Source organism: Martes martes, assembly GCF_963455335.1.
Source record: "Martes martes genome assembly, chromosome: 8".
In the NCBI taxonomy this organism is placed as follows: domain Eukaryota; kingdom Metazoa; phylum Chordata; class Mammalia; order Carnivora; family Mustelidae; genus Martes; species Martes martes.
In genome coordinates, this window is record NC_137895.1 from 53,107,169 (window position 1) to 53,179,257 (window position 72,089).

Genomic DNA, 72,089 nt, shown 5'->3' on the forward strand with positions numbered 1-72,089 from the left:
AGTCATTTTAAATTGATTAAGACTTGTTTAAATGTGTTTTGACCTAACATATGGTCAATAGGGAGAGCATGTCCACTTGAAAGAATTCTTGTTGCTAAGTGAAGTGTTCTATGGATGTTTATTAAGCCTTGTTGATGTATAGTGTTGCTTAAATCTTCCATTGTCTGATTGCTTTTCTGTTTAGTTTTATTTATTACAGAAATTGAGGTACTGAAGTCTCCAATCATTGTTACCAGATTGATATTTTTACTGAAATATAATTGACATACAATATTATGTTAATTTCAGGTGTATAACATCATTCCATACTTGTATATACTGCAAAATGGTCACCACTATAAATCTAGTTAACCTCCATCACCACACAGTTAAAATTTTGTTTTCTCATGATGAGAAATTTTAAGGTCCACTCTCTTAGAAATTTTCAAATATACAACACAGTATTATTAATTAACCTAGTTACATTTAATGTAATAATTGGTTTATTAGTGTTTAAGTGTGCCATTTTGCTATTTGTTTTCTATAGGTCTCATGTCTTATTGCGCCTCTATTGTTCCATTACTGTCTTCTTTTGTGTCAAATAGTTATTTTCTAGTGTGCAATTTAATTACTTTGTTTCACATTACTATATATTTTTTCAGTTATTTTCTTAGTGGTTGCCCTGGGGATTATGATTAACATCCTAATTTATAACAATCCAGTTCCAATTAATACAAACTTACTTTCAATAGCATCAAAAAATTTTGCTCTTGTACTGCTCAGTCCCCTTTCCCTTTGTGCAATTGTTATCATACAAATTACATCTGTATGCTTTAAACATCTGCACAAATTTATAAATTATACATCTTTACCAACTGATATTATGTTTTATGATTTTTTTATTAAATAAGATAGAAGAAAAAGAATTATAATAAAAACATACTTATGCTGCCTTTTATATTTACCCATATAGTTACCTTTACCAATGATCTTAATTTTTTCATGTAAATCCAAGTTATGATCTAGTGTTTTTCATTTCAACCTGAAGGACTCTCTTCATTCTTGTAGGGCAGGTCTGATTGAAAATCTAATTCTCTAAGTTTCTATTTATCTGGGAATGTCTTTCTCCCTTATTTTTGAAAGAGAGTTTTTATGGATATAGAATTCTTGGTTGACATTTCTTTTATGACTTTGGATTTTAAATATTTTGTCTCTTTCAACACATACATGTTTTCTAATGAGAAACAAGCTAATCATTATTCTCACATATTCTTTTAGTTCTTTAAGTTTGCTTGCTCTAGTCCTTTAAAAAAATTTAAAACAGCTGATTAAAATGTTTGCCTTTTCCTGCTTTTGCAGAGCCTTAAGTTCAGTCACATGAGAATTTAGGGCTTTCTTGGGTCTTTCTTGGGTATCTACACAGCCCTACACATGGGTATAGAATTCTGTATTTCTAGCAACATGTTAGATCTTTTCAAAGCCCCTCTATCCCCCAAATTTCCTTCATAAATTTTTTGTCAATCTTTCTTTGCCCTAAGTGTTACTGCCACTTCAGGCAGCAACAAGGTTCAGCAATGGGGGTCAATGGTTTTTAACAAATGCCCTTGGAGAATATCTGTTTCACTGAGCAAGCTCTGTGTGATGATTTCAGGTCAAATAAAAACATGACCTACAGACTGGAATTTTCAGAAAGATGCCAGATAGTTCACTGAATGACTACTCTGAGAGTTTTCTTTTGAAAACTTCCAAATTCTTTCTGCCCCCTCTGGTTTCTGTTAAGGTGCTATTTTCCACAACTACTGCAGTTGTGAGACTGTTGGTTTTCAAAGATAACTGTGAAGCTGAGAAGGGGATGAGAAAAGAGCAAATCAAAACACCACAAATAGCACTGTTCTTTATGAGATTCACCTATTTTCTTGAATAAATTCTTTTAGATTTTTGCAACTCTTTGGTTAATTTGCAACATCTTGGGAAAGTTGGTATTGACAATTTTTGTTAATGTTCTTGTTGATTTTGTGAAGGGATAGCTTTATGTAGGTCTTAACTTCACCATCTCTGCTGATGTCTGGCCAGAGAATTAAACATGTAATTATGATAAAATATACTTAGCATTTTGATAGAAAGAAAAAGATAGCTAAAGAGGCATATATTGGGGAATGTGCTTAGGTTCAATGTAGCTTTATATAAACATTAACATTTAATATGAGAAGTGAAAAATGAGCAGAAATTTTCCAGGTGAATAGGGCAAGAGAAAAGCTTTTTAGATAGGAGCAAATAGTACAAGCCTCAGAGGTGAGAGGAAGAATGGTCCAATAGAGAAACTGACAGAAATTCAGTAAAGTGGGACTCGAGAGAGAAGCAAGCAATAAAAAACCAAATAAATGCAGTTAAATAAAATAAACCACAGTGCAAAGTCTCAAAGTGTTATAAATTGGGGACTGACTGAGATTAGATACTTATTTTTAGAAGTATCACTCAGGCTGAATAGTACAGGGTAGGTCTAATAACCATTAGGAGTGAGAGATGATTGTATTCAAGAGAAGGTTGGGGATGGTAGAGATAAAAGAAAGTCATGGAATTAAAGATGTGATTAGTAAAAAATCATCTGGCTGATTGGATGAGGGAATTTAAGAAAAGGAGGTAATGAGAGAGAGTCAGAGTCAGAGGTGGTCCTTATGTTTTGATTCACACAACATTGGGCAGTATTCCTTAAATAAGATGAGGAATAAAGATTCAACTAGGTATTTTAAGAGGAAGTTGGATATATGGTTTTAGCCTGACACAGAAGAGTCTGATCAAGAAAAGAACTTGTCTTCCCTATCCTTTGGTTTATTTATTTCTTATTTTTAAAAAATAGTTTATTTATTATTAATTAATTAATTAATTTGAGAGAGGCAGAAACAGAGAAAGAGAGTTGGGGATGAGCAGAGGAAGAAGGACAAGCAGATTTCATGCTGAGTGCAGAGCCTGATGTGGGGCTCAATCCCAGGACCCTGAGATCATGATCTGAGCAAAAATCAAGAATTGGTCACTTAACCAACTGAACCACCCAGGCACCCCTATCTTTTGGTTTAGAAAGTGTCTTTCCATCTGCAGTGGATGCAGTGATGTATCCCCACTCTGGACTAAGTACCCAATCCTTCAGCTGCCTGGGAGTTGGCATCTGAAGGCTTTAGCTGAAACTCTATGGCATGGCTTTTAGTCAAGGAGTACCACCATCTCAAGGTCACACACTCTGTTGGGACTGACTGACTCAAATGACTGGTTCATGTTAGACTTTGGAAGCCCGGACTTCCTCCCTTGTATTTGAGCAAATATTAAGGGTCCACTAAGCTTGAGTTCCCTGTAGTGTCCGCTATACCTTTTGTTGGGATGGAATCACTGTTCAAAGTTTTCCTTTGCCCAGACAGAAGTATCTCTCAGGTTTTGATTTTGAAATAGCTCCTTAATTAGCATTCTGTATGCAGACCCCCATCTGAGAGTGTTTCTTTATTTTTTTTTTTTTAAGATTTTATTTATGTGTTTGACAGAGAGAGACACAGCTAGAGAGGGAACACAAGCAGGGGGAGTAGGAGAGGGAGGAGCAGGCTTCCTGCTGAGCAGGGAGCCCGATGTGGGGCTTGATCCCAGGATCCTGGGACCGTAAACTGAGCCAAAGTCAAAAGCCTAGCGACTGAGCCACCCAGGCACCCCTGAGAGTCTGTTTCTTGAGGAACCTGACCTACAACAAAATCTGAAGAAATATTGGTAATATATCCTAGCAAAAAAAGTAGAGTTCCATCCTTGATCTATTTATTTTTGAGTGATACATGCAATATTTGATCCCTAGGAGCAGTACTACAAAGGAATAAACAAATGTAGAATTTCTCTGCAGTCTATATATTTTTTTTTTTTTTCCAGGCTAGAGAGAGAGAGAGCACAAGCAGGGGGAGTGACAGGCAGAGGAGAAGCTCACTCCCGACTAAGCAAGGAGCCTGATGCAGGACTGGATCCCAGGACCCTGGGATCATGACGTGAGCCGAAGGCAGACACAACCAACTGAGAAACCCAGGCGTCCTGCAGCCTGTATCTTGATGATACCTGCTTACCCAACTCCTCCTTGAATCTGACATTCTTGAGGAATGATGATAATGAATATTTTGACTCTTTAATAACACCTGGATATGAATATTTTGCAGGAAACCTATCATATTTGTAGAAACCATAAAAATGATTGATACAAAAGAAAAACAAAAATGGTTCTATTTACTGAGATCAGAGTGTATAGATTCATATTTTATCTCACAACATCTTCATTTGTCCATTTTAAAGTAATTACTTTAACCAGAGGAGTGGTATCCTGTAGCTGACAGCCTCCTAAGACCATATGATGTAAGCAAATGATTTTTTTCCAATGAAATAGGAAGGAAGATGATGTAAAGACAAAATTTATAATTATGACTATCATAGCTGAGGCTGTATATCTATTTAAATGCATGGTTTTTTTCTTCATTGACCAAATGACTGATAGCCTTAAGTGGTAGGGGTCCTGAATTGAATGCAATTGAATGGTAAGGTCAATGAGCACCTAGTGTCTGGAAGAACAACAGAGCTAGTCAATATTCAATTAATGAATAAAATAGGAAATATCTTTATTATCCAGGTTTTCAACTGCAAAGCTCTAGTGTCCCACACTTCTCAATAGAGAACAGAAAAAGAAAAATGTAATTACAAAATGATACAACGACCCAAGATGGTAAAAGGAAAAGATTTAACAATAAGCCTTGCTAAGGGCTTGTATGGAACTGGTTGTAGATAATATACTTAACAATCTTGCTTTCAATGTTGAAACAGTTTTTCAACTGGCCAGGTTGTGGGAAAAGTCACCTTTCACTTTTCATTAAAGTCTCAGAATTCATTTGCAACTCAGTAAGGGAGCAACGCCTATGCATCTGTTTCCTTTACATGTTGCTTTTATTTTACTATCAAAGCTACGTAATTTATAGGAAGTCAATTTGGTTTCCTTACATAGAAACAAGAAGTTACAAATTTCAGGGGTATTTTTTAGGGGTACCGGAAGTTCATAATCTTACTTCAGGTTTAAGAAAAAAAATTGCTTAATTAAGGTTATCATTTGTAACTCTTATTAGTATAAGAAAACCCTAACATAAAATATAGGTCAAAACAGCAAATAACTGAATTAATTTTAAAGAAGATAAAATAAGAACATGGGGCACCTGGGTGGCTCAGTGCGTTAAGCCTCTGCCTTCGGCTCAGGTCATGATCTCAGGGTCCTGGGATAGAGCCCTGCATTGGGCTCTCTGTTCAGCAAGGGGCCTGCTTCCCCCACCACCCGCCTGCCTCTCTGCCTGCTTGTGATCTCTCTCTCTGTCAAATAAATAAATAAAATCTTAAAAAAAAAAAAAGAACATTAGCAAAGAGTATAAATATAGAATCCAATGTGCCTGTGAAGCAAAAAATATTATTTTTCTTAAAATGGTTGTTTCTATAAGAGTCCCAGGTGGCCTGGGATTGTAAAATTCTTATAGTGACAGCAAGATCACCTGTGCATCATGACTATAGTGCAATCGGTGTCTCCTGTCACAGCTCTGTGACTTGACTAATATCATTGACTATTCCTACGTATTTAAATCTACTTTCTGTTGTCTTATACCTGAATAGCCCTTGAATAAATCTATCCAGCGGGGGAATAACATAAAACCAGGTTGAAATGTCTCATTATAAAAGGATATACAACTCTACATAGGTTTTTGTTGTTAGTATTTCACCTTAAACTTTCTGTCAGGATCAACAATGACCCTCATTTTGCAAAACCAATGACCGATTCTCTCTGTTTTTATCCATTTAACACATCAGCAGGTTTAGACCCTGAAGATTTCTCTTTTTCTCCCTTTCTCCCTTGCCCTGCCCTCTCTGGCTTTCTCTTCCCTACTCAACCCCAACCTCATCTCCTCCTCTCCTTCATTTTATCTATTTGGCTTGCATGAGATTCTCCAACTGACTGAACATCCCTTCTGTCTCTTCTGCAGAACCTTTTCTATCCTCTTTTGTTTTCTTACAATATTCTATCTGCATCAGCTTCTTAGATGACCCCATCTAGCCCCTTGGCATTAATGCTATCCAGTTCTTATAACCTATGATCTCTTTGCCACATTCCATACTTGTCTATCTACTATTTATTCACCCTCTCTATTTCAATAACAAATAGGCACCTTGAACTTAAAATGTTCAAAACTAATCTTCACACCAAACTATTCTCCAGTTTTTCATCTCAATTAATGGTATTCTCATCCCAGTACTTGAACCTAAAAATACAGAGTCATCTCTGTCTCTTTTTTTTCCTTAAACACTACATTGAACTTTCCTATGAGTCCTTGGGTTCTTCTTTCATACATACAAAATCCACCTTCCCTGCTATCACCGCATTTCAAGCTAACACAAACTCTTGTCTGCCTAAAAAGGTTTTAATTGGGTTCTTTTGACCTTGCAGAAATTGCAAAGCAATCCTTATTTTTATAACTGGATCTTGCTCTATTTTCTTCTTCTTCCTTTTTTTAAAGATGTATTTATTTATTTGAGAAAAAGAGAGAGAGAGAGCAAGCAGGGGACTGACAAAGGGAGGGGAAGAGAAAGAAACTCAAGCAGACTTTCCATTGAGCTTGGAGCCTGTTGCAGGGCTCAAGCTCATGACCCGGGTATCACGACCCGAGCTGAAACCAAAAGTCAGATGCTTAACTAACTGCGCCACCCGAGTGCTCTGGATCTTGCTCCGTTTCTCTTCAAGGTACTTACCCACCATCTGAATTTATATAATTGTTTTATTTTGTTGTGTTTACTTCTCTCTCCCAGTATTTGAATGTAAGCAGCATGACAGCATCGGTTTTATTGTATTCACTGCTGTATCTCCAGTGCCGAGAACATTGACACACAGATAATTAGTGTTCCATCATTGTCTGATGAATTAATGGATAAATCAATGTATGTGTATGATAGTGAGTAACAAAGTGAGTAGATCGAAGGTGGTCATACTAGAAAAAGTGCTCAGAAAGGACTTCCCTGAATAATTCTGGAGATTTATTCTAGGCTTTGCTTTTTGTACCTACGGTAGAATGGAGCAGGCAGAGGTGGTATGCAGATACCAACTCCAAGAAATAAGACAGAGAAGCCTTATAACTCTGGGGCACCATACATTCTTTTCAGCTGTACCTTGCTTTGAAAGGTACCATGACTTTATAGCTCTCAAAACCCTCCTTTCCAAATGGTTCATTATATACCAAACTTCAGCTCTTCCCCATCCCCCCTCTCCTGAGTAGATGAAATTGGCAGCAGCTTGGGAGGGAGTCCCTAGATTGAGCAATCAGAATTTTTCATATAGTTTCTATTAAATTGATTCATCTTGTGTCAGTTAATGACCAAACATTCACCATGACTTAGGTTTCCAAAATTCAAGTAACAGTGGTATGTAGACCACGGATATACAGTGAGGATGACTACGTTGGCTTTTACATGGGTTTTAGGTAGATTCACCTGACTGACAATGTTGTCTCCCTATCTAGTCCGACTGTTCCAAAATTTAAAATTCAGCTGAAAATTAGATGGTGGTTGTTTTTATTATCATTAATAAATGGTTGCTATTATTCTCTTTATTTGATTCTGATCATTGAAGACACCACAATATTCTATCTTTTGGGGAAAGAAATCTGGACTCTTCTGCTGTATTCTTCTGGATAAATCTTCAAATATTTTTCTGATGCTATCAAGCTCATTATTAATGTATCATTGTATTCTGTATTCAATACTCAATTTTCTTCCTTCTTTTGGCTGCTGGAGAACTAGTATTAGCAATACCATTACTATCAAAACCACCATCTTCACTATATCTAGCACTTCCCCTGACTCTACTACTGTTAAACTTCCCATGTGAAATTTGTGTAAAAGTTCTTTGTTTCATATTGACTTTCTTGTTTTTTTTTTTAATTAGTCATATTTGTAACTATAATAAGTAGTTTCCTCAGTGATCTGATTTGGCAGTGAAGGATATATATAGACTGTTATTTTCATAAGCCTGCATTGAAATTTCATACTTACTGTCGAGATTTCTTTAGTTAATTTCCTCCAATAAGTGTTTCCATATATATAATTAGTCCATTGCCAAAATTTGTCTCTGTTCACTGGGATAGTCTTAATTTTTTCCTACTGGAAGTAGACTAATCCCAGGATACTGAATAAGATAGGTTTATTTTTTTCACTACTCATTTGATCTCAGTTCAACAAAATATAAAACATTTAAATATTATCTGGACTGGCCGGCTTCCAACCTCTGTTAATAAACTTTCTTCTTCTTTTGCAAAATTTCCCACCACACTTTTTTGGGTTAGTGGACCTAAATGCTTTGGTTTATAATTAGGCTACTGTTTCAAAAAGCAGGGGATGGAGGTGACTATTATATCATGAATTAAAACAATTGGCTATCATGGGATTAGTTCTAATGCTAACTCCATTATTTAACTTGAGCTGTGTTAAAAGTGCACGTTCCACTTTGTTTTCTTGGTAGAATATGAAACAGGAAGTCAACATCATTTAGGACAATGACTTCTCAGAAAATTTTAAAAAAATCCTGTTTTTATTCATTGCAAGTTCTTTAAAAAGATTTTATTTACTTATTTGACAGAGAGAGAGCACAAGCAGGGGAGCAGCAGGTAGAGAGAGAGGGAGAAACAGGCTTCCTGTGGAGCAGGGAGACCCAGGCGGGACTTGATCTCAGGACCTGGAATAATGACCTGAGCTGAAGGTAGATACTTAATGGGCTGAGCCATCCAGGTGCCCCTCACTGCAATTTTTGAAATGTAATTTTTTAAACTAGACTTTATTTATTTTTTAGAGAGAGAGGGATCAAGAGAGAGCAGGAATGGGGGGAGGGGCAAAAAGGGAAGGAAAGGGAAAAAAAGACTCTGTCAAGCAGACTCTGCACTGAGCACAGAGCCGGACTGGGAGCTCGATATCAGGACTCTGAGATCATGACCCTGAGATCGTGACCTGAGCTAAAACCAAGAATCATCTGCTTAACTGACTGAGCCACCCGGGATCCCCTGAAATGTGACTTTTTAACAAAGCTTCACACAGGTCTTAGTGAGACTTTGGCAAAATATCTAGCACATAATTCATTAATTCCATTTTTTAATCCGTAAAGAAAGAAAGAAAATTAATTAATTTTATAGGACTGTTAGAGTCTTGAGGCCTGTTGAAGGGTACTTGACATAAGGTGTTCGAAGGAGGTTGTCACTGGGAGTATTTCAGCCTAATCTTTTGTAAGTCATTTTTACATAGCATTCTTAAAAGGAAATATGTTTATAAGACAGTAAAATCTGTTAATTTGTGGCATACATATTTCTCATATAATAAAGTTAAAAAAAACCTATAATTTCCATCATGGTTTCAGGGCCATTGACTTTAATGGAATTATGAATCAATAGCATAGATGTTTACTGTTTTTAGATGTTGCTATTTTCACAAACTTGAAATGCATATTCAAGTATCCCATGCAGTATTCAATAATATAGAAAATCCTAAATCTAAATTGCTATATTTTATTTTGATAATTTTAATTTTTGGGTAGGGAAGTTAATCTAAAAACTAAATTTTAAAAAAGAATAATTCATTACACCAACATAACAGCCTTGCTGAATGAAGGCAGATATTAGTATGTAGCAGGTGACGTTACTGAGCACAGTGACCAACCAGATCAGCATAGATAATTAATAAATATTCAGCAAATGTAACTTGATTGCTGTTGTATACTTTAAAGAGAATTAGATTAATTAAAAGAAGGCACAAGTCAGTGCATGAGAACACATTACATAATGAGTTTGTCTTCCAAAAGACTGCTTAAGTTTGAGATCTGCAGACTGCTGACAACAGGCTGCCTTCAGGCTTTCTTTTTCTGTATCCCTTTAAAAAAATTCTTTTTTTTTTTTAATTTGTAAGATTCTATTTATTTATTTGAGAGAGAGAGAGAGAGAGAGAGAGAGAACATGAGAAACAGTGAGGGCCAGAGGGAGTAGCAGGCTCCTCACTGAGCAGGGGGCCCGATGGAGGAGTTGATCCAGGGACTCCGGGATCATGACCTGAGCCAAAAGCAGTCACCTAACCAACTGAGCCACCTGGTGCCCACTTTTTTTTTTTTTTTCTTTTTCCTTATTCTAGCCAGGATTCTCACTCACAGACCAGCTCTGCTAACCAGCTGGTGCTCTCTAGTGGTTGTGTGAGGCTTTAAACAAGACCTGCTACTTTGTGATCATCCTCTTGCAAGTAGCTTTCTTCCCCAGGCTGGATACCATCACCAAATTCTAGCTTCCCCTCCAGGCATTATTCAGACACGTGTCAGACATGAGCTAGTAGGACAGTGACTGATGGATGCTGGACATACAAACCTAAAAGTTACAGACTCTTTCCTACTTCACATGTTTTATAAATTATAGTCTGCAAAAAAAGTAGAGATCAGCTTAGTGGAAACTCTAATCACTGATGTTTGGTATTTCCTTTCTTAATTGTTAGTCATTATTCTTAAGTTTTTGTACTGTCAAGATCTGCAACAGGCTAACTATTAAATTAACACTGAATGGATGAATGAATGAATGAATGAATTTGTGGTAGAAGCTGTTTCAGGAAAAACAGTCTATGCAGAGTTTATTGAAAAAGAGAAAAAGCTTGCATATGCAAGCAAAAACAGGGAAGAGAGAACTTCATGATTCCTTTTCTGAAAACACACTTTTTTCCTACTTCATGTGAGTGCTCAATCATATGGTTTTAATACATTTTAATATATGATTTTCAGTTTTGTATGATGTGAAGTTTTTCAAAGATTAAATCATCCATTGCATTTTGTTATATAGTATCTACTGTTTCCAGACACGTACAAATACTAGAGGGTCTTTCTTCATTTTGGAGGTCATTGTTTACATAGAAAAAACAAAATCTAATTTAGGCAGGTATTTTATTTGTAGACCAGTGTGTTTGTGGCCTTGGAGGACTATGATGAAGGGTCTAAGAGAATATAATATCAGCCGCATTACTTGTTACTATAGGAAAAGCTGGTGTACGGGGAGAGACCAAATCTGAGGTCTTCTAAGTTCTAACCTCGAATTTTCACCATCCCTGGGTTATCTTGGGAAAATAACATAGTCTCTCTTATGTTCCTCTTCTTCATTTTCAAAATCAGATAACAATCCATGTTGACACAGAAGTGTGATCATAAGTTCTAATGATATAACAAATATGGAACACATTTAAAAATCACTTCATATTTGAATTACTACTACCGTGAGCAATACTCAGTTAGGGAAACTATCCTACTCTCCAGACTGATTCAGTCTTTTTGTTATTTATGTCCAATCAGATGTACTTCTATAGCCTTCCAAGACTTTCAGTCCTATGCCTTTCCTCTGGTCTTGAACTTGGCCTGTATTGTAAACAGGGAATACTTTGAGACAGTTCTAGCTTTTATCAATATCTTCACTCCCCAGTACCTAGCAATACCTAGCACACTACCTAACAAAAAATCTGTGCTTAGAATTCTTTTAAATATTTAGACCATGAATGAATAAATATAGGGCATATATTCATTGGGGATGTATCAGCAAAAACAGATGATAAAATCTGCAGCAAAGGGTCCTATAATTTTTTAAAAAGATAATTCTGTGATAGTTTATGGTCTTGTACTTAAGACACTTTTGGTGTAAATGTACTTATATGAATGCTATGAAGACAGTAAGCCAATAAGAGTGACTCTAGGTTGCATTATCAAGGAAGATCTTGAGGAAATGATGCTTGAATTGACATCTTGAGGCATATCGCTCCTATTGTTAACATAAGTCAAATAGGCAGATAGAATATATATCGATCTAGCCATCAATAGGTACATGGGCATTTACAGTATGGTTAAATGAGTGTATTTGAGTTCAATAACAACAAACCCCCCAATTTAATTCCTGTATATGAAAAGGTCAATGGGAAAACTTCGTGACATAATATGATTCTCTGCATGAATCACTTCCATAAGTGAAACTTCCATCGAGGTTTCAAAAGTAAATAAATAAAGGCTACAGGAAATCAGAAAGTAGCTTCTTAGCTGCATATTTTAGCTGTGAAATACAGTATTAAATTATTTAAGGAATTTTATGAATCAAAATGTTATTTTATTATAGATTCTTTTGAATATTTAATAATTAAATAGTTCAATTTAAACTAGTTCGATATGCATTTGTATAGATGTTTTTTGTTCAGGTGTAATTAACATATAGTATATATTAGTTTAGGTACACAATATAATGATTCAGCAATTTTATATACTTTTCTAGGCTCATCCAAATAAATGCACTCATGTTCTCCCTATTGCCTCACCTACCTCCCCTCATTTTTTCACATATGGAAACCAGATGTGCTAACATCATTTGTTGAAAAGTCAGCCCTTCCTCTCCTGATCTGCAAAGCCACTTTTGCTATAACTGTCTGTATATCTGTGCACCTGTTTCTGGGATCTTTTTCTCTTTTATTTGTCTATCATCCTTACACAGATACTGTGCTGCTTTAATATATATATATATAAATACATATATATGTGTGTGTGTGTGTGTGTATATATATATGTGTGTGTGTGTATATATATATATAAAACTTGCCAGTATATATATATATATATATATATATATATATAAAACTTTCCAGTAAATTTTGATATCTGGTATAAAAAAATAGATTGTTAGAACTCTAACATACTTTATGTAAATCTTAAGCCACAACAAAAAATATGTATAGAAGTTATACACAAACAAAAGAGAAAGAAGTCAAAGCATACTGATGCAAAAGATCAGCAAAACACAAAGGCAGACATCAAGGGAGAAAGATACAGATAAAAAAAAATAAGACTAAGGGAAAAGAACAAGATGGCAATAGTAAATCCTTCTTTATCAATAATTACTTAAAATGTAAATAATTAAACTCCCCCATAAGAAAGACATTGAGTGCTTGGGTGGGCAAACAAATGGACAAAGCACAAGACCTCACTGCATGCTCTCTAGAATAAACTCACTTTAGCTATAAAGGACACACACGAGCTGAAAGTGAAAAGTCAGAAAAAGATATTTCATGCGAATGATAAAGAGAGCAGAGGTGGCTATATTTCTATCATTAAAAAAACAGACTTTAAGTTAAAAACTGTCACAAGAGACAAAGAAGGACTTTACATAGTGATAAAAAGACCAATTGAGAACATATAACAGTTACAAATATATATGCACTCAACATCAGAGCACCCAAATATATAAAACAAACATTGACAAACAGAAAGGAGAAATAGAACAGTAACACAACAATAGTAGGAGACTTGACTACCCCACTTTCAACAACAGATGCAACATCCAGATAGATATCAATAAGGAAAACAACAGACTTGAGCATATTTTAGACCAAACGAACCTAACAGACATATAGAAAGTACTCCACTCAATAGCAGAACACACATCTTCTCCAACACACAGAAACATTCTCCAGCATAGATTACATGTTAGGTCCCAACACAAATCTTACAACACTGAAGACTGAAATCACACTAAGTGTCTTTTCTGACTACAGGGGCATCGAATTACAAGCCAGCAGCAGAAGGGAAACTGGAAAATTCACAAATATATAGACATTAAACAAGTTCTCTACAAGAGATAAGACAAAATGGATCAGATATTTTTGGAGCTGAGAGCCTTAGGCAACAATGGGCAGAGTGAATTATTAAAAACACGGTTTGCTAAGTCTTTGTAAATAGTCATGGGCATAGTATGAATAAGTAGACAAATCATGCCAGAAAGACCTCATATTCTTGATAGTTTTACACTAATGTGTCTGAAAAAGACTCATGATAAAGCATATGTGGTGTTCATTGAGATATTTGATAAAATCCGCCATAATACCAATCTCCATGAAAGAAGTTTTACTCAGATTAGGTGTCATTAGTTTGGAGAGAGATCATTAGCTATATGCCAGATGTATTGTCTTTGCTTCCATCTTGTCCCACATTTTACGGATGCTTCAATTAACGTAATGAATATGCAAAAGACACGCAACTTAGATAGCTAATGCACTGAGTGACAGAGTCATACACTCCAGACACTCTGAAATTCAGAGAAAATGAGGAATCTGACAAGATGAATCTTTTAAATTTGTATTAAAACCTAAACCAAAAAAGTAATGGGGTGGGGAGAATTACCTTAATTTATAGAGGCTCAAAAAAGCACGAGGGGAAGTTCAGTGATCACGTTCTTTACTTCCACAGTGATTTGCATATTTATTATAAGTACTGGCTTTCAGTTCATGAGGAACTTGATCATGTTCCTTATTAGAACAGTCTTCTTTTGGGCATTGGAAGCTCTAAACCTGACAAAGACAGATCTTGGGTGAAATAAATGATGGGGATTAAGGCGTGCACTTGTGATGAGCACGGGGTGATGTTGGAAGTGCTGAATCACTACATTGTACACCTGTATATTAACTAGCTGGAATTTAAGTAAAAACTTTAAACAATGTAAAAAACCCCCACCATATCTTGGGTAAAGGAAGCAATTTTCTTCATGTGGATTATTAGGTGTAATGATGGGAGGGGAGCATTTTGTAGTTGAATCCTAACTCCATGTTTGGATTCACAGACCTGTACATTCTGTCTGTGGCACCAGCTGGTGTCACTAGTGTGCCTTCAGAAAGTCATTTCGGCATCCTGCCCAGCAGGTTGCTTATGGAGAAATAAATTCTTCAGGCGGGAACTGGCTCCCAAACTTTCTATTCAAATGTCAAATGCAAGAGTGTGTGGAAAATCATGATGACAAAGAAGAGATGTTCTATAACGTTGTGGATGGTGATGCTAGCAGAAGCATTGCAGGTAGAGAAGTGAAATCGACTCCTAAAATATGTGATTATTCCCATGAACACAGAGCACTATCTGGGGCATGATGGAAGATCCTTATATAATAGGTCTGCCATCGAGGTTGGCTGGCTTTCCTTGGGAATCTTTGGTCTTTGCCTTTAACAGGCTGGGCATTTGGCAGAGGTTTTAGCAAAATCAGCCATGATGGCAGAGGACCTTATTGTATGAGCATTTGTAACTTCCATCCTTACTGTCCTGGATCATTTTACAGGTGCCCATTTAATAAGTTCCAGGATATCTGAGGAAAGAGGCTGAATGATATCCACAGGAGAGGTCACTTTGTCCACCCAATTATTGGTAAATAACATCAAAATTTGAAGACTCTTGGTGAAAAATGTACAGCAGGAACATAACAGGAATTTTTAGCCAAAATTGTGCTACTGTATCTGTGAAAATATCAAATGTAATTATCATTAAGTCACTCCTAAATTTAAAAGGCTGATTTTTGTCCCTCCAGCTCTGTTGTGTACCTTCTACAGCTCATTCTTTGCCCTAGAAGACTGACCCATGGAGACAAACTTGCCCTGGGCCTCCCACTTACTGATTGAGGGACAGGAAAGCAGAGGAATGAGATGAGAGTTGGGCTAATGGGCCCGGGCCCCCTCTGTGAGAGCAGGACTGGCTGTGCTCCAGGCAGGGGTGCCTGATCTACTCAGCAATCTTTCCTCAGTCTTCTGCCTCACCAGTCAAGTCTTCTGGTGCAAAGCTTTCACTTTCTATTCTCGATTTGCTACAATGACCAAAGAGTTGGGATTTATGTATCAAACTTTAAATTTCATCTCAACTTATAAAATTAATATTTCCAGAATTATATTACTCCTTTGAGATTGGCCTCAAGGGAATTTTTTAGTGATAAGAAAGTTCCCAAACTGGATTTGAGTGGTGGTTGCACAAATCTGTATATTTGCTAAAAATCAGCTAATTATGTGCTTACAATGAGTGTATTTTATGGTATATAAAGTAAACCTCACTAAAGCTGAGGAAAAAAATCTGAAATTTCTGGCCTGTCTTGTGAATATTGGGCATTCTTTTCAAATACCAGGAAAGGTAACTGAAAAATATGGTTTATTTCCCAAGTTCTCCCCGCCCCTTATTGGGGTTTTTTTTTTTTTTTTTTTTTTTTTTAAAAGATTTTATTTCTTTATTTGACAGACATAGATCACAAGTAGGCAGAGAGGCAGGCAGAGAGAGAGAGAGGGGAGGAAGCAGGCTCCCCGCTGAGCAGAGAGCCCGATGCGGGGCTCGATCCCAGGACCCTGGGATCATGACCTGAGCCGAAGGCAGAGGCTTTAACCCACTGAGCCACCCAGGCGCCCCGGGGTTTTGTTTTTTTTTTGTGTTTTTTTTTGTATTTAAGATGTCTTTAGAATGCTAAAAATTGCCAGTGTTTATTTTATTCAAATTGTATTATTAAATTATTAGCATGATTTGTAAGCAATGTTGTTTTTGGATCAGGAAATTTAACTGTTAGGTAATTGCAAGCTATTATATTAAATCAAATATCACTATATTAGGAAGTGTAATTGAAAATTCACATATTTTGGCTAAACCAGGGACACCTACATATCATATAACTCTAAAAGGTGTACAATTTCCATTTGCCTGACTTTATGTGTTAATCAGGGAACATTTTTTAAAGAACCACATACTGGGTTCCTGGGTGGCTCAGTCGTTAAGCAACTGCCTTCAGCTCAGGTCACGATCCCAGAGTCCTGGGATCCAGGCCATCACGTTCCCTGCTCAGCGGGAAGCCTGCTTCTCTCTCTCCCACTTTCCCTGCTTGTGTTCCCTCTCTCTCTCTGTCTCTGTCAAATAAATAAATAAAATCTTTCAAAAAAATGAAGAGCCATATATGATGTTAAATTCAATATGTGGTGGACAGTTGAGAAAATCACCTGTTATCTAGGTTGTGAGAAATAAACTGAAAAAAAAAAAAAAAATGAAAACACTTCCTTTGTGGTTTTCACCAATAGATGAAAAACTCTGTGCCCTTGTTTGTACTCTGAGTGGACAATTTGAGGACTAGCTCTGATTAACAGCAGATTTTATTTTTTTATTACATTTCATACTTAAAAATAAAACGCACACATATATACACATATATTCACCCACATCGAAGATGCAAGACGAAGAAAGGTATATGACATTGAATTTACAATTGAAAAAAAGGAGTTCAGGCCAAACATCCCAAGTTAAATTTAAAGGTATGGGATTCGGTTTTTTTTTTAATTGGTGTGAGTTAATATGAGTATGGATTTAATATGGGTTAATATTAATATGAATATGAATGTGGACCATAATTTCCAATATTCCATTTTTTACTGTTCTTGGACTATTTTATTTTTTGGTGTTTTTCTCTTTCTGTCTCTGTCTTGTCTTTCTGTCTGTCTCAGTTATCGAGGCGAGGACTAACAATTATTTACTTATTTTATTTTATTATTTAATTTAATTTAAATTTTTAAAGAGTTTATTTACTTATTTGATGCAGAGAGAGAGCACAAGCAGGGGGAAAGGCAGAGGGAGAGGGAGAAGCAGGGTTTCCGCAAAGCAGGAAGCCCAAAGTGGGGCTCAATTCCAGGACCCTGATTGTGACCTGGGCCGAAGGCAGACGCTTAACCAATTGAGTCACCCAGGTGCCCCAAGTTATTTTCTTTTAAAGTAACACCTTGAAGGGTCCTGGGATCCAGGCCCACATCAGGTTCCTTGCTTAGTGGGAAACCTGTTTCTCCCTCTCCTGGTTCCCCTGCTTGTGTTCCCTCTCTCACTGTTTCTCTCTCTGTCAAATAAATAAATAAAAATCTTTAAAAAATAAAGTAACACCTTGCATCATATAATTTCCTAAGAATTCTCAGGAAAAATACAAATAAGTTAAAATTAATAAATTTAAAATGAATATTTAGTGCCACTCATCAACCTCTTTATCATTCATAAAAATGGCATCTTTAATACCAGTTTTTAATTCAGTGTGTCAAAAACTTTAAAATATGTTTTTCACCAGATGGAAAATTTTGTTTTGGAAAATAGAGATATTAACCTGAAAGACCACAAATGTAATGGCTCTTCTGTGCAAACTTTTTTTTCACACTCAGTTTGTAGATGCCACTCTGAAACCAGAATGTGATTTGGTTGAGGAAAGGAGCTCATGAGGCTGCTAATGATAAATGTGCAACTCCTAGCTATTTAAGCAGCATATACTGATACTTATCCTTTACCAGTGTATCCTTCGCTAAGAGTAAAGTTTGCTAATATTTAGTAAAGCTTGCAGTATGACATACATTGAAATCTAGTTGACAATTTAAGCCCTGTCATTATACATAGAGATTTTACTTAAATTTGTGATTATATATTTGTATATATTTTCTCATGTCTTGGCGCTAATGGAGATAAGAAATTACATTTTTTTGCTACTATCTAAAGCTTCAGAATCACTATAGAAATAGAATTACTAATAATATAGTTACTTAAAGCAGATTGAAGTGTTTTTGCAGGGCTTTTTGTCCTTAGAATATATTCCATTAGGCAAGTACAGTCAAATTATGTTAAATTGCTTGAGGGGCACCTGGGTGGCTCAGTCAGTTAAGGGTCTGCCTTCAGCTCAGTTCACTGTCTCAGGGTCCTGGGATTAAGCCTCCCCATGCCTCACAGTGAGGGCTTCCTTCTCAATAGGGGGTCTTCTCCATCTCCCTTTGCCTCTCCCCACTTGCTTGTGCATACATGCGCCCTCTCTCTCTCAAGTAGCTAAATAAAATCTTTTAAAAAATTAAAAATAAGAAAAATGAAATTGCTTGAAATACTTCCTCTCTATGGGATAGAGCCCTTTACTTCATATTCCATTTTATTTTGGGGGATCACTTTTTTCATTTTGATGTAATTATTATTATGTATAAGTATACATATTATGCAATCATAACAATATACATAATGCCTATTATATAATTAGAATCATTTTATAATTATTTAAAACATTTTTATATTTCTAAAGTCTGTATAGCAAGGTACTTCCAGAGATCTTCAGCTCCCAAAGATCCAGCTTCTGTCGTTGCCTTCACCCTGCTCTCTCCCTCCATACATTTCAATCCCATATACAGCCTAATATTTCTCTATTAAGTGGGTATACCATAATTCATTCAACTAGTTCCATTACTGGACACTTAAGATGTTTACATTCTTTTTCTATTCTACCCCTGTTATAAATAGCATTGCAATGCCTTGCACATATGTCTTTTCATATATTGCCAATGTGTAACTGGGATGTTTTCCTAGAAGACAGACTGCTGGATGTCAACGTAAATGCTTATATAATTTTGCTAGTTTTCCCCCAAATATCCCTCCACAGGATTGTACCATTCTATGCCACAATGATCACTGAATGCAAACATCTTTTTGAAATACTGATTTTAATTCTCTTGGATATACCCAGGAATGCAATTACTGGATTATATGATAGCTCTATTTTTAATTTTTTGAGGGATTGCCATTCTGGTTTCCATAGTGACTGCACCATCTTACATTTTCACCAACAGTGTGCAAGGGTTCAAAGTTCTCCACCCCCTCACCAACACCTGTTAACTCTTTTTGGTAGTAGCCATTCTGACAGATGTGAAGTGATATCTCATTATGGTTTTGTTTGCATTTCCCTGATGATTAGTGACGTTGAACAACTTTTCAAGTACTTGGCCATTTGTAGGTCTTTTTTGGAAAACTGTCTATTCATATCCTCTGCCCATTTTTTCATGATTCTTTTTCCTAACTGAGTTGTATAAGTTGTATGCATTCCTTATATATTTTGTATGTTGACCATTTATCAGATAGTTACATAATTTTCCAATGTTTTCTCCCTCTATTTTGTTTTTATTCCTAGTTCCTTAATGTTTAAAGTTAGATGATTTTTTTGAGGGGTGCCTGGGTGGCTCAATGGGTTAAAGCCTCTGCCTTTGGCTCAGGTCATGATCCCAAGGTCCTGGGATCAAGCCCTGCATCAGGCTCTCTGCCCAGCAGGGAGCCTGCTTCCCCCCCACCCCACCTCCTCTCTCTGCCTGCCTCTCTGCCTACTTGTGATCTCTGTCTGTCAAATAAATAAATAAAATCTTTTTAAAAAAGTTAGATGGTTTATTTGAGATTTTTCTTTTAATATAAAATATAGTTATTTATGGTTATAAATTTCTCCATAGAAATTTATTTATTTTCACATTTGTTTCAAGATTTTAAAAAATTTTCATTTTTGTTTCTTCTTTGACTTGTTAGTTGTTCAGGAGTGTGTTGCTTTATTTGACGTATCTGTAAATTCTCCAGTTATCCTGCTGCCTTGATTTGTAGTTTCATACCATTGTCATTGGAAAAAAATCCTTGATATCATTTCAGTCTTCTTAAATTTGCCATGGCTGCTTTTGTTAGCCTATCATATGATCTATCCTGGAGAATGTTCTGTGTGCATTTAAGAAGAATGTGTTTCCCACTGTTGTAGGATGGAATGTTCTGTGTATGTCTGTTAGGTCCATTTTGTCTAAAGTAATAGTTCACATCCCAGATTTTTGTAGTGATTTTTGGTTTGGATGATCTATCTGTTGTTGAACGTGAGGTATTGAAATCCTCTGTTATTAGGGTGTTGTTGTCTATTCCTCCCTTTCCTATCTGTTAATATTTGTTTGATGTATTCAGCTACTCTGATGTTGGGTGCATATATATTTATGGTTGTTATATTCTCTTGATAAACTGAGCCCTTTATCATTACATAATAACCTTCTTTGTCTCTTGTTACAGTTTTTGACTTAACCTCTACATAAGTATAGCTACCTCTGTTCTCTTTAGTTTCTATCTGCATGGTGTATCTTTTTCTATCCCTTCTCTTTAAGTCTATGTGTATCCTTAAAGATGAAGTGAGTCTCTTGTATGCAGCATGTAGTTGTGTCCCGTTTTTGTTTTTGTAATCTATCTAGCCACTCCATATCTTTTGATTAGAGTATTGAATCTGTTAAGAATTAGAATAATTCTAATTCTTCATATGAAAAGACATAAAACAGCCAAATATCAGGTAATAAGATGGCATTAGTAATTCCCTTATTATTTTCTCCTTCTCTTGCGGCCTTCCTTTGTGAATTGACTTTTCATAGTGGTATGCTTTGATTCCCTTTTCTTTTAATGTGTGCATCTGCTGTAGGTTTTGCTTTGTGACTACCATGAGGTTTATATAAAACATCTGATAGATATAACAGTCTATTTTACACTGATAACAACTAATTACAATTGCATGCAAAAACTCTACCTTTTTAATGCCTATCTTTTATGTTTTTGATATCACAATTTACCTCTTTTATTATTGTGTATTCTTTAGCAAATAACTATATCTATAGTTACTTTCAAGAATATTTTCTTTTAACCTTTATACTAGAGTTAATTTTTTCCCAAGCTTTTTTGGAAAACTTCTGGCACTTCTCAATTAACTTAATTAGACAAAAAAAATTGCATATTGAACAAGTATCCATCGATTCTTGCTTCATTTTCTAGCTTAAAGTTGTTGGACTTTATCAATTGCACTTGTTACATCTATTAGGATGATGACAAATTTCTCTCTAGCTCTATTAGTAAGATAAAATGAATTTCTTACTATTGGACAACACTTGTATTCCTAGAATAAACCCATCATGGTCAAGGTATGTTTTGGCTACTAATAATATATTTAAGAATTTTGTATGGACACTTAGGAGTGACTGATCGTAGGGCTTTTTATTTTTAAATTATTTTTATTTTCATTTTCTGATATCAAAAACTTATAAGTTAAAGATTGTACAGGAGAATTCTCTACAACTTCTCTAAAGGAGAAAACACAGGGTCATGAAAATGTTATTTCCTGCAAAACTGCAAGCCTTATATGCCTCAAATTCATACTGTGAAGCTCAACTCATGATACTTAGAAGAAATAATTGAGTTTGAGTTGAATTTGAAAAGGCTTCCACACCCTTTCTCCTAATGTTTTCTGATAGTCATGTGTTTTATTTTTTTAAATGAATAAATGACATTTTTTACATGTGATGAATACTTTGGATTTGTTGATTTAAATTTTATTATATTAAAATACTAGAAAAATATCTGGGAAATGTAGGGTATTCATTAATTGAATTACAATAAATCTTATTTTATGATCTTTGGCATTATCATAAGATAAAAACTGTGTACTATTTCTCTGACATACTGTTTTATATGGTTTATTATGCTTTTTCTTGACAGATTTCAGCATCTTCAAATGTGCTTTTTTTTTTATTCCCACAGGTTTAAGGGGTATTTGGAACATGAAGTTCAGTATTAGTAACTCAATTTATTGACTAAGGATAATAGTAGTTATGGGTAGTGTCTGTGATGCATTCATAAAAATTATCTTGGATGACAAAACTATTATGCAAAATATAGATGTTCATTTATTCAGTATAAACTAATTACTCATACAATTCCATAAGCTTATGTCCACCAACCCATGTCCTATTTAATGAGGTTGAGAAAAATAGCAACCTATATACTTGAAGCCTGGGTGAAATTATTTCCTTTCTGTATTACGATATCAATTTTTTCATTAATAGCCATCACAGAGTGCACATCTCATTTCTAATGTAGCAGCACAGGCATATGAAAAATAAACAGTCATCACTCTTAAAGTGTTTAACATTTAATGAGAAGCTGAAACATCATTATTACATTAGTTAGAAAAGATTTTAGGATTTTTTTAGGTTAAAATAGCAGGTATCAGGAGTCATATTTAGTTCTGATTTGTATTACATCCTCAGTAAATTAAATAGGTTGAATACTTGGGAATATTATATTAAAGCAAATTATTAATTAGAAAGTATATATTTGTGTGACTATATATGTGTGTATCTGTAAGTGCCCATGAACTTGTGTGTGTGCATACATATGCACACTTGGGGAATTATTAGGTGTATACGTTAAATTTCTTTGTCCCACTAGTCAATTATGTAAAATATTAGCAATTTCTTAAGATGCAAAATAACATGCATCATAGCTCTCCCCATGCAGTGTTACCATTACTAAATAAAATAGGTATGTATTTTTCTATTTATTTAAGTTATAAGTTTTTGATCGCCTAACACCCTTTAAAATTCAAAACCAATATTATATACAATCCTATTATTACAGTTGCTTTCACTACTTGGAAATGCACTTTTCTGAGCTAATTTATGTGATTAATCTCTCAGATGGTTCTGTGATGTCACACTGGTATAAAATCTTACTGGGGATATCAGGAACAGTAAACGGTATACTGGTTTTGACTTTGATCTCCCTGTCTTTATTGGGTAAGTTAAAAGATCTTAAATAAAAATATGGAAAATGTTTACTCTTTTCTTATGACTTTTCATACTCATTCATTCATTTGTTCATTTTTTGTTAACAAACTCTTAAGAAGAAGCTACTATGTATAAAGCTGTATATTATACTCCATAGCAATGTATTTAATATGTAATCAAATCAAGTAAGTATCTTGTTCTCAAATGGCATACAATCTAAAAGGAAGAAAATGTGTGTGTGTGTGTGTGTGTGTGAGAGAGAGAGAGAGAGAGAGAGATGTATATTAGGAAACCACATTTTTTGATTTCTTAGAAACCTGTGAATAGATAGAATTCCATGATTTTTCTTAGAAATTTTTACATGTTGTATGTAAAATTGTATTTAATTTATACTATGTACTACTATATCCCAAGGTTTACTGCAAATTTCCAGAATTAAAAAAAAAAAAAACCTCTTAAAACCCAAAAAGAAAAACCAAAAAATGAATAAACATGGTGAGAAATCTCTAATGAAATAAACAGATTTTTAAATAAGTAATTATGGTAGAATGGGCTAAGCACAGTGTCATAGGTTTCAGAAAAACATGACATCAAGAAAGCATGGAAAGAGCATGTATACTCTTTAGAGAGGGAATTTTGCTTTATTTACTACTGTATCACCAGTTCTTAGCACGATGCCTGGCACAGAATAGTTCCTCAAGAAATATGTATTCTTTAAGTGAATTAATTATGTAATATTTGAAATTATTTTTCATTAAATAAACATGAAAATAAGAAAGAAACTTTCTAATTATCTCTTCAATTGTTTCTTGTTCCAATCATCAGAATCATTCCAAAGAATTTCTGTCTGGAGCACTGCACAGGGAAAAGATATTTACCCAGTGTTAAAATAATTCTGTTTTTAAGTTTCTCAGGGAATATTGCTAAAATGCCAAGAAGCAAAGAATTCAAATATCACCCAACATGATGATATTGGAAACCTGATAATGAACAGTGGCACAAGAGGAAATATAAGTAATAAGGATACAAGTTACTGTGGTTCAAAAGCTACAAGCCATACAGGTATCTCTCAAGATTTTGGCCTGTATTTGTTTTAATTGTTTTGGCTTTCTAAATTTAAAAAATCTTATTTAACAGTTATACAGATTTACATTAACAAAGATTTGATATCAATCTACTTTTCATTCAAAATTTCATATATCTATATGTATATATGCATATATATATATTTAATTTATTACTTTTTTTGCAGTGGGAGGATAGTATCAGTGAAAAAATAACAAAGAGGCTTTTCCCTGCAGGAGTTTAAAATCAAATTGAAACACATAAACATGGCAAGTTAATTGTGATTATAAGGCAGTATGTAAATAACTATATTTTGTCTCTTATTTATTCTGTTTTGAAATACAAAATAAGAGGAATTATACGTAATGAATGATTCATTATGATTTTGTGCTTAGAACTTCCAATTATACAAAATTTTGGAAAAACCATGCCTTCTACTTCCAATTTTGTTTTAGTTTAACTTTAAAGTGCTTAACTTTTGGGGCCTTCAACATCTGTTTTATAGTGATGTGCAAAATGTGTAGATTAATTTGTTTTATGATTATTTACCAAAGGGTTTTCCCTAGGGGTGCCTGGGTGGGTCAGTCAGTTAGGTGTTGAACTCTTGCTTTCTGGTCAGGTCCTGATCTTGGGATCCTGGGATCGATCCCCAAGTAGGGCTTCACACTCAGTGGGGAGTCTGCTGGAGTTTCTCTCTCTCCCGCTCTCTCTGCTCCTTCCTCCATTCTAAATAAATAAATAAATAAATAAAATCTTTTAAAAAAAGGATTTTCTCTAATCCACTAGTTTATGTTGTTCTCTTGATCACATATGAAAATGTCGTATATATTATTGTTTACTTATTGATACTGTTTTGTTTTGGATTATCTATCTGTTTTACATGTACAAGTCCCAAACTAATTGAAATACTGTAATTTTAACACGTATTTTAGACCATGACTATATAATTTATCATTATGTTGGGTATTATAATGGAACATTTTCAGAGATAAGGAAACTTTGATAGGTAAATGTGGAATCATATAAATAACATTAAATTTTTCTTAAAATTGGTCTAAATACTGTATATTGAGCTGTAAGGTATTAATTTCTATTAGCTTTTTCTTCTTTTTTAAATGAGGAAATATCCACAAACATGAAGTTAGCCATTTAAAATAAAACAATTCAGCGTGCCTGGGTGGCTCAGTGGGTTAAAGCCTCTGCTTTTGGCTCTGGTCATGATCCCAGGGTCCTGGGATTAAGCCCCGCATTGGGCTCTCTACTCAGCAGGGAGCCTGCTTCCCCCTCTCTCTCTGCCTGCCCCTCTGCCTACTTGTGATCTCTGTCTGTCAAATAAATATGTAAAATCTTTACAACAATAAAATAAAACAATTCAATAGCATTAGGACATTTGAATGTGCAACAACTCTATCTATCTAGTTCCAAAACATTTTCATCACCGAAAAAGAAATTCTATTCCCAGTAAGCAATTGCCCATTTCCTCTCCCCCAGCCTTTAACAACCACTAATCTGCTTTCTGTCTCTGTGGATTTACCTATTTTAGACTTTCATATAATGGAATCATAGAATATTTCACTTTTTGTGTTTTGCTGCTTTCACTTAGCATAATGTTTTCAAGATTCACCCATGTTGTATCATATATCAGCATTTTATTCCCTTTTATGACCGGAGAATATTCCTCTGAATATATATCCACAATTTGCTTAAGATGGCAATACTGATCAAAGAGATCTGTAGATTCAAAGAAATTCTTATCATCCAATGGCCTTTTTTCATGAAAATGGACAAGGTGATCCTAAAATTCATGTGAAATTGAAAGAAATCTGGATAGCAAAAACAATCTTGAAAAAGAAGAATTAACTTGGAAGATTCATATTTTCCAATGTTAAAACTTAATAGGATGGTGAGAATGAATAGTGGCTGCTATTTACAGGATTTTATTTTGGGGTGATGAAAATAGTTTGAAATTAGATAGTAGTTATGCTTACACATTGTAGCTGTACTAAAATCCATGGCATTTCCAATTTAAGGTAATTAAAATGGTGAATTTATGTCATATGAATTTTACTTCAACAAAGAAAGGAGAATTTAATGGCTGGAAGTTTGAATAGTTACACTGACCTGAACTCATATTTATTCATTCAATTCACTTTCTCTCATTATTATGCCAAAGTCTCAGATATTTTCTTTTTTTTTTTTTTTTTTTTATAAAGTTTTTAAATTTTTTTTTTTTTTAAAGATTTTATTTATTTATTCCACAGAGAGAGAGATCACAAGTAGGCAGAGAAGCAGGCAGAGAGAGGGGGAAGCAGGCTCCCTGCCAAGCAGAGAGCCCGATGCGGGGCTCGATCCCAGGACCCTGAGATCATGACCTGAGCGGAAGACAGAGGCTTAAACCACTGAGCCACCCAGGCGCCCCTCAGATATTTTCAATTGAAGACCTAGGTTTAATTTAATTTAAGAAAATCAAAGAACTTGAACTTATAATTATATAGAGGCCAAAAAAGTATTATGCTCAATATTATTTAATATCAAAAGGGAGTTATTAAGTAAGATTTATGCATACAAAATGAGAGAAATCTTAAAGCTTTCTATAATTAAATTCTAAGTGAATGGTATAAATAATATTTAATCTCACAAGTAGCATTAATGCAATTTACAGCTTAAATGGCTGATGTTATTTTAGTAATTACATTAGGTCTGGGAATGAAAAAGAAATCCCCTTTTGTCTAAGTTTTTCTTCATCTTATGAAATTAATTTTTTAATTCCCAAGAATTATCATTTGCTATTTGGACATCTTGTAAATCTGAACACTTTGTTGTGAGTGATTTTTATCATACAGCTCCACTCTTATTTATACAACACAGAAGTATTCAATTTTCAGAGATACATATATAACTTAATTTTCTTTATTTCCTCCATTTCCCTATAGGGTTGTGCCCATCGGAATGGCTCAAATATCAAAAAAAGTGTTATTGGTTCTCTAACGAAATGAAAAGTTGGAGTGACAGTTATGGGTATTGTTTGGGAAGGAAATCTCATCTACCAATCATTCAGGACCAACTTGAAATGGTAAGTGGTTTCGTGTCAGGGTTATGGCATTAGTCTCTGTACAGATAAAAGTGGTTATCCTCAAGACAGTTATCAGATGATTTCTCTCATATGTGGAATTTAAGAAACAAAACAGAGGATCATAGGGGAAAAGAAATTTAAAAGAAAATTAAAAAAAAAAAGATGAAATCAGAGAAGGAGACACACCATAAGAGACTCTTGACTATAGGAAACAAACTGAGGGTTGCTGGAGGGGAGGTGGAAGGGAGGATGTGGTAACTGGGTGATGGGTATTACGGAGGACACATGATGTAATGAGCACTGGGTGTTATATGCAACTGATGAATCACTAAACTCTACCTGTGAAAGTAATAATACACTATATGTTAATTACTTGAATTAAAAAAGAAAACATTATGCCAAATGAATAAAAAAAAAAAAAAAGGTTTTCCTCAAGGGGTGACTTAGTGGCTCAATCAGTTAAGCATCTGACTCTTGATTTCAGCTCAGGTCATGATCTCAGGGTCCTGACATCAAGGCTCCCAACAGCTCCCCACTCAGCACAGAGGATGCATGGGATTCTCTCTTTCTTTTCCCCTCTGCCGATCCCCTCACTCACACACACACACACACTCTCTCTCAGTCCCTCTAAAATAAATCAATAAAATCTTTTTAAAAAATGGCTTTTCTCAAATTTCTTCCCATCCTTCCATTAAAGTATCATTTATCTTGATTACTGAGTTTTTGCATCCTCCTAAATTTTGTGCTCAATGCCAGTGCCTCACTTGGCTCATGCTAATCCTGGGCTGAGTATTTATATTCGATTTACAAGTGATATATATGTATGTGTATGTATGTATGTAATATATATTGTATGTAAATAAGTTATGAATTGACTAGTATAAGAATGTTCATGTAGGATGCTAACTGTCCAATAAAATTCTAAATCTTACTTAGTATGTCTCCATCATTAAAATATTCTGTTCATCGAGTTATTCGTTACTCACTTCTTAGGCTTTTATACAGAAAAACCTAAAACAAACAAATTACGTGTGGATTGGGCTTAACTTTACATCCTTGAAGAGGACATGGACATGGGTGGATGGTTCTCCATTAGATTCAAAGACGTGAGTCTTTCCAAAAACACTGTCTGACTTTCTGTCTATTGTAGAACTTATCTTCATAAAGTACCTCTAAGTTCACCAAAATCTAATCTGAAATAATTCTTGATACTAATGAATTTGAAAGGATGAAAATCAATTTAATGTTCACTGGAGTAATGATGGATATTTTGGTTTGTTTTCAAAGCAAAAAGATTTGAAAACAGTAATTATTTTGCATTTATTGTTTAAAGACTACACCATATAGAACAATGGGAAAAGACTAGAACAGGGATATGGACACAGATTTACTCTTAGCTCTGTCATTTCTAACAGATTCTTTGCGAACTCCATGCCAATCACAGAGTAAGTCTAAGTCACAGAGATATTGTAACTTCTAGTAAATCAAGGGATTTGAAAATGCCCTGAAATCTGAACGGCCTTTTAACTAAAGGAGGATATTAGCTGCAAACACAAAATGGATGTCTTCAGCAACAATGATTAACAATGTATTTATCCCTTCTTCTACAGATTTTCCATAAAAGGGCCAACTAAAGAAAATAGCTGTGCTGCCACCAAGGAAAACAAAATTTATTCTGAAACCTGCACCAGTGTTTTCAGATGGATTTGTCAATCAATCAATAATCAATGATCAAAGTTTTTTGCCACTTAAGTTTTAATATTAATATTAAGGAGTAAGAATTTAAAAGCACAATTAAAAAATAAAACTGTGATTAAACAACAAAATGTCTTCTCTGTTTTCCCTCCGTCATCTACATGGATCCTAACCTTAGAGTACACCATGTAAACAATCTAAAATACGCCCTTTCAATGTTTTATGTGGTAATATAATAAAATATGAGTCCATGCATTCATACTCAGGATTTTTATTCACTTTCATTTTACAACAAATGTGATCAAATTACATCTGCTTTTCTGTATTGTGCTTGTTTAATTTGTAACAATATCCTGTGCAAATTTCATACAATTCTGAGTTGCATTATAGTGTGGATTTATATATATATATTTTTTACTGGTTTGTTGATAAGCATTAACTTTGTTTTCAAGTTCTTTCTGCTGTAAACTATGCTGCAATAAACATTCTGAACATCTTTTTAAAAAGTAGTACCTTTTATTTCTTTGATATAAACCTTAAAACTGGATTTGTAACTCAAAAGCATTAAATATTTTGTTTGCTTTAGATTTTATACAATTTTCATCTAAATTCAGAAACTATCATAAACGTATATCATTACAGGTACAGAGCAAAAGCACTTTCCTTCTTCCCGAACCTCTTGAGAATTACTTGCCAGATTGATACATATTATTATGAAAATTTCAAGTATCATTGGATACTTTTGTGCATATTTTCTACAAAAAACCCTCTACTTAATCACAATTAAGTGATCAAAATTAATAAACTAGCATCAACACAGTGCTACCATCTAGTTCTCAGATTCTCTTGAAGGTGTGCCAATTGTCTCTAAAGGATCCAGCTGAGAATCATCTTCTGCGTTTAGTTATTATGTCTCTTTAATCTCCTTCCCTCTAGAAGAGTTCTTTAGCCTTCCTTGTTATTCACAACTTGACACTTCGGAATACTACAACCCAGTTTTTCTGCAAAATGCTCTTTAATCTCAATCTGTCTGATTATTTCTCATTGTCATATTCAACTGCTCCTTGGCAGAAACAGTGAGAAGTTCTTATTGCATCCCGTCAGGAGGCACACATATTTATTTGTTCCATTGTTGATGCCATTGACTTTGTTCACATGCTTAATGTGATATCTATCAGACTTCACTATAAAGTTTCTCTTTCCCTTTGTAATTAATATTTTGTGGACTGTCGCGGCCAGTGCGACAACACGACCAGGGTCAAGAGGGTAAGAGGATGGTGAAATGAAGACGAGACACAAAGAGATGGGGACAGGAGGGGCAAGGTGGATGATGTCCAAGCAATGCCAGTTTATTCAGAAGAGTGCTCTGGTATAAGTATCGTACAGAGACAATCACAAGGAAGCAGTGATCCATTGCATTCTTAGAATAGTTTCCACAGGTTCCCCTTAGAAGGTTTCTTAAGGCTCATGTGCAAACATCATGGTGCCAAGAGGGCTGCTTAAAGATGAGTTCCCTATAGATAAGTATACAGAGAAGGACCAAAAGGGCATCAGGTGCAGTTTATGGCCCCTGCAGGGACAGCAAGTCAAGTTACTGATTCACGGCTTTAGGCCTGCATGTCCTGTTCCAGATAAGCCCCAGAGGGTGGTCACACAGGAGAGTGTGAGACCCATGGCACAGGCCCATTCTCAAGCACCTCAACTTATTAACCACAGGATTGCTTTAACCCTTAGGTTTCAAGGAGGCGTGAGTCAGGGACTGGTTTGGTTCTCTCTCAAGCTACTGCGCCGCCTCCCACAGTGGACAATAACAAAGATGGCTTTAACATTCCCTTCAGCTTGATTAAATTTTAGACAAGCTTTGTTCTTCCTATCTTATGAGTCCCTGACTCCTCATTTTTAGATAATTTACTTCAGGAGATTTGTGATTGGAAATTCTGTGCCTGCTTCTTTGAGATGTAAATCTTTCAAAGAGCTTTTTAAAGGCTTTACAACCCATAAGTGCCTATCTTAAGGACCAGAGAGTCATTCCTTTGAAATGTAATCATCAAGAAAAGTGGCACCTCTATTTCTTAGTTTCTGTGGGAAGGTAGGAGGCTAACTTCAGTGGACACCTGGATCCAAGTTGTAAAACAAACATTACAGGTACAGAGCAAAAGCTCCATGTCAGGCTCCTTGCTTGGTTGGGAGCCTGCTGCTCCTCCCTCTCTCCTGCTGTGCTCTCTCTCAAATAAATAAAATCTTTAAAAAAGAGAAAGAACCAAATGTTAGAAGCATTTTCTTTAAAAATGTGAAACAAATTAAAAAACAAGAGTTGTAAAACTCTCTCCTATCATGAAGACCCGCAAAAGTTGGCAGACACATATGGTGTATGATCACCCCCCTCCACCCTAGCTCTGCAAAACACTGCTGTCCTCTGTTTCAGCAGATTTTAGCTGTCTAGAATAATGTAAACAATTACACCTCCATATAAAAAGTAACTATTTTATAAAATAATAAAATTACATAGTTTGAATAGCATAAACTTCAGATACATTTAATAGGGATACATATAACAAATAACATGACTTATTAGAAAAACTATAAATCATATAAGATGATAAACACCAATACAACATATATATTATAAATTAATAAAAAATAATATTTTAAATATAGCACTCTCCAAATTGACCTATAGATCCTGTGAAATTAATTACAGGCATTTTCTAAAATTGATATAGAAAAAAAAAAGACCCAGGCAACTTGAAAAGAAGAAAAATAAGTCGAAGTAAGTTATTTTGACAATTATCAAGACGTATTATCAGGTTTGAACATTAAAGTAGTGAAGTGTTGAAAATTAAATTATACAGAGGGAAAGAAAAAAAGAATGACAAAAATCAGGTATCCATGTCAGTTAGTGCATTTTCCGCCTACAAATCCATTTTCTTTCTGTGTAGCATCTAGCTGTTGCTGCACCAGCATCGTCTAAGTAGGCACATTTTTCACTTCCTCTCACAGGAAACCTATGATAAAGGGATTAAACACCATGTATGAAAAAATCCTGTGATTTCTCGCTTGCCCAATGACCCCATTTAAAAAAAAAAAAAAATCTTTCCAGCATCCTGAAAAGTGTGCTGTGGCACAGTGCTCTCTCGTTAAGGGGAAGACACCTGTACTAAATTAGACCATAAAAGTTTCTCTTCCAAGAATTTATACCTGTTAAACTGACATTAAGAGAGTTATGTGTAGTCAGCAGAACTACCAGTTTATATGAACCAATAGTTCTCAACACAAGGTGATTTTCGCTTTGTGTTCCCTACTCCACCCCCCAATACATACATACACAAGTGACACTTGGCAACATCTGGAGACATTCTGGATTTTCATAAGTGGAGGGGGGGAACTCTCTAATAGGCAGAAGCAAGAGATGCTGCTAACATTCTAAAATACACAAGACAGAACTCCCTCCCCACAGCAAAGAATTATTCAGCTTAAAATGTCAGTAGTGTTGCCGTTGAGAAATTCTAATATAAACTAAGTGGCTAAATGGCTGGCGGTCACCATTTAGGGTGGTTATGTGGAGGTCATATGTGCAGTAAATTTTGCAAAATGGAAGATATGAAGCCCAGATAAAATCAAGTTAAAATGAACAGGAAGTTTAACTTGAACTGTAAAAGGTGTCAGCAAACAGGTAGCATGAAGTTTGAAGAATAAATACAAATTGGAGAATATAGGTTAAAATCAGGCATATGTTTCTTGGAATTTTTTTTTTTTTGGTCTGTGTTTATGAATCACTGGTCTTTATTTTCAAAATAACCAGCAAAGGTCTTCCTTCTTATATCTTGATTTCCAACCTCCCTGCTTGATTCTTAGAACTAATCTTAATACATGATACAATTTTCCCTATCTCATTTTTTCAACACTCACCCAAACCTTGGGCTCTAGAGAAAGGCAGCTAATGCAAAGTTTCTGGAGATGGCTGTGCTATCTAAATTTAAATAATCCCCCAAAGAAAGAAACTCACCGTTTGTTAAATATGGTTCCATTTACCCATCGTCCTGTTTGATTTTCTGTCATCTCCAGCCCAATCCATTGATCAGAAGTGCATTTGTATCGCTTAAGAAATCCCTTTAGAGACAAAATAAATTTCATATGTTTTTTAGTTTTTGCTACAACCTATTGTATCCCCCCTGCTTTGAAGGTTTTGAGGGACAAGGCAACAAACGTTCAACTCCCACATCACCAGAAAATAGCTATGGGATTTTGAAAAAGCATTTCACCTTCTGACCCTTAGTTTTCTTACTTGTAAACAAAGATGTGAGGTAAGTTTTCTTTAAGATACTTTTTTGATTCCAAATTGATAAATACTCAATATGGAAATCTATTCCTCCAGGATTTTAATATTGTAAATGCCTGGAAAACTAAACGTTGCAACTGACTTCCTACACAGCTTTTCTAATCATCGGATATTTATTATGTTTTTCCACTTCACAGTAAATACTAGTATATTGATTTTAATATTACATTTTACTTCATATTCTCCCCCAAAAGTATTGCATGGACACATACACACACACACATACACACACACACACACACACCCTTCATATATCCAATTCTTTTAGAATTTAATTCTCAAATTTTATTTTTCAGCCCAAAATCTCTATTTCTAAAGAGATCATTCAGGAGACAAATATAACTTTATCCTCATATTTCTCCTTTTCTCCTTATTCGTTCAATATTGAAATTTCTTGCTGTCTTGGAACCTTTTTAACCATACAGTTATATACAGAAAGTCATTGAGTCTATTATGCCACTTAATAGCTGGGAAACCACAAACTTGATATTGTTATCATTCCATGTTTCAATTTTATGATAAATATAAAGGATACAGTTCACAACACTATGGTCCATTCCTGTCTATAACAGTGACATTAATAATAACCTTTGACATTTTAATATACCATTTTTCTGCAGAATTTAATAAATTTATTTGAAAAAAAATTAACTCATTGAGCTAAGCTTTGGGTTTGTAAAAGAACAGATTTGTCAAACCCTGTGTCTGAATTCACAGAGTTTCATTTATAGTGAAGAAACTAATGTAAACATAGGGTTAGAAAATATCTTCCTGGATAAGGAGATGAATGTCACTGTAATAAATACAAAGTGAAATTTTAGTTTACAAGAAAGAAGTATCTGAATCTTTATAAGGCAATTGCATATCAAGTGTGCTTTAAGAGGTGTATCTGGAAGGGAAGAATAGGATATTCCATAATAAAAACAGAGGATAAGGAAGAAGAGGGCAACTCATATTCTAGGCTTAGGAAGGAGCTTGCTTGAAGGCAAAAAAAAAAAAAAATGTGAGAAAGGATAAATGTATTGACAATCACAGTATGTATGTTATTGGATAATTGGGAAAATCGGATGAGTTTCTCTAGTTGTGGTCTTACTGACATTGAACAGGGACGGGCATTTCCTAAAGCCTCTCCTAGGAAATATGTTAATTATTATTTGCTCACTAAAAGAATACCCATGTGGTTTCTTGTTAAAGATGCAAGATAACTTTACATAGGTGGAAATAAATATGAAAATATTTCATGAAACAAGCTGTATTTCATTTTAACTAAGGAAAACATTTTGTGAATTAAGTAAACAAATATGATATTTTAATTAAACCATCTTAAATAAACAGTCCTTTATTTTTATCACTCCTTCACAGATAGCTTTACTTCATTTTGTTACTTAAATTTTGCCCAGATTATATAGTAAATATAGGCATCTATGACCTTCAAAATATATCAGGAAATTGTAGGATCAAAGTCTCTTTTCTTGATCCAAAGAGTACAATCATTTTTATCTGATATGTTTAATAATGTCTCTTAAGTTCAAAACTAATTATTTTAGTATGCTCTGATTTTTGTGTTCTATGATATTCATTATTTTTGTCAGCTTTTGCTGACAAGAGTCTTATAAGTGAAGATTTTTAAAATATTTTACCTTAATTCTTTACCTCTCAAAAATTTTACTAGCACTCAATATTTTTCCACCTTGCTGCTAATTTAGACACTTTCCCCCAAGAGGAACTGCAAAGGACAATTTAAGAATTTCTCAGAATGTTCATTGCAAAAGTCTTGCAAAAGTTAAGAATGAAACCACTGACTACATACAGAAGATCTTCTATTAACTCAAGTTTGCATCTTACTTGTTGATTTGCTGTGTCTTACTCTTAACATACCTAGTTTTTTAATTTATTTGGATTTCTATACCTTTTGCTGCAATCAAAATAGTTGTTTTCTTGAACTGGTCTATAAATTGCCCCCATCCAGGTCACATCCACTTAAATTTGAACCAGCCTTCATGCAGATTGCCTAAATATATTTTATTGGCCACAGAATTAAGAGAATTCTCTTAACCATTTTAAATGCTGTGTTGTGCTGCTTAACATTTTAAACATTTCTTAACTGCAAATTATTCAAGTTATCTTACCTCTTATATTGACCCTTTACCTAATTTTTAAAATTTGAGTATAGTTGATGTACAATATTACATTAGTTTCAGGTGAACAACAGTGTTTCAACAAATTCATGCATTATGGCATACTCATCACAAGTGTAGATAGCATCTATCACCATACAAGGCTATTACAATATCATTGATTGTTCCCTATACTGTGTCTTTTCCCCCCACGACTTATTCATTCTATAACTGGAAATCTGTACCTCTCATTCCCTTTCACCCATTTTGCCCATCCCACCACCCCCTTCCCTCTGGCAACCATCAGTTTGTTCTCTGTATTTCTAGGTCTGATTCTGCTTTTTGTTTGTTTATCCATTTTTTTTTGAGACCATACATGAGTAAACCATATCTTGACCCTTAACTTTTAAAGAGACTAGACAGAAGTAAAAACATATGCTTATCGCATAAATGATTGAGGGAAAGAACAAATTTCACAAGTGCAGAAGTATGTAGTTGCACAATCCTCTGTTAAAATTCTAGGAGATTTCCTTTATTCATAGGATTTTTGCCATGTAAATCAATATTTATTTTAAAATGGGCCATTAAGCTTTTAATTTGTACCTGCCTTTATGGTATAGCAAATGCAACAATTTTAAATAAGACGTAGTGTGTGTTCAGTGGAAGCTCATGCTTCAGTCTAAGAAGACTTTCAGTTACATACCTAGTCTGTTACTGGTAGTGAGTGCTCTGATGGAAGCTGTGATGGGACCTCAGAGAGAGCAAAGCAAGACTGAGAAGTCAGAGGAAGTTTCCTCAAAGTGGGTAGATTGGAGAATCCTATCCTTCCTAAAACAGTTGTTTTCCTGCAGTACTGACTTTTAAAAGGATTCCAAATAATATCAAGTTCTTTGATTTATACTTAAAATACAAACATATCTGTCAAGTCTACTCCTTGATATAAACCTTACACTATTCAAACCAAACATTACCAAGTTTTCCAACTGTATCTCACATGGCAAGCTCTAAAAATCTTTGGCATAGATAGGCATGTGTGAAAAAAAATTTTAAATCATAATATCATTTGAATATTTCCAATGCTTCTACTGAAGAAATTGCATAAGAATTGTGTATCAAATTACCATTTCCTCCTCAGTGTCAATCATAGTTAGGTCAGCATGTTGAGTGACACAGTTGTGTCTACTTGAATTCCAATCTTTTTGTTCTTCAGAGAAATAATAACATTTGTTTTGGAAACCAATCCAATCATCTGGGCAGGAAACCCGAGTACTCTTACATACTAAACCTGGAAATGAGACAAACACATTTATTAAAGGCCAGTAGAAATAATATGCCACTGTATTTTGAGATCAATGGGGAAAGACAAGATTGTGATGTAAGATTTTGATTATGGCCAGAATTGCATATCTGTCATGCACAAATTGAAAGACAAATTTCATGTTATGTTAAAAGACAGCAGTTCAGGATTTGATAGGACACTGATATTCTTTTCAACCCAAACCCCAGTGGTCCATCATCTGTCACAGGGCTACCAGTGTGATTTTTACTTGAGTTAAGTCACCTATACCACTTTTGGGTAAGTGAAATATAACAAAATCCTAGCATTATCTGGGGGTAAAAAAATACTAATTTATGTTAGGCTGTTATAATCTAGAACACATGTTTTAGTTTCTAAGGAAGTAATGAAAAGAATAAAATGGAGTATATAATTAACAATATGTGTGTTTGTTTGCTTATTGTCAGCTAGGTACCACCATCATTGTACGGCTCTGAGTTAGCCACTGAAAAGAACCCACATGAGATTTTGAAGGTGGAAGTAAAGCAGAAACTTTTATTCTTAGAGACCTAGGGCATAGGAAATTCACAGGCCTTTAATAAGTTTGTTCTTGGTAGTCTTGGCAGCTTGATGTCCTTTTAGACTTTAATCTTTAGTTTCTCCAAACTCATTAGTGCTTTAAGCCAAAATCATTAGTGACTATTTCTCCTCCAGCTACACAGCTTTCAGACCATCACTCCTCAGCTCCTTCCACAGTCATGTTATTCCTAATTCCCATATTAAAGTCCTATTCTTGTAACATTTTCAGTGTCTGTTTTCCTGAAGGCACCCAGAATGAATCAGTTCTGGGTACCAAAAGTGGTTCTAAAGGAGCAAAACCTTAAGGATGAGCTGATTGTCCACATGATTCACTTTAAAGGCATTGATTCAAACACCAGTCATAAATGGGATGCTGGTGATATATGGTATATGAACACAAAACAAATTATCACCTACAGTAGACCTGATGCCAAGTACCTATAGAAGGTAAAGCCTTTAACACCCTTTTCTTTTTCTTTTTTTCTTTCTGAAAAAATATTTTATTTATTTATTTGACAGAGTGAGAGAGGGAACACAAGCAGGGGGAGTGGGAGAGGGATAAGCAGGCTTCCTACTGAACAGGCAGCCAGATTCAGGGGCTCAAACCCAGGACCCTGGGATCATGACCTGAACAGACGCTTAATGACTGAGCCACCCAGGAACACCACCTTTTTCTTTTTCTTTTTTTTTTTTTTAATTTAATTCAAGTTAATTAACATACATTGTTATACTAGTTTCAGGTGTAAATATTGTGATTCACCACTTCCATACATCCCCCTGTGCTCATCACAAGTGCCCTCCTTCATCCTCATCACTTACTTAACCCATCTCCCACTTCCCTCCCCTCTGATAATCATCAGTTTGTTAGTGGGGTGCCTGGGTGGCTCAGTGTGTTAAGCGTCCGCCTTCGGCTCAGGTCATGATCCCAGGGTCCTGGGATTGAGCCCCACATTGGGCTCCCTGCTCGTGGGGAAGCCTGCTTCTCCCTCTCCCATTGCTTGTGTTCTCTCTCTCACTGTGTCTCTGTCAAATAAATAAAATCTTTAAAAAAGTCATCTGTTTGCTCACTATAATTAGGTTTGTTTCCTGATTTGTCTCTTTTTTTCCCCCTTTGCTTGTTTTGTTTCTTAAATTCCACATGTGAGTGAAACCATATGGTATTTGTCTATGTCTGACTGACTTATTTCACTGAGCATTATACTCTCTAGCTCCATCCAACTCATTACAAACGGCGAGATTTCGTTCTTTGTCATGCCAAATTACATTCCACTGTAAATACATATCACATCTCTTTTACCCAGTCATCTACTGATGGACTCGTGGGCGACTTCCATACCTTGGTTATTATAAATAACGCTGCTATAAACATAAGGGTGCATGTACCCCTTTGAGTTAATGTTTTCATATTCCTTGGGTAAATACCCAGGAGTGTGACTGCTGGATCATAAGGTAGTTTGATTTTTAAATTTTTTGTTTTTTTGTTTTTTAATTTTTTTTTAATTTATTCATTTGTTAGAGAGAGAGAGAGCGAGCGAGCACAGGCAGACAGAGTGGTAGGCAGAGGCAGAGGGAGAAGCAGGCTCCCCACCAAGCAAGGAGCCTGATGTGGGACTCGATCCCAGGACGCTGGGATCATGACCTGAGCCGAAGGCAGTCGCTTAACCAACTGAGCCACCCAGGCGTCCCGATTTTTAAATTTTTAAGGAACCTCCATACTGTTTTCCAAAGTGGCTGCATTGTTTGCATTTCCAGCAACAATGCATGAATATTCCTTTCTCTCCACATCCTCACCAACACCTGTTGTTTCTTGTGTTATGGATTTTAGCCATTCTGACAGGTGTGAGGGCATATCTCATTATAGTTTTGATTTACACTTCCTTGATAAGTGATACTGAACATCTTTTTATGTGTGTGTTGGCTATATGTATGTCTTCTTTGGAGAATTGTCTGTTTATGTCTTCTGCCCATTTTTAAATTGGATTATTTGTCTTTTGGGTGTTGAGATTAATAAGTTCTTTATATATTTTGGATACTAACTCTTTTTTTTAAAAGATTTTATTTATTTATTTGAAAGACAGAGATCACAAGTAGGCAGAGAGGCAGGCAGAGAGAGAGGAGGAAGCAGGCTTCCTGCTGTGCAGAGAGCCCAATGCGGGGCTCGATCCCAGGACCCTGGGATCATGACCCGAGCCGAAGGCACAGGCTTTAACCCACTGAGCCACCCAGGCTCCCCGGATACTAACTCTTAATGGAATATGTCATTTGCAAAATATCTTGTCTCATTCCATAGTTTGCCTTTTAGTTTTGTTATTTTCTTCACTGTGCAGATGCTTTTTATTTTGATGTAGTTTAACACCTTTTTCTTTTTTTTTTAAGATTTTATTTATTCATTTGAGACAGAGAGATACAGAGAGAGAGAGAGAGCATGAGCAGGGGGAGAGGCACAGGGAGAAAGAGAAGCAGACTCCATGCTGAGTGTGGAGTCCCGATGTGGGGCTCAATCTCACGACCCAAGATCACGACCTAAGCTGAAACCAAGAGTTGGCTGCTCAGCTGACTGAGCCAGCCAAGTGCCCCTAAAAGTACCATGCTTAATGGAGAAATATTTAAAAACTTTCTCATGGATTTAAGAATGAGGTAATGATGCAACCCTATTTTTCTTCAACCCTGTACTGGAAGTTCAAGCCAGTAAAAGAAGGCAATACACTGAAAGGTATAAAGATTTCAAAAGAATAAATAAAAAAACATTTCTATTTGCTGATAATCTGAATGCTTACATAAACTTCCAGATGAAGACTGATAGTTATTTAAATTAGTAATCAACATAAAACACACATTAACAAATTTAGAAGAAAGGAAATCTTTCAGATCACAATGGAATTAATCACATTAATCACAATGGAATTTCTGCTTTCAGATCACACTGCAATTAAACCAGAAGTCAATAACAGAAAGATAGCTGAAAGATTTCCCAAACCATGTCGATAAAACAACACAGGTCTAAATAGCACATGGACCAAAGAAGAAATCTCAAGAGAAATTTTAAAATGTTTTGAACTAAAGAAAAATAAAGACACAACTTATCAATACTTGTGGGATGCAGCAAAGGCAATGCTTACAGGAAAATATATGGTATTAAAAACATACTTTAGAAAAGAAAAGGATCTGGGGCACCTGGGTGGCTCAGTGGGTTAAGCCTCTGCCTTCGGCTCAGGTCATGATCTCAGGGTCCTGGGATCGAGCCCCGCATCAAGCTCTCTGATCAGCAGGGAGCCTGCTTCCCTCTCTCTCTCTCTATTTGCCTCTCTGCCTACTTGTGATCTCTCTCTCCCTCTGTCAAATGATTAAATAAAATTAAAACAAAAAAGAAAAGAAAAAGATCTAAAATCAATCATCTAAGTTTCCATCTTAAAAAACTAATAAAAGAAAACTAAACCCAAGTAAAAAGAGGAGAAGAAATAATAAGAAATACAACAAAAATCAATGAAATTGAAAGTAGGAAATTAACAAAGAAAATAAAGAAAATCAAAAGTTTGTTCTTTGAGGAAAAATAAAATCAGCTAACTTCTACCCAGGTTAACTATGCAAAAAAAAAAAAAAGAGAGAGAGAGAAAGAGAGAGAGAAAGGATGCAGATTAATAATATCAGAAATGAAAGAGAAGATATCACTACAGATCAATGGAAATCAAAATATAATAAAGAAATACCATGAATAACTTAATAACCCAATATTTGCTAACCTAAATGAAATGGACCAATTCCTTGAATAACACAATCTTTCAAAATTCAAATGAGAAGAAACAATATGAATAGGACTATATCTATTAAAGAAATTGAATGAACAATTAGTAATATCTCACAACTTCTGTTCACCAGACCACCCAGATGGATTCACTGGTGAATTGTACCAAACATTTAAGGAAGAAATTATACCAGTCCTCTACAATCTTTTTCAGAGGATATAAGTAGATGGAATACTTCCTAACTCAATCTATGAGGCAAGCATTACCCTAATACCAAAACCAGACAAAGATAAGAAAAGGAAACTTTTCTTACATATATCTCATGAACATAGACACAAAAATCCTCAACAAAATATTAACAAATTCAATCCAACAATATATAAAAAGAGGTATATACCTTGACAAAGTGGGATTTATCTCAGATCTGTAAAGCTCGTTCAGCATTTGAAAATCAGTTAATGTCATATATTATATCAACAGGCTAAAAAGGAAAAGTGACATGATTCACGATCATATGAATAAAAGCATTTGACAAAAATCTAACACTTGCGACACAAACTCCCAATAATCTAGGAAGAGAAGGGGCACTTCCTCAACTTGATAAAGACTATTTACAGGGGCGCCTGGGTGGCTCAATGGATTAAAGCCTCTGCTTTTGGCTCAGGTCATGATCCCAGGGTCCTGGGATCAAGCCCCACACTGGGTTCTCTGCTCAGCAGGGAGCCTGCTACCCCCTACTTCGCCTCTGCCTGCCTATCTGCCTACTTGTGATCTCTGTCAAATAAATAAATAAAATATTTTTTTAAAAAAGACTATTTACGAAAATACCCTACAGATAATATAATACTTAATGGTGAGAAACTGGAGACTTCCCTACTGAAATGAGTTTTCCCTTCTCACCACTACTTTTTATTATCATACTAAAAGTTCCATGTAATGCAAGAATGCAAGATAAGAAAATGACAGGCATACGTACTGGAAAGGAGAGATGTTCAGAGATGACATGATCGTTCTATAGAAAATCTGAAAAGAAAACTAAAAAAAAAAAAAACAACCAATTCCTTTGTTCAGAAATGACATGATCACTTCTGTAGAAAATCTGAAAAGTAAACAAACAAACAAACAAACAAACAAAAACCCAAAAAACAATTCCTTGAACTAATAAATAAGCATGGCAAGTTCGGGGGATACAGGTTAACATGCAAAAGTCAATTGTTTTCCCTTGTACCAGAAATAAAGATGTGTAATTTGAAATTAAAAACAAAATAGTGACTTACATTAGAACCCTCCAAAGTTGAAAAAATAAATCTAATAAAATATATACTATATTATCTATACGAGGAAAAGTACAAAATTCTGATGAACAAAATCAAAGAACAAAACACTTTTTAGAGATACATTCTATGTTCATAATTAGAAAGACACAATATTGTTGACATGTTAGTTCTTTCCCAACTTGAGCTATAGATTTGTTGAAATCCCAATCAAAATCTAGTCAGGTTATCTATAAATACCAACAAATCAATTCTAACATTTATATTGAGAAGCAAAATGTAAAGAATAACCAACTCAATTTGGAAGAACAAAATTGGGGGACTAACACTACCCAACATCAAGACTTGCTATAAAACTACAGTAATCTCTAAGACAGTGTAGTATCAATGAAAGAATAGACAAATAAACTAATGTAATAGAGAAGGAAAATCAAAGATAGACTTACATAAATGTAGTCACCTGAACTTGAACAGAGGAGCAAAGACAATATAATGGAGCTAAGATAGTCTTTTCAGCTAATGGTGCTAAAACAACTAGACAATCACATACAAAAAAAATGAATCTAAACAAAGACTTTCCATCCTTCATAAAAATTAACTCAAAACATATCAAAGACCTAAATGTAAACACAAAACTAAAAAAATTCTGTAAGATTTCATAGGAGCAAACCTTAATGACCATGGCTATGGTGATGATTTTTTAGATACAACACCAAAGTCACAGCCTATGAAAGCAATAATTGATAAGCTGTACTTCATTACATCTTTTTAAAGATTTTATTTATTTATTTGACAGACAGAGATCACAAGTAGGCAGAGAGGCAGGCAGAAAGAGAGGAAGGGAAGCAGTCTCCTTGCTGAGCAGAGAGCCTGATGCAGGGCTCAATCCCAGGACCCTGGGGTCATGACCTGAGCCAAAGCAGAGGCTTTAACCCACTGAGCCACCCAGGGGCCCAAAAATGTGGAACGCTTGACAAATTTGCATATCATCCTTGCTCAGGGGCCATGCTAATCTTCTCTGTATTGTTCCAATTTTAGTATATGTGCTACCAAAGTGAGCACTACTTTTTTTTTATTAAAAAGTTTTTAATTGTGGCAAAAAGCACATAATGTTAAATTAACAATCTTAATCAGTTCTAAGTACAGTTGAACAGTGTTGAGTTTATTTACATTGTTGTGCAACCAATCTCCAGAACTTTTTTAACTTTCTAAACTGAAATTCTATATCCATTCAATAGCAGCACCCTGATGCCTAGCCCCCACTCCTCAGCCCCTGGCAATTACCATTTCCTTTCTGTCTCTGTGAGTTTGACTACTCTAGGTACCTCATGTAAGTGGAATCATGCAGTATTTATCCTTTTTGTGATTGGCTTATTTCACTTAGTGTAATCCCCTCCAGGGTCAGCCATATTGAGGCATAGAGCAGGATTTCCTTGCACTTCATTAAAATTAAACATTTTTGCTCTGTGAAAAACAATGTCAAGAAAATGAGAAGACAAACCACAGACTGGGAGAAAATACGAAAGACTCATCTGATGAAGGACTATTATCCAAACATATAAAGAACACTTAAAATTCAACAATGAGAAAAGAAACAACCTAAAACCTGAACAGACACCTCAGCAAAGAATATATATAGATGGCAAATATGCTCCACATCATATGTCATCAAGAAAATGCAAATGTAAACAACAATGGGATACTACACACCTGTTAGAATGGCCAAAATCCAGGACACTGACAATACCAAATGCTGGTGAGGATGTGGAGCAACAGGAACTTCCATTCATTGCCAGTGGGAATGCAAAATGGTAAGGCACTTTGAAATGTAGTTTGGAGGTTTCCCACCAAACTAAACACTCTTACCATACAATCCAGCAATTGCACTCCTTGGTATTTACCCAAAGGAGATGAAAACTTTTGTCCACACAAAAACCTAGACATGGTTTTTAAGCAACCAAGATGGCCTTCAGTAAGTGCGTAGATAAATAAGCTGTGATACATCCGACAGTGGAATATTATTCAGTGCAAACAAACAAAAACCTCTCAAACCATAAGACACAGAGGATCCTTAGATACATATTACTAAATGAAAAAAGCCCATCTGAAAAGATTATATACTATATGATTCTAACTGTATGACATTCTGGAAAAGTCAAAACAATGGAGACAGTAAAAAGATTAGTGATTGCCAGTGGCTGGAGTTTGAGAAGAGATGAATATGTCGGGCATAGAAGATTTTGGGGGCAGTGAAGATGCTCTGTAGGATACCAGAATGAAGGATACATGTCATTATACATTTTTCCAAATTCAGAATGCACAAAACCAAGAATGAACTGTAAAGTAAACTATGTACTTTTCAATAAATTGCTTCAGATCAGAAGACTGTTAATGAAGAAAAACACATTTGACATTATATCCAAACACTTATAACAATCAATTTCAAAAGCGTTATAGTTCTGGATGTGAAATTAATAGAAATATAATGAATGCTACAATGGCAACTTTTGAGTAATATCTTCATGCATGTGGAGTACAGCAAATTTCCTAAAAAGAATGTAAAACATAGTGAAAATAGAGAAAAAAATTTAAAAAATTCAAACTATCTAAAAATTAAGAACTTCCCTTTATTGAAAAACATTACAGAAAATAAATGTAAACTTCAGAAAGATTTTTAGTATACTTATATTTAAATAGCAGAAGATATTTACAATAGAAATACAAAACATTTTTATCGATTATATTAAAGAATGCCTATGAATCTAATAAAAAACAAAGAGCTAACTCAAGTATTTGAATATACCCATCACAAAATACTGTAACTAAGTGAGCTAAGTTCAAGACGACAAGGAGCTTAACAGTGCTGGTCATCAAGAAAACGTCAATTAAATTCACTATAAAGTAATAGCACACACTCATCAGAATGGCAAAAATGGGTAAAACTGACAACAAAGTGTTGACCAGTAAGTTAAACAACCAACATGTCATAAACTTTGGGCTGGGTTGTCTATAATCTATGGAATTATTTACTAAAGTTGACATATATATAATGCATGGTTTAATAATTTTTCTCGTAAGTGTATCCCAAATGATACCCACTATTCACTAAAAGTCTAAAAGCATAAGGATGTTCAAAACAGCGTAATTTGCAGTAGTAAAAATGTAACACTATCCAAATGTCCATCATGAGTAGAATGATTAATAAAGTAATATATAGCATGAGATATTCTACAGCAAGGATCTGTAAACTACAGCCTGAGGCCAAAATCAGAGTAAAATGTAAAATGTTTTTATAATTTAAAAATCATCAATAAAATAATAAATAATAGAAAATCAAAACAATTAAAAGAGGAGTAATATTTTGTGACACATGAAAATATTCAAATTTTCATGTTTAACTACAGAGAAACACAGCAAGCACAATTGTTTACATATCACGTGTGGCTGTTTTTTCACTACAAATGCAGAATGGAGTACTTACAACACAAATTGTATGGCTAACAAAGATAAATTTATTTAATATCTGGCTCTTTGCATAAAAATTTTTCCAACCCCTTTCAAAAATGACTCAATGAAATTTTGCTACCTCTTATGACATGGAAGAATCACACAAACATGATGTGGAACAAAAACAACAAGATGCAAAGAATAAATAAAAATTGTATGATCTTATTTATGGAAATATTTTTAAATGGGCAAAACTAAACTGTTCAACAGAAATCAAAATAGAGATTGCCATTGGTATGGGAATGATGGTGGAACGTGACATTATCAGGGTGAATGATTTTGTCTTAATCATTTTTGCATCTCTTAATGCTTTACATAGGTCATGTAATTCATAATAATCCATTCATTGATACCCATTAAATAGATCATGGATAATGGGAAAAGAGTGAGAAAAATAAGAAAAGATCATTCAATAGAGGCCATAGAAAAGTAAAAAATAATAAGTAAAGAAATAAAAAATGTAATTTACTCACCTATTCCAGTAATTAGAATATTAATCAGAGTGAAAGATATTGCAAGCAAAATACGTATGAGAATCTTCTTATAGTTGTTCTTAATACCTGAAAAAAAATAAATTTAGAAACAGGTAAAAGAAAGACTAAATTTGCATTCATAACCATAACTAACAAATTCCTTTTAGCAATTTATTCCACTATTTCATCAGATAACACAAACCTACCATTTCTGTTTGTTATATGGGAAAAAAAAAACTTGCCTTTTTTTTGGAAATTTCTCAGTTTATCCTTACATTCAATCTAGTGTTACCATTGACCTTACTGTTATAGTCCAAGGAATCAAATATGTATAATTCTTTAGGGTAGAATTTCTTAAGATCTGGAGCCACTCCCAGGCCTTCAATATCCTTCTCCTAAGGTACAATATCAGCACATCTTAAAACTCCTTGAATATTTCTAAGATCATCTACTTTTTAACTAATTAAAACTTTATGTTAAAGGATAGGTAGCATAACATGTTTGAAAGTTCATAAATAATCAATCCAAAGATTTGGAATTGAAATTTTTGCTGCAAATGAGCAAAGGAACTTGAATAAGACACTACTTTCTTTTTTTTTCCTGGCCTGGTATTTCTACATCTACAAAGTCAGCAGAACAGAAAAATGAGTGCCCATTTGGGGAAAAAATAGACATAAGTTTTTTTGAAATAAAACAATTTTGTTATTTTATGTGATTATAAACATCCTTACTGTAAAATTTTATGATACTTTAAGATAGACAGTAAACTTATTGAGGGCATTTATCATTCCTATCTTTTTCCTGGTGAAGAGCTATTCTTTTGTTGAATAATCATTTTTCCTTTGTGGATGTACGGAAGATATTAAATTTAAAACACATCTAAATTTCTACTCCTTCCACATTACCAGCATTATCATTTGGGTTAACATTCTTCCATCCATATAGCTCTCTAATCCTTTTTTCACACATATAACCTCCCCTAAAAATACACATGATTTTAAATTAGTACAATCATCAAGTACCCACTATTTTATATTCTAATGTTTTCAATTAACAATTTGTTCTTCTCATATGTGGTTGACTGTTAAGAATGGCCCCCAGTGAATCATGCCCCCCCCCCGTGTCCACCACCCTTTTGACACATGATTCTGTTCCTCCTCCCATCAAGAGATATACTGTATTTCCCAACACTTGAATATGAACTGCCTTATGCCTTGCTTTAGCCAAGAGGCTGTGGCAGATGTGACACTGAAACTTTAGAGCCCAAGCCTTAAGAGACTTTGTAATTCCTACTTTCACTGTTTTTGAGTCCCACGTAACAGAGGAGACATGAGCCATTCCTACTGAATCTGTCCTTATCCCTAAACCTTAGAACCTTAAGCAACAGCCACTAAAATTTGGAGGTGGTTGTTCATTCAGAGAAACAGGTAAATTTACACATCAAGTAGAAGAATAATTTGACATAAGAATTTGAATGACGGATTAAAAAAAAAAAGTCCTCTTCTAATGGATATTTAGGCTGTCCCACCCTTTTGAGTTTTAACCATAATTGGAATTATAGTTTAAATGTCTTGCATATTTGTCTAATTATCTTCTTAAGAAAAAAATATAAAAAATAAATAAATTGGCATATATCGAATAGATATTCTTCCAAAAGTATGGTAGCAATCTACACTGTCATGCACAACATATGAAAACATTGGTACTTATAAAAATTCATAATAATTGTTTAAAAGTACCATAAAGAGGGAGAGGGAATGCAGCTAGAGAAAACTAGCATTGTTTTTGAGCCACCAGATGGTTATTTCAGTTATGTTATAAATATAATTAGAAATCATGTCTAACCTGCTTGTTTCTGCCAAATTTCTGAAAATTTGGCAAAAAACGTCATTAGTTGTACGTTTCTTCTAACCATCTGGAATTTCAAAGCTACATAATAAACATGAACTACAGTGCTTCACTTGTGAGCCAGCATCGTGTTTATTTGTTCATTCTTTGACAAATATTTACTAATCACCTACTATGTGCTAGTTTCCATAAATATAATAATAAACAAAAGCTCTCCTGGAACTTATATTTGGTGGAGAAGACACAGTCACCTGAAAAAAAAAATTTAAAAATTACAGATTGTAACAAGAGCTGGAAGGCAATAAGCTGGGTGATTGATAAAGGCAAATAACCAGAAAAGATCGTGGGTGGGAGGTGGAATTCTGTGGAACCGACATTAAAACCAAACCTAAAATATGAGCAGTGGCCATTTATGTGAAATAAACCAGAGAAAGAATTTTAAGCAAAGAGAAGAGCAAGTTCAAGTGCCTTAAATCAGTAAAGAATGGAAAAGAACATGGCGAAGTAGAAGGAGTTTGATTTGGTCAAAAGTAGCAGGGAATAGTGACTAGTCAGGAACAAAATGATGTTAAACTTTGAAGGCCCTGGGAAAGAACTTGACATTCTCCAAAGTATAATGGGAAGCCACTGAACCGTTTTAGGTGGGTGTTTGGCACTGCCAAATTTATGCTTTTTAAAAGTTCCTTGTGACTAGTGAGTGGAGAGGTCATTTAGGGAGCTATAACTCTAATTAAATCTAATTATGGGGATCTCATAAACAAGGGTGGTAGGGGTGGAGATAGAAAAATCAAGTGGAGCACTTGGAGGGCACTGGTATCCTTGATAGAGTGCCTTCAGTCACACAGAATAAGGGTACATTGTTGGAATAAGGAAGCAAAATCAGCATTTCAGAATAACTTGTGCTGCGTGTATTGAGGCAAGCAAAGGGGTAGTAAAAATGAGAGGAGTGGTTATCGTGAGGTTCTTTTTTTAAACATTTAACACATAATGTTTCTTTTGTTCATTTGGGGGTGATTTAATATGGAAGATATAGATTTCCAATACAAACAAAAGAGGGAGAGAATAATTAAATTAAGAAGAAGAATTCTTGCACTGGCTATGGGGGATGTGGTCTGAAGTACAAAAGGAAGGGGTATTCCTATGTAAGAGAAATGACACTTCCTCCAACGCAGCAAAAGTCAAAAAGAGGAGAAATAAAACATACACCTGTCTTTTCAGCCTTTTGGTTCTGTATATGCCTTGGTTCCAAACTTCAGTTCATGCTCTTTCTAGTGGGGTTTTAATCACATTTCAAGTGTCACCATATTAATTTCTCTAATTCCCTATTAGTTTTCTTCAAATATCAGGTATCAAGAAAACAAGCACATTCCTCCTTTTTCTATAGCATCATTCAAGTCAATGTGTCATTATGACATTCTGTTTGTCCGTGAATTGGCAGTGTGAACAAAAGAACGTTATTGTTACAAATATTACAGGTCAAAATCGTGATTGAAATTTTATAGTGTATAACTCTATTTTCTTACCTCTTTTGACCCTATTAATCTCTTCATCCACTAAATAACATTCTCTCTCTCTTTTATATTTTTTTTAATTTTAATTATTTTGAGAGAGAGGGAGCATGCAAGTGACAGGAGGGATAGGGAGAGCACCTCAAGTAGACTCATTGCTCAGAGTGGAGTCTGACTCAAGGCTCATCCCAAGACCTTGAGACCAGGATGGGAGGATGTCAGACACGTAAAGGGCTGAATCCCCAGACCCCCTCCCCTATCTTTTTTTTTTTTTTTTTTTGAAATTGGAGAATATATATGTGCTACGTTTTCAGAAGTTCTGGCATATAATAGTAATTAAATAAAAGAAAGCTTATGCTATTGTTTTTTCTTGTGTTATAGGTCTCCCATCTTTCCATATTTTAATTATTGTGTGTGGGGGGGGAGGGAACATGAAGATCATTTACTGCAATATTAAGTGGAAATTTTTAAATGTAATATTTCTACTTATTATTTTAAGTAGGTAGTAAGCCTCTTTGTAATCCTTTCCTCCAGGATGACTGTTGAAAGAAAACCCAAACTGCTTAGAATCAATGACCCTTCATTTAAAAAAAAAAAAAATTAGCTTATTAAAGGGATGATTCTAAGAATGGTGGAGGTGTTTTAAAAAGAGGAAATGCTTCCAAAATCAACAAGAAGAAAGATGCGTACTTCCTGACAATGTGAGAAACGCTCGCTTGCATTACAGAAACAGCGAGTCCTTTCCGTGGCAAAGTGGACAAGATATTAGGTCATTTAATTCTGTGGTACAGTTGAGAATGCTAGATCCTGCACGCATACAACACCAGACTCAAAAAGATGCATCTGCCATTGGTGGGGCGAAGAAACAGTGTGGCTGTTGTTATAACTGTAGCACAGAAATAGCGGGACTAGAACCAAAAGGCTAACTGATGTCGGGATGTATGTTTTCACAAGTAATCAGAGAAAAGAGATGACTAAGACTCTCTCGATGTTTCGATGGCGCAATAAAACTAGGAAGTGTCATACAACCCGGAAGAACCCCTTCCCCCACACTCTCAATATCACCAAACCGCAAAGATTAAATGTCCTGTCAGCTCAGTGGGATGCAGACTTGGAGTGACATTTAGTTTGATACAGGACACTAATGAATTGGACATTCACTGCATTTCTGATACGCAGATACACATTTAAGTATGTGACATGTTCATTCTCTAATCTGTCCTGAGCCCTAAAATCTACTTTTCTACAATGACTATAAATAGCTTCCACTTTATAAGTTCCTTCTCTTTACCCCTATACTCAATGATCAACACTTGTACACTGCAAAATTATCCAAAAAACAAAAAGAACAGAACCTGTTGTTTTCCCACTGTGAATTTAGTAGTGAGAGATGAATTTCAAAGAAGTTGCTCAACCCTCATAATGTGTTCAACAAAAGAATGTAAAAACAGATAACATCCTTGGGTAGCTCAATAAAAGTCTATTTAATTAATAATGTAACTAAAATGGTTCTAAACTCATCCCTGTGATAATCTAGACAGCTAAGGATTCCAATTACTCTCCCCATAGAAAAGCTGACTCAAGTAATTTCTCTCCGTTTCTGGCTCTGATCTCCGTGCTCGATTCTGCAGCACATATACTAAAATTGACAATCATCTCCAAGGAGAGATAAGAAGAAAAATCCAGGGTGACCAATGAATTTAAAACTAAATAAAATACACTTTTCCCTACCTGACAGCTATGGGAAAAAAATCACAAATTACTAATAAGAAAAAATAATATAAAAGAAAATATTAAAAAATAAATATTAAAAAATAAATTCTATCATGCACTAAATTAACTATTGCAATGGTGTTTATAAGTTCAAATTATATATCTATATATGCTACATATAATATTTACATATACATAATATTACTTAGTAAATTAAAGACTATATTTATGTAAATATTTATTTATACATAAAATACATAAATTCATATTGTTGATCAATCTTTAGGGTAGAAATTAACATTGATTTTATGAGTGGCTAAAAAACATCCTTAAAACTTTGGTTCTGATATTTTCATGTTATTATCTAATATTTGATTCCACTGTCCCGAAACCTTTTGATCTAACCTTAGACAGAATTATTAAATTGTCAAAAATGAGGAATAAGTATCTATGCATTCTAATATGAACTGTAGTAACAAAAACTTTTAACTGTTTTATGCACTAATAAATTGAAAAGAATTAAATGGCAAATGTCTAAAATTCACCAGGGTCCCTAAATCGATCATTGTATTTAATGCATTTTAGCCTCTCTTCACCACATTTTGATTAAGAAGACCCCTGTTGAAATAACTTTGAAAGATTTTTCTGCTTGATTTAGAATTTGGATCTTACATATTCTGAACTTGCTAGTTGGTAGGTCTAAAGCTACTAAGCTGTTTTCTAGTTTCTAGTTTTGTTTTTTTTTTCTTTTTAAGATTTTTATTTATTTGACAGAGATCACAAGCAGGCAGAGAGGCAGGCAGAGAGAGAGGAAGGGAAGCAGGCTCCATGCTGAGCAGAGAGCCCGAGGCAGGACTTCATCCCAGAACCCTGGCATCATGACCTGAGCTGAAGGCAGAGGATTTAACGCACTGAGCCACCCAGGCGCCCCGTCTAGTTTCTAGTTTTATTTTTAAGGTGCATTTTCTTTTCTTATCCTTCTTGAGGTTGACAGAAACATCTTCAAGACATCAGAGTACTAATGATTCTTTAGATAAGAGGAAGATAGGGAGATAATCTCTCTACTATTAAGTACCCCCAAAGTCTGGCTTATTTTGATGCCACTCACTGTTCATAAGCAACCTCTTAAGACATTAGAAATATTGGCCAAATTTTTCATACTTTGTCTGCATTCTGGGCCTTGAATGAGTATGTGGAGCAAATTTAACATCTCCAGTATTCGTTTTATTAAATACTTAGTAAAAATGAAATTAAATCTTGAACAGTTTTAAGCTGTGGTTAACCCCTCTCCACTATCAGTTAAGATAATCTCCATTCATAAGACAAAATAGCCAATTCCAAATCTGAATTTTATTGCCACAATTTTCATTTTATGGAGATGTTAATTCAAAAAAGGATTTTTCTGTTTTGATGAAAAAAAAAAAACAAAAAACAAAACCCGTCCCATACCTTGGAAGGCTTTTAACATATTGTCATAATTTCCATCAATAACTTTCCTTCTTAACAACTGTAAATGCCCTTACCTTGTTTCTTTTCATCGGTTCCTTGATTCCTGTGATCAGTCTGGGTAAGTATCAGGGGGCTTTGTGTCATCTTTTCCAAAACTTCTCTTCAAATTTGCAAATTAAATGTAAAAATGTTTAGTCTCTTTAGGAGCAGCTCCAAACTAGAGTTATTCTACCTTAGAAAAACAGAATAATGTTAAGCAGTATTTCTTAAAATGAAAGTAACTGTGTCTGATTGAGTGAAACTATTGACTAAACATAATTTCCTCCTGTAAAACAAAAAAAAAAAACTTTGCAGAAGAAAGAGGAAGTTCCCTAAAATGTAAGAAACAACAAGCTCGTAGATTCTTATTTTCTCTATAGGGGATCCCCATCTAACAAAAAAAAATATTCAAGAGGCTGTTTTTTCGATTGTTTCAAGAGTAGTATATAACTAGAGTCCTTCCAGGGCCATAGGAGATAAGAACATGAATTAATTAAAAGTCATGATTTAAGACGTGTGTTTAGACATGTGCTCAGACACAACAATCATGTTTAGAAAGACAATCTTAAAGGTGATGAAATCAATTATGAGAAAGCTATGTTTCAAGCTGGCTACTGAAACAAGAATATAAACAATTTTCTCTCTTTGTCAGATGCTATCACAGCAACGTGCACACCCTCACACTCCTACACAGATAGAAAGCAGAAAGAGAAAAAGGAAAGCTATCACGGGGGCACGCACACCCACACAGTCCTACACAAAAAGAAAACAAAGAGAAAAAGGAAACTGAAGTTAAAAGGTACTCAAAATATTATCAATATTCAAGATGGTAACACTATGAAGCTAGTGTTAGATTATCAGGAAAAAATTTCCGTTTCAAATCTCTCCTCATCAGAATTTTCAAATGATTTCATATTCTCTTTCAGTAAATATATTCAAATTCTACAGAGAGGCAGCTGATGTCCTACAAGTTCCTTCAGAATTAACACCATATTTGTTCTGACAGGGACTCTGTGAAGGGGAAAGGAAATGAGAATGGAGAGGAAAGTAGAAGGCAAAGAAATGAAAAGAAAAAAAATGCAAAGAGAATAATCCCATTTAATACAGGATTAAACTCTTCCAGACGGCCTTGAATATACAGCTCTGGTCACTTCTATCAACACGCAAAACAAAATTACGTGAGATATAATACGAATAACAAAATTGTTCCATTTTGGAACAGAAAGAAGACTAAAAGTTTGGGCAGAAATGAACCTTTCCTTCTATGTCATCAGCAAAATATTCTAGGGATTACGCTATCATAGTTGAATGAAATTTAGTTTTGTTTCTAAGGAGAAGCAATTAAGATATGAAATTTCACGCAAAATACACAACGTTTCCATCAACTCAAAGTGTTTTCTGATGAACTTTTGCAGTTCATCCCAGGAACCAGGCAGCCACTTATCTAATATCAACAGAGATGAGTTTTGCTGGGTTTAGAATTTTATTTAAATGGAGTCATGCATCCTTGTGGATCTGGTATCTTTTGCACAGTAAAATGTTTTGGAGTTTCATCCAGATTGTGACATAGACCAGTAGTTCAGTCCTTTTCGTTGTTGAGTAGAATCTCATTGTGTGACTGTATAATAATTTGCTTATCCATTACTGTATTTGGTTGTTTCCACTTTTTGACTATCATAAAATCAGCATCAATATTTCTGTCAGTCTTTCTGTGGACATTTATTTTCTAATCTTTTGAGGAAATACATAGTAGGGGAATTGCTAGGTCAAATAGAAAATGTTTGTATTTTTTGTGATAAGAACACTCAACATGTGATCTGGGAGATGATGGATATGTCTATTGTCTCAATTGTGGTAATGGTACCATGGGTGTTTGCACATGTTGAAACACATCAGATTGTACATATTAAGTATGTGCAGTTTTTTTGTATATCAATTATACCTCAATAAAGCTGTTTTTTAAAAAGAAAATAGATGTTTAATTTTATAAACATAATATATCTTTCAAGGAGGTTGTTCTTCCAAGTAGAACAGTTGCATTTCCTTCATATCAACAGCAGCATCTGATAGGGTCAGTCTTTTTAATTTTCACCATTCTAGTAGGTATGTGGTGGTATCTAAATGTAGTTTTAATCTCTGAGAATCTGTTGAGCATTTTCTCATGTGCTTATGGCAATTAATATATCTTTTTCTCTAAAGATTCTAGAGGGAGAAACAGGCTCCCCGCTGAGCAGGGAGCCCAATGTGGGGTTAGATCTCAGGACCCTGGGATCATGACCCTAGGTGAAGGCATACGCTTAACAGACTGAGCCACCCAGGCACCCCAATATATCCTTCTTGGTGAACTCTCTATTCAGATATTTTGCCAATTTTTATAGGATGATTTTTCTTCTTTTTAATGGGTTGTAAGATATATATCTTATATTTGTTATATGTGGTTATGTTTATGTATATGTCTTACAACTCATTGAAAAGAAGGCAAATCATCCTATAAAAATATATATAATGAGTTGTAAACTAATATATAAACAATATGGAAACAATTCCTTTGTCAGATGTATGTATTACAAATATTTTCCACCATTTGTAAAGTGTCTTTTCCTAAAAGCTTTCTCAAAACCCTCAGAAATCTAGAACCCTCTAAATGTCGACCTCTCTAGACTTTTGAAAATGGCATATTCTCCATTGTTAAAGTCTAACATTTATCCTTGTTTAAAGATGTTGCTGAATCCTCTGCCATCAAAGAAACTACACACCCTCCTTGCGATTATCCCTTCCTTCCCCTCCTGATCATAAAGCCAGTAACTAAGATTAGTTGTTAGTCTTAATACTCAGAAGCAATTCCGATCTGACCAACACGGAACAGCAACCTACAGAGTATACAGGGTGATCAGATTCCAGGGGCGTTAGATCAAGAGAGAAACACAGAGCTGGGTAAGAGAGATTTTATCAACACTGGGGTGCTCTCTTAAGGCATAAGAATTAATAACTTGGCAAAATGTTGTGAGAGGTGCTGATAAATTGTTAAAATAACTCCAAGAAGATTGAAGAATGTAATAGCCTATGCTAAGCAGAGTAAAATACCAGAATTGCTGTGGAAGATAAAGAGAAGATAAAAATACAAAAGTACTCACCGCACTTGGCATTCTGTAGTGGATATACTCTTATGGACAGGAGCATGCTATGGTAGTGGGATGGTATGATGGTCACCCTATGAAGAAAGAAAGAAAGTGTGCAGTGACAGGAGAACATAAGCATCACTGAGAACCTTACTGCAGATTTCTTCTCCAGACCAAGGTTTACAAAAGAAGATGCCTTCACAGAATTGGATTTACAGATTAGGATCTTGGAGTAGCTGAGGTTAAACGGCACCGCTCAACTCTGAAACAGGTTAACAAATCCTGTAATGAGGGTTGAATTTGGAGTAGCATCTAGATTCCTGACCAAGAGAAAGTTACAGAAATGTTAATGTCTCTGAGGTAAGACAGATAGCTGAAAAGGATATTTTTGCTTACGTGCTAGTCTTTCACCTGGTGCAACAGAGAAAAAGAGAACAACTGCCAAAACCCTAGTTGATATAATTGCTGATTCCTGTGATGTAATCACTTTCACGATAGCTGATTTCAAGTTACCAATGTGACATCACTAAATGCCAGAGTTGAAAAGAGATGTGCAATAGTGGATGATTATATAGTATTTCTATCATATGGATATAGTAGATGTAAAAAACTTCACGTGTAGATAATGGTAAATTATAGTAAAAAATAACCAGAAACTGAGTTATGCCAAGTATTTATTGCCTCTGTTTTTAATATAATTTATTTAATTTTAGGTTTAGATAATGTAATTTTTAACAATAACTGTGTTCAATGATTGGCTCACAAAGTCCTGAAAATTTAATAGTCAAATCTAGCAAACATACCACCAGGTTCTGCTCAACACCTACAATAGAAATAAACCAAAAACGGATGATCAGTAGACTAAGGGAAACCACTCCCCCAAAGTTATAAATTATTACCTCATCCTACTTCTGCCTGAGCCTGTTTTTTGAACCAATTATTAAAGGAAAAGGTAAGTCTTCAGAAAGAAGGTCACATGGCCAGCATAAATCAAAATGATTCCCTCAATCCAATCCCAAAGGGACTTACATTAGTTGTCTCAGGGTAACGTTTCAAAGTACTACTGGTTGGATGACTTAAATAATAGAAATCAATTTTCTCACAGTTTCAGACTCTGGAGGTCCAAGATCAAAGCACCAGAGAACTGATAATCTGATGAAACCACTCTTCCTTGCTTGCTGATGGCTATCTTTTCACTGTTTCCTTATATTATTTTTTGTTGGCATGCATGGACTGACAGCTCATTGGTGTCTCATCCCTTCTTATGAGGACACCAGTCATATCAGATTAAGCCTCAACCCTTATGTCCTCATTTACCCTTAATTATCTCCTTAAAGATCCTAACTCCAAATATAGTACAATGGGGGTTAGAGCTTCAATAGATGAATCTAGAGAGACAAAATTTAGTTCATGATATGCCATCCTCTGGCCCTTCAAATAGCATATCCTTCTTGCATGTTAAATATATTCACCCCAACCCACCCAGTGGCCTAAGTCTTACCTAACCAGCATTAATTCCAAGTCCAAAGTCTTATTTAATTATGTCTGGTGAACCTTCAAGTATGATTCACCTTGAGACAAAATTCCTCTCTAGCTATGAAACTGAATCAGACAAGTTATGTCCTTACAAGTTACAATGGTGAGATCAGCTCAGGTAGACATTCTTATTCCAAAAGGGAGAAATCAGAAAGAATACAGGGGTGACAGCCTCCAAGCCCGTCCAAAACTTAAGAAAATTTCACTACTCTTAGGGCTCAAGAGTAATCCTTTTTGGCAGAATGCTCTGCTCTGTGGACCCACTGATGAATAATGTTACCACAGGACCCTAGGTTTCTCAGCTCTGAGTGGCAGCCTTGCCCTTAAGGCCCTAGGTAAAGACTCTCTGAAACTGAGGAAGTTGTCTCACACTCTGAAATTGAGGAGAAAATAGCCTTGTCCCTCCCCATTCCCTACTTCCTCCTCTTGCCCTATGTTCTGGGCTTGTGGTGGGAGTGGCAGACCTGATGATCCCTAATAGTCTTTAGGGTTTTCCTTCCCTTTTCTTGAAGGATAAACTATGTTCATAGAACCCTGACACTCTGAAAACCTTTTATTTCATTCTGCCTCATCCATCTTCAAATTTGCATCTTTTCTGGTTCATTCCTATCTTTATGGCTTCTGATGATATGGCTGATGAAAATTATGGGTAATTTCTTTATGGACTAATTGTCCAGTCACACATTTAGTGTTTTTTCCAGAACACATGTTCTCATTTTTCTGCTATATTTATAGACTGAGAATTACTCAAATCTTCAAGTTCTAGATCCTTTTTGCTTAAAAATTTCTTCTTTAGTGACCAAACACTTCTCCTTCAAAGTACTTAATCATATTTTAGTTTTATAATCATGGACTCACTGATTCTACTATTCTACTTTTACTCATTCTACACCAGTCACAGTGGCTTCATGGTCTCATGAACTTTGAGCTTCCTGTTTCTTCTGCCTAGAAATGTCTTTCCTCAAATACCCAAAAGATTTATTACATCACTTTTTTCAAGTTTGCTTACTGTTATCTTCTCAGGGAAGTTCATGATAGATCTATTTAAGTTGAAAACCACCCCCACCTGCTACTCACAAAGCCTTAATTCCAAGAACATATACACATATATACGGTGTGAATATATATTTACTTATTTTGCTGATTGTGTGTCTCCTACACTAAAATGGAAGTTCCATGAAACCATGAAATCAAAGTTTTTATCTGTTTTATTTACTGCTCTATCCTCAGAGCCTAGCAATCTGTGTGTGTTTGCATGTGTGTGTGTATCCAAAGTCTTATTGAGTGAATTAATATATGATGAACATATATAGCAAAATGATCATTAAGAAGTTAGTAAAAAATGAACAACAACAACAAAACAAATAGAGCAGCCCTCTCAGGTACCTTCCCTCTTTGGGGCTTTTTACTATTGCTCAATAAACTTTACTATCACTCAGTAAACTTTGGGAAAAAAAATAAAGGAATCAATAGTTTACCCAAATAATGAAATAAATACAGTCAATAAATGTATCCAAAGATGTCAAAGGAAATCCAAGAAATGTAAAGTGTATAATAAAACAGCTTATCAATAAGACTAAAAATGGGCCTATAAAATTAAAGTGATAATTTGGCATGGATGTGAGTAAAACTTCAATTTCAGTGGGAGTATATTCATAACATTTCTGGAGAGAATAAAGGCTTTCTTCTGTTAACTTATTCATAGGTGATGATATGAATTTTGTAAAAGGTGTAAATTTTCAATAATTTATTTTTTATTCCCTTTTCTTTGTCATCACATTGATTTCACATAACATTTAGTAGAAAGTTACTGTCTTTTGTCTTGCATGGGTCAACTAGAGGACAGGGCAAAAGTAGACCAAATGCCATGATGAAATAAATTATACATTGACCAAAATGGAGGTTGCACTAAAACGAGGGCTCTTAAGATGGGCAGTTGTGAATTGACTAGGAAAATGTGCAAGGGGTTAAATTGACAGGATGTTATGATTCATTGAGTAGAAAACACTGGATACAGCTTAAATTTGGGGTAAAAACTATGGTATAAGTTGTCAACATGTTCAAATCAAGGTATCTCTCAACTGGATATCTCTGAGCTATCTCAACATTCAAATCCATCAACTCCTACTACAATCATATTCATAGTTGGAGAATTAGATATCAACATAGCCTGGATAGAGAGGATAAAATAATTATTTGTTTAAGAAATAGGATCACATGATTAGCTAATCTGTATTGGTAAGAGCATGAGACCATATTAGGGTGAATTCTAAGAATGTCATTGCAATGGGATAAAATAGGTGAATTGACAAAGATTAATTTTTTGACATTGAATTAGGATTAATGTTTGCTTCATCATCTAGGAGTTGAGTTCATGATTATCTAGCTTGCCTACCAAAAACCTGGATATAGTTAATGATGCTTAAACATTGAAAATTCTTTTTTTTTTTTTAAAGATTTTACTTATTTATTTGACAGACAGAGATTACAAGTAGGCAGAGAGGCAGGCAGAGAGAGAGGAAGGGATGCAGGCTCCCCGCTGAGCAGAGAGCCCAATGTGAGGCTCGATCCCAGGACCCTGGGATCATGACCTGAGCTGAAGACAGAGGCTTTAACCCACTGAGCCACCCAGGCACACCTAAACATTGAAAATTCTATAGCACAAGGTATGGATAGACTCTTAAGGCTCAGAGAAATGGTTATGCTGAAATGAATCTAATCTGTGCGAACTACTCAACCACATTTTAACCATATTTCCCCAGAGGGCCCAGAGGGCATGCTTTATAATAAAACCTTAAGAATACATCGTCAAAGCCAATTGGTGATGGCCTATTGTGATGACTGTTCTCTGTAGCAATGTAGTGGAAGTTGCTCAGTGGAATCAGATTTCTGATATCACTGGTAATTATCTGGTTTTAATGGTCAAGTGAATTCAATTTCTGCGATAAGCCAAAGGAACTTACTGGTAATCAGAGTTTTGATTCACAAAAATCTGTGACAGTGGGTAGTTGATTTTGGACTTGACTCCTAGAAATGGGGTGGAGAGGACTAAGTAGTTGTTTGATATGCTGGTTCTACTACCGAAGGATAAATGGAATTAATGAATGCCTAACCTGCTGAATGCAGAGGCTGAATATAAGTCTCAGAAAAAAACACCAAATCAGGGAGAGGACAGCTGACTAGCCTGGTGGGAGATTAATTACACTGACACTTTATCATACTGAATGAGACAACACTATGTTTTATAAGGTAGACTCATACTCCAATACAATGAATTTGCCTTGGTACCCACAGATCTTCTGCAGTGCCATCATCTAGAGATGCAAAGAATTATAGTACATTCACTGTACAATTGTTTTGTTAATGATCATCTCTTGAGAACCACCTCAGACCATTGTGGCTATACCTCTTTCAAGGATTTTGGACACTTGTTTAAGTTAATTGTTAAGACAACCAATTCAAAGGAAGGCTGATATAACCTTTTCTCATGACCTTATTATGGGCTTCTCACCTTACAGCCTATCACTTACCAGTTGCCACTGAAAGAGTCATTTTCATGTGTGTACACTCATGCACAATGCACAAATGTGAAAGTAGTGCCATGTAGAGTAAGCTTTTTACCAATGTAAGGACTAGAGCAATGGATAAGTTTTTCTCTCTTGTTCTGCTCTTTGCTCCAGAGACAAAGTAATCTAAATGACTTCTCTAAAGATGATTCTGTGAGATAAAAAAATCATCCTTGATATTGAGTAATGCTCAACTTACATTTACTCTTTCTTTTGTCCTATCTCATTCCCCTTTCACTCATTCCTGTTTCCCTGTGTTGCACTTCTGCAAAAAGCATTCAATGCCTTTCACTCAGGCTTTATTTTCTGAGAACCACACTTCCTAGAAAAACTGGTAAGTGAGTGGCTTCAAGAAGTAAATTTTCTGAGTGGGATTTTGTCAGTTAGGCTGAAGACAGTGGGTACTCCATCACTAGAAGCAGATAAAACAGTAATGACCCTTGGTACATGGATTAACAAAATATTAAAATATTCACTTGTGATCAATTTCTCTGAGTTCAGGGAAGATAAAGAGTATATGATGGTGTGGTCCTTCATTGTTATGGAGGTAATCATAGGCATTGTGGTAAGGGCTGGCTAATAGAAAACTTAGTAAAAGAAAATGAAAGTCTGGTCACTAGCTGAAAATTGAATGAATTACATGAAATTTGGAATGTTTCTAAGGCAGCTTATGAAAATTTGCATGTTATGGATCTTCAGGGTAGACTGTAATAAGAATCTGTCCCAAAATCCAATTATAAAAGTCATGTGCATCTGTAAGTAAAAATCAACCTTGACTAAAAAAAAAATAAATATCTTCCAGAGACCTGACATAGGAATATTTGGTCAGATGAGTCTGTAAATCTTAGATTCCAAAATTCCTCTCTGCTCTCAGAATGATAATGTTTCTTTATCCTTTGCCAGAGAATAATAATCTTCCTACAACTGAAAACCACTTAATGATTTACCTTAAGCAGGTACCTCACGGAATGAGTCTTCCCCTTTGTGTCCAGATGATGACTTCCACATGACAAAAGCATAATCTAAATAGAGAAGAATAGCATTTGTTTTGAGAGGTAATAGCTTACATGGTAAAACAAAACAAAATAAAACAAAACTATGGGGCTTAGCAGTAACTGTAATATCATCTATGGAGTTATGTGGTAGATGGAACATAAGACTGACAAGAGACACTTAATTTATATTGATATGGGGGCCTTACTCATAACTTAAAATTTATGTTCTCATAGGGATATTTTTATCTAGTCCTTATAACCTGCTGGGATGGCCACCTTAAGCTGGAACATATGACGCATAAACTACCAAAATTGAAACAGGAAGAAATAGAAAACCTGAACAGGCCCATAACCAGCAAGGAAACTGAAACAGTAATCAAAAATTTCCCAACGAACAAAAGTCTAGGGCTGGATGACCTCCCAGGGTAATTTTACTGAACATTTAAATAAGAACTAATATCTATTCTTTTGAAGCTGTTACAAAAAATAGAAATGGAAGGAAAACATCCAAACTCTTTCCAGGAGGCCAATGTTACCTTGATCCCCAAACCAAACAAAGACCTCACCATTCACCATAAAGAATTACAGACCAATATCCCTGATAAACATGGATGCAAGAATTCTCACCAAGATACTAGCCAATAGGATCCAACAGTACATTAAAAGGATTATTCACCACAACCAAGTAGGATTTATTTCTAGGCTGGGAGGGTAATTCAATATCCACAAATCAATCAATGTGGTACACTACATAAATTAAAAAAAGGACAAGAACCATATGATAATCTCAATAGATGCAGAAAAAGCATTTGACAAAATAGAGCATCCTTTCTTGATTAAAACTCTTCATAGTGTAGGTATAGAGGGAACATACCTCAATATCATAAAAGCCACCTATGAAAGCCCAAAATGAATATCATTCTCAATAGGAAAAAACTGAGAGCTTTTCCCCTAAGGTCAGGAACATGACACAGATGTCCACTATCACCACTGCTATTCAACATAGTACTAGAAGTCCTAGCTTCAGCAATCAGACAACAAAAAGAGATAAAAATCATTCAAGTTGGAAAAGAAGTCAAGCTCTCACTCTTCACAGATGACATGGTACTCTATGTGGAAAACCCAAAAGACTCCACCCCAAAATTGCTAGAACTCATACAGGGATTCTGCAAAGTTGCAGAATATAAAACCAATGCACAGAAATCAGTTGCATTTCTATACACCAACAATGAGACAGAAGAAAGAGAAATTAAAAGGTCAATCCCATTTATAATTGCACCAAAACCCCTATGATACCTAGGAATAAACTTAGCCAAAGAAGGGAAGGATCTGTACTCAGAAAACTATAGAACACTCATAAAAGAAGTTGAGGAAGACACAAAGAAGTGGAAAGACATTCCATGTTCATGGACTAGAAGCACAAATATTGTTAAAATGTCTATGCTACCTAGAGCAATATATACATTCAATGTAATCTCTTTCAAAATACTATTGACTTTTTTTCACAGAGATGGAACAATAGACCTTGAAGAGTGAAAGGAATATTGAAAAAGGAAACCAAAACTGGTGGCATCACAATTCCAGACTTCAAGCTCTATAACAAAGCTTGTTATAGATTATAACAATAATCTTCAAGATTATAACAATAATCTTCAAGACAAACAAAGATTATAACAATAATCTTCAAGACAGTATGATACTGGCACAAATACAGACACATAGATCAATGGAATAGAATAGAGAACCCAGAAATGGACACTCAACTCTATAGTTAACTAATCTTCAGCAAAGCAGAAAGGAACATCCAATGGAAAAAAGTCTCTTCAACAAATGGTGTTGGGAAAATTGGACAGAAGAATGAAACTGGACCATTTCCTTACACCATGCACAAAAATAGACTCAAAATGGATGAAAGACCTAAACATGAGAGAGGAATCCATCAAAATCCTAGGGGAGAACACAGGCAACAACCTCTTCAACCTTGGCTGCAGCAACTTCTTGCTAGACACATCTCCAAAGGCAAGGGAAACAAAGGCAAAAATGAACTATAGGGACTTCATCAAGATCAAAAACTTTTGCATAACAAAGGAAAGAGTTGACAAAACCAAAATACAGTGGATAGAATGGGAGAAGATAGTTGCAAATATTTTATCAGATAAAGGTCTGGTATCCAAAATCTATAAAGAACTTACCAAACTCAACACCCAGAGAACAAATAATCCAATCAAGAAATGGGCAGAAGACATGAACAGACATTTCTCCAAAGAAGATATCCAAATGGCTAACAGACATATGAAGAAATGCCCCACATCATTCAGTGCCAGGGAAGTACAAATCAAAACCACAATGAGATGCCACCTCACACCAGTCAGAATGGCTAAAATTAACAAGTCAGGAAACAACAGATGTTGATGAGGATGTGGAGAAAGTCAAACCCTCTTACATTGTTGGTGGAGATGTAAGCTAGTGCTTACATAACCACTCTGGAAACAGTATGGAAGTTCCTCAAAAAGTTGAAAGTATAGCTGCCCTATGACCCAGCAATTGCACTACTAGGTATTAACCTCAAAGATACAGATATAGTGATCCAAAGGGACACCAGCACCCCAATGTTTATAGCAGCAATGTCCACAATAGCCAAACTATGGAAAGACCCCAGATGTCCATTGACAGATGAATGGATAAAGAAGAGGTGGTGTGGTGTGTGTATATATATACATGTATATATATACACACATGTGGTATGTGTGTGTATGTATAGATATACTCACATGTATGTATGTATACACACACACACACACACACACACACACATACACAATGGAATACTACTCAGCCATCAAAATAATGATGGCTGTTTGCAACGATGTGGATGGAACTAGAGGGTATTATGCTAGGAGAAATAAGTTAAACAGAGAAAGACAATTATCATGTGATCTCACTTATATGTGGAATTTAAGAAACAAAACAGAAGATCATAGGGGAAGGGAGGTAAAAATAAAGCAAGACAAAATCAGCTCAGTGGGTTAACTTCAGCTCAGGTCATGATCCCAGGGTCCTGGGATCAAACCCCGCACCGGGCTCTCTGCTCAGCAGGGAGCCTGCTTCCCTTCCTCTCTCTGCCTGCCTCTCTGTCTACTTGTGATCTGTCTGTCAAATAAATAAATAACATCTTTTTAAAAAAGTCAGAAAGGGAGACAAACCATACAAGATTCTCAATCATAGGGAACAAACAAGGTTGCTGGAGGGAAAGGAAGTTAGGGGATGGAGTAACTGGGTGATGTACATTAAGGCAGGCACATGATGTAATTATGGGTATTATGTAAGACTGATGAATCACTGAAATTTACCTCTGAAACTAATAATATACCATATATTAATTAACTGAATTTAAATTTAAAAATAAAAAAAATAATTTAAAAATAATAAAAAATAAATAATTAATAAATAAAATGAATTTAAACCAAAAAAAGAAAAGTTGTGACTTTGTTTTTATGATTCAGGTTGAACTTGTTCACTATGTTCACTTGACCTAGAAGTTTTCTGCTTATAAAGGACAAACAAAAATTTAATAAACTTCCTATCTATTTCATTTGTAGGAAAACCATAATCAACTAGTCATCACCATGGGTCTGTGAGGGTCAGACTATTCTGGTTGCTGTTTTGACTCCAAGGTCTGTTACAGTAACCACACCCACCTTGCCTTTTGTGATTGCTGCTACTTGGCGCTTACCACCCAGTGATCAAAGTGTTCCCATTACATTTAAGTTTCTCAATTCAGAGACATCAGTTGTCTTGCCTACAGAAAAGGTCAATTACAGAGCTCTTTATGATTGATGGGGATTGTTCACCAATTTCATTTCGTGAACTTTTTTCACAGTATTGGTGAAAGATATTTCTCCTGGACCTCCCCAGGGAAGGTAGTAGATCTTAAAAGACAAAGCCAAGTTGACATTCCAATCTCCCTAAGTCTTTGCATTCCTTCCTCTACATAATCCAAGGCAGGTCCATTATTTCCACTGCACACCAAGGCCCACCTTTTGGTCCACGTTTTAGTCAACCTACCAAATTGTTAAAGGGTCTTTTCTAACTCCTCAAGCTGAAGCATTTAATGAATGATTTCTGCTTAATACCCCTGTGGCCTGATCTAACTTTGTGTTCCTTTTACCATTATCCTGTATCCTTATTTTCCACGCATGTTCCTAAGATTTCTGCTGTGTAAATTAGAAAACTCAAGTAATTCTTTTGGAGTGCAATGCATCTCCTCATGGGGTATCAGCTTTAGGATGCTGCTGTGACTTGTGTCTAGTTATAGGTCTAGAAACAAAAAAAGGTGATGGGGGTGGGTCTTCAGGAGAATCATCATTGTTGTGCATGCTGGTTCCCCATAAAAGGATATTACCACTTCCTCGGGTAATGCAAGGTTAATCCCCTCAGACAGGGGTGGAAAGGCCTACACCTTTGTTAGTGGTAAGGCTCATACCATGGTGGGTAGGGAAACCACTTCCTCTGTGCTGTAGAGGCCACTCTAATGGGGGTAGGGAAAACTCTTCAACTGACAAGGAAGACTCAACAGAATTTAGGGGCTCAATGTGCCCAGATTTGACAAGTTCTTCCCACATGTCCCCATTTCAGCTGACAGGATCTCATTCTTTCCCTGTCAATGCCCTTATTTTAGCAGTAGACACTGCAAGTCTGGAAATTCAGCTAGTGCTGTAACTCAGCCAGTCACAGCAGTAGATTTTGTATTTGATTTTCAGCAATTTCAGCTCTGCGGCTCCAGAAGATGTGAGTCATTCATGTGGAATTTGAGCTGAGAACTTAAATCCCTGAGCTCATCCTTTTCTTTCACCACTTTGTCTAGCAACATTAGTAGCAACCAGGCAATCTCATTATATTTGTTACTTTTCTAAAAATGTTTATATCATAGCATCAATGGAGGTATCATATATACAAACACTGAGTTCCTTCTTTCTTTCTTGTGTGCAGTTGACCAAGCGTATCCATGGGGATTTTTGCATATCTCTATTGGCAGATAACTCCCTAGATTATCAGTACTCTACTTTGCTTACCACTACTGGAAATAGAGTCATTACTGTCTCATTCTAATCATATAAAAGAACGGATCCCAGAAACTCCGATGGCTCACGCAATTATGGAAGCTGAGAAGTCCCACAATCTGCAGTTGGCAAACTGAAGACCAAGGGAGGTGAGGGTGTGGCTCCAGTCCAAATCTGAAAGCCCACGAGCCAGGAGAGCTGTTGATAAAAGTTCTGGCCCAAGAGAAGGAGAAAACTGATATTAAAGTGATGTGGGACACAGAGGCAAAAGAAAATTAAATTTCCTTACCCACTGACAAGTCCTTAAAACAGGCAAAGTGACATTCCTCTAGGGACTCAACTACTCCCACCTTAAGGCTTTACTAAGGGCAAAGGGCAATCCTAGCCTGACCGACCCTACCCCCAACCAGGATCCCGTAAGTCTACTTTAACAATTCCTTTGGAAACTTTATCTGTAAACCTTCCAAGATAGTGTTGACTATCATTCCCATGCATATGGCCCACTGATATACATTTAAAGGGTCTCAGGAAAAGGTTTTATTACTGGTAATGAATAACCTTTTCCCTAACAATAGCTAGCTCCTCAAGGTCCTGGAAACTTTGCTTCCAAAATTCCTTAGAGACTTATGCCATCCCTGACCCCCTCCCAACTTGCAAGCATGTAATGGACCACTTCTCATAACCCCAGGGCAGCAGCTCTTACTGCCCACAGGTCCTGTCCCCATGCTTTAATAAACTACCATTTTGCACCAAAGACATCTCAAGAATTCTTTCTTGTCCATCTGCTTGGAACTCTACATCATTAAACCTTATCTATATTCTAAGACTTCATCAACAGCTCAAAAACAAATGGATGTGGAGAGAGTAAGTTCCAACATCCTCAGACTTTTTTTTTTTTTTTTAAGATTTTTTATTTATTTGACAGACGGAAATCACAAGTAAGCAGAGAAGCAGGCAGAGAGAGAGAGGAAGAAGCAGGTTCCCTGCTGAGCAGAGAGCCCAATGCGGGGCTCAATCCCAGGACCCTGGGATCATGACCTGAGCTGAAGGCAGAGGCTTAACCCACTGAGCCACCCAGACGCCCCATTCTCAGACTTTTTAAACTTTTTAATCCGTCAACAGATCTGATTAAGCTCATCCATTTTGGGGGTTCAATTCAATTCAAATGCTAATTTCTTACAGAAACACCCTCACAGACACACCCAGAAATAAAATTTAACCAAATATCTGGGCATCCCTTGGTCCAGTAGTTATTGAGCCTGGGGCTGTGCATCTTTTCTTAACACACCATATTTTCTCAAAGAAATAAGATCTACTTATTCTATAACGCACTAGCCAAATTTCCTCATATATATTTTTTCAAAAATTTAAGCTAATTTTTCTGTTTTTGTGGGTGTGTTCATGGAGGATGAGCACAAAGGATCTGGGTAGACTTAGACTCCACCAAATGACCATTGGAAGAGTCCAGGCCGTAAATGATGCAGTCTTGAGATAGCTAACATCTGTTGTGATTCAGAGTGGTGTTAATGGAAACAAGAGAGGCTTGGGTCTGGATCTTGGTTCTGTTTTCTCAAGGGAGATTTTTATAACTTCTATAGGTGGTAACTTTTGATTTCGTTGCTAGTAATTAATAGCACTGTCAAAAATTACTGATTTGGAGAGATAAAGGAAAAAAGATACAGTAAGAAAAAACAGGTAATTGGGACTGAAGGCAAATATTTCTAATTTAATAATATTTGGGAAAAATCATGGTTAAAAGTAATGTAAAATAGGTGAAGTTTTCATTAGAGGAAAAAATTGGAAAAATTGCTAGTGAAAGTAAAACTATGTTATAGTTTAACACCATTTTAAGCATATAGTAGTGTGGGTCAACCTGCTTAAGCCAGGTTGGTTAAGCCTCTAACTCTTGGTTTCAGCTCCGGTTTGATCTCAGTGTTATGAGATCGAGCCCCACATCTGGCTCCATACTCAGTGCAGAGTTTGCTTAGGTTTCATTCTCCCTCTCTCTCTGCCTTTCCCTCCCCACCGCCCACCCCACGCCCCGTGCTCCCTTGCTCTCGGTCTCTAAAATAAATAAATAAATCTTTTAAAAAATAATATTAAAATAAAAATATAGTAGTGAATAAATATTAAGTTTTGTCTGCATTTTTCAGACCTTCATGAATTTAATGAAAAGTCTGGTGTCAAAAATCTGATAATAATGGATATAATTACTTGCATGTTTAGTATTAAATGTCTTGAAATGGCTGTCCCGGGATCTAGTCAGGGCAGCCAATCTTAGAGAGAAGGTGAATCACATGAATAGGATAGAGGGTGGTCCTTATAAAGGGGAACAGAGAGCAGGATCTTAACAAGAAAACACAGATGAAGACTAGTGCTTATAAGTCATGCTATGCAGTTTGTATTCATTAAAATAACTGATAAAAGACCATAAGAAGCTGAATAAGTTTACCAAAGATTTGCCTGGATGAAGAAAGGATAGTAGATAAGGGGACTCCTGGAGACTCATATTGATGAGGGAGCAGGAGGCTGTCTGAGGACAAAGCAAAAGCTGGCACCTTGCACCCCCTCTCCACCCACTCCCCTGGGTAATATTTGTGACATTCCTCAGGCACCCCTGACTGCCCTAAAAGAAAAACAAATAGTTAACTTGCAGAGATCACAATCCTGCAAGACAGGAGTCTCCCTTGGTTTACCAATGTCCTAGAGATTTACAACAAAGAAGCTGTCTTAACAATAGCACAATTTTCAGAGGCAAATAACTCAGTTCCTCAAGCCCTAAATAAAGTTAAGTTTCTTCTAAACCGAAATCTCACTAACAAGGACACTTGATAGGAGAAATGTGAAACTTTATCTCTAGATCTCCAAGATAGTGTCGAGAATCATTCCCAAGCATATGGCCCACTGATATACATCTAAAGGGTCTCACAAGAAGATTTTTACTACTAGTAATAAATAACCTTTCTCCCAACAATAGCTAGCCCCTCAAGGTCCTGGAGACCTTGCTTCCAAAATTCCTTAGAGACTAACATCATCCCCTTTGTCCTCACCTACCCAACTCCTGTGTATATAATCAGCCACTCCTCAGGATAGCCGGGCAGCAGCTCTTCCTGACCATGGGTCCTGTCCCTGTGCTTTAGTAAACCACCATTTTGCACCAAAGATGTCTCAAGAATTCTTTCTTGGTCATCGGCTCCGGACCTCACCCCACCAAACCTCACCTAGGTTCTAGAACTTCATCAATATGGAGGTCATTGAAATATTAGAAGTTTGAGATGTGAGTACCTAGTTAATTGATAATTAATTGATAAGGCTACTGAGGTGGAGAGAAGTAAATGGATTGGACAGACATTTCAGGAACAAAATCTATGGGACTTGGTGCTTGCTTGAAGAAGGGGCGAAGGATGGGAACAAAACTGTTTTCACAATTGGTTGGATAGTGGTGAAATATAGTGCAGTAGGAAACACTGAATAGGAAGAAAATCATGCATGCAATTTTAGAAATACTTTGTTTGAGCCATTGTGATACTATGAAATCAGTTGGGTGTATTGTATAGAGCTCAAATGAAGTTTCAGTGACAAGCTTTAGGGGTAGTTGAAAAATAGATACTAATTTAGGTTGTGGTTATGAATAAGTTTTACTGAGAAGCAAGTGAAATGAAGAGAGGAAATTATTTAGGATTATAGGAAATCTAACATTAAATAGGTAGTGAAAGGAAGATAAATCTGCTTTAAAAAAATCTATCAGAGAAGATAAAGAAATATCAGAGGAATATGGTATCACAAAATTGAGGTGATGACTTTCAAAAAGAAGGGAAATTTTTTCTCAAAAGTTTAATAATTCTGAGTTTCTTATGAGCTACAGGCTGAAATATATGTACTGCAATTGACATCTGGGAAGTCATGGATGATTTAAACGAGTTATTTTTCTTTAAAATGACCCTAGCAGATTGGTGCAGGCTAAGACTGGAGGAAGATGAAATTTGCTTTATTATAAGGCCCCTGAAACAAGGGTGACTACATGTCAAACTTGTACAGAGGAAAAACAGGAGGGTAAATCAGCAGATCAGATGATCTTAGGCAAGATTAGAGGATGTCAAAATATAGACTATTAATTTTGGCCACAACTATATAAAAGGTTTTAATTTAATGTGGAATTCATTGTTAAAACACATCAATTGAGCATACATCAAGTATATTTAAAATTATTCACTAAACACTGTTTTTTAAGTGTATGGTGCAAGTATTTGTATATATATCATTTGGTGATGATTCTTAAAGTGAAGATTACTGGACCATACTCCAAACCTGACTGTGTAAGTCAGAGTTCTCTAAAGAAACAGAACTAATAAGATGATGATAAATAGATAGATATATGATAGATTCATTATAAGGAATTGGCTTATGAGATTATAGAGCCTAGCAAATAAAAAATCTGCAGGATGGACTGGCACTTTTGATACCCTGGAAAGCTGATATTTCAGTTTGAGTTTATTTTATTTTAATTTTATTTATTTGAGGGAAAGAGTGAGCGAGAGAGAGAAAGCACAAGTGGGGTGGAGAGAGAGAGAAGCAGAGTCCCCACTGAGCAGGACCCTGGGATCACGAACTGAGCTGAAGGAAGACGCTTAACAGACTGAGTCACCCAGGTACCCCATCAGTTTTTTAAGCCATCTGCTGTAGAACCAGGAAAAGCCAATATTGCAGATGAAGCAGGAAAACACAACGGACGAATGGGGAATTTCTTGCTCAGAGGAGGCCAGTTTATTTTATTTTATTTTATTTAAATTCAATTAATTAACATATAATGTGTTATTCATTTCAGAGATAGAGTTCAGTGCTTCATCAGTTAGTTGCATACAACACCCAGTGCTCAT

General features: G+C 35.4%; 2 protein-coding genes across 2 annotated transcripts; one reads left to right on the top strand and one right to left on the bottom strand.

Annotated features, from left to right (window-relative positions):
- Positions 1–17,063: 17,063 nt before the first annotated feature.
- Positions 17,064–29,107, top strand: KLRF1 (killer cell lectin like receptor F1; the record flags this gene model as incomplete). Its single annotated transcript, XM_080812338.1, has 6 exons — positions 17,064–17,148; positions 23,149–23,247; positions 24,145–24,300; positions 27,237–27,376; positions 28,370–28,482; positions 28,987–29,107. The coding sequence occupies 6 exons, from the start codon at positions 17,064–17,066 to the stop codon at positions 29,105–29,107; spliced, it is 714 nt and encodes a 237-aa protein (XP_080668464.1).
- A 2,860-nt stretch (positions 29,108–31,967) lies between these two features.
- CLEC2B (C-type lectin domain family 2 member B) lies at positions 31,968–53,186 on the bottom strand (the record flags this gene model as incomplete). Its single annotated transcript, XM_080812339.1, has 5 exons — positions 52,972–53,186; positions 46,380–46,466; positions 36,649–36,812; positions 33,078–33,181; positions 31,968–32,076 (listed from the first exon to the last, which is right to left on the bottom strand). Exons 1-5 carry the CDS (start codon positions 53,039–53,041, stop codon positions 31,968–31,970), a joined length of 534 nt encoding a protein of 177 aa, XP_080668465.1. The 5' UTR covers positions 53,042–53,186.
- Between the last annotated feature and the right edge of the window lie 18,903 nt (positions 53,187–72,089).